We start from the raw sequence: 71,499 nt of genomic DNA, 5'->3' as shown, positions 1-71,499 counted from the left end.
CCTCTCTAAAGGAAAAAAAAAAAAAGACCAGGGGCAGTGGCTCATTCCTGTGATCCCAGCACTTTGGGAGGCTGAGGCAGGTAGATCACCTGAGGTCAGGAGTTCAAGACCAGCCTGACCAACATGGTGAAACCCCGTCTACTAAATACAAAAAATTAGCCAGGCCTGGTGGCGGGTGCCTGTAATCCCAGCTACTTGGAAGGCTGAGGCAGGAGAATCGCTTGAACCCGGGAGGCGGAGGTTGCAGTGCACTGAGGTTGTGCCATTGCACTCCAGCCTGGGCAACAAGAGCCAAACTCCCATCTCAAAACCATATATATAATATAAATAATATAATATATAATATAAATAATATATAATATACATATTAATATATAATATATAAATATATATTATATAAATACATATATAATATATATAATATACACAGATTCCTGAACTCTTCTCAGAAACTTGGTTTTTGTAGGGCTCAAGAATTCACATTCTTACAACACTGAAGGTTGAGAATCATTGTTTTCTCAACAGCAGTGGCTTTCAAAGGTTTTTGACTACAGTTCACAGTAAAAAAAAAAAAATCCCTTCAGAGTAGAGGAAGGGCAAAAAATGTATTTTGTATATCACTACATACATATATACTCACCTCTGGAAAAAGCTTCGTGAAACAACCTTACTACAGGTAATGCAGTCCTGTTGTATAGTTGTTTACTTTTTTTTCCTAATGCTGATCTCTCTCTCTTTTATTTATTTATTTATTTATTTGTTTGTTTGTTTTTAGACAAGGTCTAGCTTTGTTGTCCAGGCAGGAATGCAGTGGCGTGATCTCAGCTCACTGCAACCTCTGCCTCCCAGGTTCAAGCGATTCTCCTGCCTCAGTCTCCTGAGTAGCTGGGACTACAGGTGTGCATCACCACGCCCGGCTAATTTTTGTAATTTTAGTAGAGACAGGTTTTCAGCATGTTGGCCAGTCTGGTCTTGAACTCCTGATCTCAAGTGATCTGCCCGCCTTGGCCTCCCAAAGTGCTGGGATTACAGGCGTGAGCCACAGTGCCCGGCCCCTAATGCTGATTCTAACCCATTGTATTAGTCTGTTTTCACACTGCTATAAAGAACTACCTGAGACTGGGTAATTAAGAAAAAGAGATTTTAATTGACTCATAGTTCCGCATGGCTGGGGAGGCATCAGGAAACTTAAAATTATGGTGGAAGGGGAAGCAAGGCATGTCTTACAGGGTGGCAGGCGAGAGAGAGCACAAAGGGTGAGGTTTTAAACCATCAGATCTGTGAGAACTCTATCACGAGAACAGCATGGAGGAAACCACCCCCATGATCCAGTCACCTCTCACCAGGTCCCTCCCTCCACACGTGGGGATTACAATTTGAGATGAGATTTGGGTGGGGCACAGGGCCAAATCATATCACCCATTAAGGAGCTTGTTTTTTGAGACAGGGACTTGCTCTGTCACCCAGGCTGGAGTGCCGTGGTGTGTTCACAGCTCACTGTAACCTCTAACTGGGCTCAAGTGAGCCTGCCTTGGCTTCCCAAGGTGCTGGAATTATAGGCATGAGCCACTATGCCCAGCCCAGTAAGTAGATTTTAATCCGCAGTTTGAAAAACGCTGCAGTGTGTGATGTGATGATCAAGTTTCAACCACAGAGGCAGAAGTTCTGAGCTAGAAGAGCCCTCAGAGGTCATTTAATCCACCAGTCCCTAAGCCTTGCACAGTACTGGGCTGGGTATAGGAGAATCACCTGAGATATATGTTTAAAATGTGCATTCCAGGCCCCAACTCCCGAGAACTTAAAATGGAACAAAGGACTCTGTTTAAAGTTTAACAAGCTTCCTAGGTGAGTTATATGCACAGCCAGATTTGGGAGTTCTCCAATGCAACCCTTACCAGTAAAGGCCCTCCAGAATGGTGGAGGGTTTGAATTTGCCTCTGCTGTGTGGAGGGCAGGCTTTCTCAGTTTGAAGTAACACCTTCAGGTTACTTAGGAAATACAATTATTTACCTGATACTTTGTTTAAAAGTTATAAAAGAACTCTGTTACTACTGAATTTGCAGGTTTGACATGTTTATTGTATTACTTTCTAGTATACTAAAATAAAGATGTATCTGTTTAAAAAATGCGACTGGCTGAGTGTTGTGGCTCATTTGGAAGGATTGCATGAAGCCAGAAGTTTGAGACCAGCCTGGGCAACATAGCAAGACCCCCCATTGCTACATTTTTTTAAAATCTAAATTAGCTGGCTGGGTGAGGTGGCTCACGCCTGTAATCCCAGCACTTTGGAAGGCTGAGGTGGGTGGGTCACCTGAGGTCAGGAGTTTGAGACCAGCCTGACAAATATGGTGAAACCCCGTCTCTAATGAAAATACAAAAATTAGCGGGGTGTGGTGGCAGGTGCCCATAATCCCAGCTGCTTGGGAGGCTGAGACAGGAGAATCGCTTGAACCCAGGAGGCAGAGGTTGCAGTGAGCTGAGATTGTGCCATTGCACTCCAGCCTGGGTAACAGAGTGAGATTCCGTTTCAAACAAACAAAAATTAAAAATAGGCCGGGCGTGGTGGCTCACGCCTGTAATCCCAGCACTTTGGGAGGCCGAGGCAGGCAGATCACAAGGTCAAGAGATCGAGACCAACCTGGCGAACATGGTGAAACCCCATCTCTACTAAAAATACAAAAAAATTAGCTAGGCGTGGTGGGCGCCTGTAGTCCCAGCTACTCAGGAGGCTGGGGCAGGAGAATAACTTGAACCCGGGAGGCAGAGATTGCAGTGAGCCAAGATTGCACCACTGCACTCCAGCCTGGGTGACAGAGTGAGACTCTGTCTCAAAAAATTAAAAATAAATTAAAAATTAGCCAGGTGTAGTGGTGCATGTCTTTGGTCCCAGCTACTTGGGAGGCTGAGGCAGGAGGATTGCTTGATCTCAGGAGTTGAAGGCTGCAGTGAGCTGTGATCACACCACTGCACTTCATCCTGGGTAAGAGTGAGACACCTGTGTCTTAAAAAGGCCAGGCACGGTGGCTCACGCCTGTAATCCCAGCACTTTGGGAGGCTGAGGCAGGTGGATTGCTTGAGCTCAGGAGACCAGCTTGGGCAACATCAGTGAAACCCTGTTTCTACCACAAAAATTAGCCAGGCAGAGGCCAGGCATGGTGGCTCATGCCTGTAATCTCAGCACTTTGGGAGGCCAAGACGGGAGGATCATCTGAGGTCGGGAGTTCGAGACCAGCCTGACCAACATGGAGAAACCCCATCTCTACTAAAAAAAAATACAAAATTAGCCGGGCGTGGTGGCACATGCCTGTAATCCCAGCTACTAGGGAGGCTGAGGCAGGAGAATCGCTTGAACCCGGGAGGCGGAGGTTGCGGTGAGCTGAGATTGCACCATTGCACTCCAGCCTGGGCAACAAGAGCGAAAACTCCATCTCAAAAAAAAAAAAAAAAAAAAATTAGCCAGGTATGGTGGTGGGCACCTGTAGTCCCAACTACTGCAGGAGAATTGCTTGAACCTGGTAGGCAGAAGTTGCAGTGAGCCAAGATCACACCACTGCACTCCAGCCTGGGAGACAGAGCAAGCAAGCTTTTGTCTCAAAAAAAAAAGAAAAAACAAAAAGAAAAATTTTTTAAAAGTGTGTCCACGGCCGGGCGCGCTGGCTCACGCCTGTAATCCCAGCACTTTGGGAGGCCGAGGCGGGCGGATCACCAGATCAGGAGATCGAGACCACCCTGGCTAACACGGTGAAACCCCATCTGTACTAAAGATACAAAAAAAAATTAGCCGGGCGTGGTGGCAGGCGCCTGTAGTCCCAGCTACTCGGGAGGCTGAGGCAGGAGAATGGTGCGAACCTGGGAGGCGGAGCTTGCAGTGAGCCGAGATCGCGCCACTGCACTCCAGCCTGGGTGACAGCGCGAGACTCCATCTCCAAAACAAAACAAAAGTGTGTCCACTAAAGTCACTTATTCAGTAACTTTTTTTTGAGTGTCTACCATGTGCTGGGCACTGTTTAAGGGGCATAGGATACATCAGTGAACAAAGACAAAGATCCCTGCCTTGGAGCTTACATTCTAATGGAGAGAGACAGACAATAAGCAATCCACGAGTAAATTACAGAGAATGTTATAAGATGGTATATGTGTTAGGAAAAGAAAAAGTAGAGTGGGGTGAGGGGGTGAGGAAAGGCTGGTCAGAGGAGGCCTCACTGAGAAGATGAGATTTGAAGTGGGTAAGGGTTGGGCACTTGGATCTGTGAGGAGGAGCTTTTGGAGAGATGGAAGAACTAGAGCAAAGGCCTTCAGGCAGAGGTGCGTTATAGCACTGAGCCCACTACAGCCAGGCAGTGTGAGAGGGCAAGAGGAGGAGGGGGTCAGAGATGATGGGCAGCCGCTGTGCAGGCTGTGTAGGCTGTTAGAAAGACTATGGCCTTTACTGTGAGCGAAATGAATCACTCCTTGCTAGGTTGGCAGAGGCATCACATGATCTGACTTCCATTTTAAAACTAACTGCATATTAAAAACAGAATATGGGGTGTAAGGGTGGAAGCAGGAAGACTTATCAGAAAGTATTGTCAGCTCAGTGCTCTTATGCAACTGTAGTCCTATCTGCTTGGGAGGCTGAGGCAGGAAGATAGCTTGAGCCCGGGAGGTTGAGGCCAGGCATTCATGCTGGTCCAGACGTCGTGGCAGCATTGGAGGTGGTGAGACATGGGCAGATGATAGATACATCTTGAAGGTAAACCAGCAAGATTTCCATGGACAACTGGATGAAAGATAAGAGAGAAAGTGAAGTTGAGAATGACTCAAGTTTCTGGCCCCTAGCAAAAGAAGTATGGAGTTGCTGTTAATTTCGATGGAGAAGGTCGCATGGAACAGATTTGACAGTTAGGAATTCCATTTTGAACATGCGTAACTGAAAATCTATCATCTAAAGGAAGATGTTGAGTAGGCATTCTGGAGGCTGGGCTGCAGATATCTGTTTGGAGGTCTTCAGCATAAGGAGGTCCATATTTACAGTCTTGAGACTGGATGAAGTCATAGGGGAGTGAGTATGACAAAAAGAGAAAAGGACCCAGGACTGAACCTTAGGGTACTTAAGCATTAAGAGGCCTGAGAGGCGGCCGGGCACAGTGTCTCACACCTGTAATCCCAGCACTTTGGGAGGCCAAAGTGCGAGGATTGCTTGAGGCCAGGCATTCGAGACCAGCCTGGGCAACATAGCAAAGCCTCATAGTGAGTCTCTATTAAAATTGTTTTTAAAAAACTAGCCAGGCATGGTGGTGCATACCTGTAGTCCTAGCCACTTGGGAGGCCAAGACAGGAGGATTGCTTGAGTCCAGCAGTACAACACTGCACTGAGCTGAAATCACACCACTGCACTCCAGCCTCAGCAAAAGAACAAGACCCTGTCTTGGCCGGGCGCAGTGGCTCACGCCTGTAATCCCAGCACTTTGGGAGGCTGAGGCGGGCAGATCACGAGGTCAGGAGATCAAGACCATCCTGGCTAACACGGTGAAACCCCATCTCTACTAAAAATACAAAAAATTAGCCGGGTGTGGTAGCGGGCGTCTGTAGTCCCAGCTACTCGGGAGGCTGATGCAGGAGAATGGCGTGAACCCGGGAGGCGGAGCTTGCAGTGAGCCGAGATCGCACCACTGCACTCCAGCCTGGGCGACAGAGCGAGACTCCGTCTCAAAGAAAAAAAAAAAAAAGAAAAAAAAGAACAAGACCCTGTCTCAACTCAAAAAATAAGAATAATAATAGTAATAAAAAGAGTTGTGAGAAAACAAGAGGAATTGGCAAAGGAGAAAGAGGGACCAGTAAAGTAGGAGAAAAACCAAGTGCCTGGTAACCTGGAAGTAAAGTCAGGGTGTGTGAAGGAGGAGGGATGATGAACTGAGGTGAGTGCTCCCAAAGAGTCCGGTAAAACGAGGACTTTGAATTAGGCATTGGACTTCACAGCATGAAGGCCTCTCGTGGCCTCCCTGGAGCAGTGCTGCCAGGCGGATGGGCCAGAAAGCCTGAGTATAGTGGGCTTCAGAGAGGTGAGGAGAGTGACTGGAGACAACTGGTAGACAACGCTTCCAAGGAGTTCTGCTGTCAAGGGGAACAAAAGTGGGAAAAAAACTTTGTATGACTGGGAAAATCCAGTAGAGAGAAAAATTGATGTGGGAGAAGGGAGACCTGCAGTAGCAATATCCTTGAGTGGGTGAGAAGGGTTGGCTTGTAGCACACAGAGGGGGTTTAGACTTGGATAGAAGCATGGCTGGGGTGTTGGTGATAAGTTGGGAGCCTGCCTGTGTGAGTGCACATGTTGGCTGGTGGTAGATACGGGATGGAGTTCTGTGGATGTGCCCGGCCGCCTCTCAGGCCTCTTAATGCTGAAGTAACCTAAGATTCAGTCCTGAGTTCAGTTCTCTTCGCATTGCTTTCATTTTCTCAGTGAAGTAGAAATAAAGGTAGGGATGAGTCACTGGGAGAGTCCTCCGCCATGTGTGGGAAACTCTACCTGAGGGCAGGACCCTCAATGCACCCTCTATGGGTAAAGAAATAGGTTTGAGAGGTAAAGAGCCATGCGCAGGATCACACAGCTGGTTAGTAGCAGAGCCAAGCCTAACCCAGATGGCCTGGTTTCCTGCCTAGCATCTGACAGATCCATAAGAGACAAATCATTTCACCGTCTTGACAAGGTTGAACTCTCATGGCTCTTCCTAGTAGTGTCTCAATCTGCAGGTCTGTTCTGATACAGAGATGTCCTGCAAGCAGCTCTTTCCTCTCTGTCTGTGCTTTCTGAGTTCTGCCTTGCCTGCCTTCCAGCTGCTCTGCATCTTTGTCCTAAAAGATCAGTGATGCTCAAACTTGAGAGTACATTAGAATCTCCTGTACGGCTTGTAAAAGCTGGATTGTTGGGCCCCCACCCTCAGAATCTCTGATTCAGTAAATCTGGGGTGTCTGAGAATCTGCATTTCTAGCAAGTTCCCAGGTGATGCTGAGGCTGATCCCAGAACCAAGCTTTGAGAACCACTGTGTTAGACTATAAACATCCCTCTTGGATTCAGGTTCGTGAAGGAACTGTGTTAGACTATATACATCTCTCTTGGATTCAGGTTCGTGAAGGAACTGTATTAGATTATATACATCCCTCTTGGATTCAGGTTCGTGAAGGAACTGTGTTAGATTATATACATCCCTCTTGGATTCAGGTTCGTGAAGGAACTGTGTTAGATTATATACATCCCTCTTGGATTCAGGTTCGTGAAGGAACTGTGTTAGACTATAAAGATCTCTCTTGGATTCAGGTTCATGAAGGAACTGTGTTAGATTATATACATCTCTCTTGGATTCAGGTTCGTGAAGGAACTGTGTTAGACTATAAAGATCTCTCTTGGATTCAGGTTCGTGAAGGAACTGTGTTAGATTATATACATCCCTCTTGGATTCAGGTTCGTGAAGGAACTGTGTTAGACTATAAAGATCTCTCTTGGATTCAGGTTCGTGAAGGAACTGTGTTAGATTATATACATCTCTCTTGGATTCAGGTTCGTGAAGGAACTGTGTTAGACTATATACATCCCTCTTGGATTCAGGTTCGTGAAGGAACTGTGTTAGACTATATACATCCCTCTTGGATTCAGGTTCGTGAAGGAACTGTGTTAGACTATAAACATCCCTCTTGGATTCAGGTTCGTGAAGGAACTGTGTTAGACTATATACATCCCTCTTGGATTCAGGTTCGTGAAGGAACTGTGTTAGACTATAAACATCCCTCTTGGATTCAGGTTCGTGAAGGAACTGTGTTAGACTATATACATCCCTCTTGGATTCAGGTTCGTGAAGGAACTGTGTTAGACTATAAACATCCCTCTTGGATTCAGGTTCGTGAAGGAACTGTGTTAGACTATATACATCCCTCTTGGATTCAGGTTCGTGAAGGAACTGTGTTAGACTATATACATCCCTCTTGGATTCAGGTTCGTGAAGGAACTGTGTTAGACTATAAACATCCCTCTTGGATTCAGGTTCATGAAGGAACTCTGTTAGACTATATACATCCCTCTTGGATTCAGGTTCATGAAGGAACTGTGTTAGACTATATACATCCCTCTTGGATTCAGGTTCGTGAAGGAACTGTGTTAGACTATATACATCCCTCTTGGATTCAGGTTCGTGAAGGAACTGTGTTAGACTGTATACATCCCTCTTGGATTCAGGTTCGTGAAGGAACTGTGTTAGACTGTATACATCCCTCTTGGATTCAGGTTCGTGAAGGAACTCTGTTAGACTGTATACATCCCTCTTGGATTCAGGTTCATGAAGGAACTGTGTTAGATTATATACGTCCCTCTTGGATTCAGGTTCGTGAAGGAACTGTGTTAGACTATACACATCTCTCTTGGATTCAGGTTCATGAAGGAACTGTGTTAGATTATATACATCCCTCTTGGATTCAGGTTCGTGAAGGAACTGTGTTAGACTATACACATCTCTCTTGGATTCAGGTTCATGAAGGAACTGTGTTAGATTATATACATCCCTCTTGGATTCAGGTTCATGAAGGAACTGTGTTAGACTATAAACATCTCTCTTGGATTCAGGTTCATGAATTCGGAAGGCATCTATCTGTCCTCTGTCAAGCCTTAGGAGCGCCTCCCATTGATTCTGTTCTAAGAATGTTTGCTGAACTCATTCATTTGGCAAATTTTTACTGTGTGCCTGGCTGTGTGTTGGGATCTGGGGGATACAGCACAGAGAATCCATTCAGCTGTTAAGTGGTATAGTGGAGATTGAACCCAGGCAGTCTGGCTCCAGAGGCCATGCTGTTAATCACCACCTTAATACACCAGCACCATACTGACCCTTCCTCATTGTCGTCAGAGAGATTGAAAGAGAACTGGAAAGAGAATGACTTTATCACATTGTGATTCATTGTTAATTAATATGGTATCCATGTGCCATCTAAAATCATTTGGGCTGCCAGTAGTGCCACCCCACACTGTAGGATACAGCAGGTTAGAACACAGGGTGACATATGGTGTGGCAGGAGTTTGCTTAGGTAGTTCTGTGAGCACTGTGTGAAGGAGTGGTGGGGTGGGAGGTGGTGGGGGGAGCGGATTACAAAAAACCCGTTTGATTTAAATCTATTATCATGACAAACCAGGCAAAGAAAAGAGTTTGGAGAAAAGTCATCTCAGACAAGGCAATAGGGATCACTAAGTTATGGAAGCAAGAAGGATATTAAGTATTTGGTATGCTGGAGTTGAGAGAGTGTTGGGGGCCTGACAGGAAATGGGACTGAATTGACTAGATTTTTGAAGGGCCTTGAACATCAACCTAAAGAGCCTGAGCCTGATCTTGAAATCCAGTCAGCTGCATTGGGAAGGGCATGGGCTCTGGAGCCATCGAGATCTGGGATGGAATCCTAGTTCTGGCTTTTAATAACCTTGTGATCTTCATGACTTTCTTAATTTATCTGAATTCAGTTTCTTGGGTAAATAGAAATAAATATTCCTATCTGACTTGGTTATGAGGAGCAAAAATAATGTAAATACCTGGCATATAACTATGACACAAATGGTCATAACTATTATCAGTTACCTTTATGTTTAGAAAGCTCATCCTAGGCCAGGCGCGGTGGCTCATGTCTGTAATCCCAGCACTTTGGGAGGCCGAGGCAGGCGGATCATGAGGTCAGGAGATCAAGACCATCCTGGCTAACATGGTGAAACCCCGTCTCTACTAAAAATACAAAAAATTAGCCGGGTGTGGTGGCGGGCTCCTGTAGTCCCAGCTACTCGGGAGGCTGATGCAGGAGAATGGCATGAACCCGGGAGGCGGAGCTTGCAGTGAGCCGAGACCGCGCCACTGAACTCCAGCCTGGGCGAGAGAGTGAGACTCCATTTCAAAAAAAAAAAAAAAAGAAAAAAAAGAAAGCTCATCCTAGCAACAGTGTACAGGGAACAAGGGCAGTGTACAGGGCAAAGGCAGAAGCAGCAGGAACATTTTGCCATATTCCTGATGAGAGATGATTTGGCCTAATTGAGGCAGTTGGAGAGGGGGCGGCAAGTAAAGATAGTCAAGTGACATCTGGTGTTAATTACTGCTGTTTACGTGCAACCCTGAAAGTCCATAGCAAATTTTAATTTATAATTTTGCTGAGATACCGTAACCGACATCTATATGAAAGTCACCTGCTAGTGAAGGTGATGGAAGACGAGAGAAAATGAGGCAATTTAAAGAAAACGGTTTCTGAGATGGAAACCAGCTGGAGATAGAGGTCAGCTTCATCAGAGACTTGGATCCATGATGGGAGGCAGCCTCTGTATAGACAGTACTGTTTATTCTGCAGCAGAGGAAAAGCCATTTGTTCTCATCATTTACATCCAGTATAAAAATTACTGGGCGGGCACAGTGGCTCATGCCTGTAATCCCAGCACTTTGGGAGGCCGAGGCGGGCGGATCACAAAGTCAAGAGATCGAGACCATCTTGCCTAACATGGTGAAACCCCGTCTCTACTAAAAATACAAACAATTAGCCGGGCGGGCGCCTGTGGTCCCAGCTACGCAGGAGGCTGAGGCAGGAGAATGGTGTGAACCTGGGAGGCAGAGCTTGCAGTGAGCCAAGATTGCGCCACTGCACTCCAGCCTGGGTGACAGAGCGAGACTCCCTCTCACAAAAAAAAAAAAAAAAAAATTACTTATTAAAGAAGAAAAAGGTCAGGCAAAAGTTGGAAAGATAATTTAACTAACTCTATAAAGCACTGTAGTCCTGGATTTATATGATCAGTGGGTATCCGAGAGTCTTTTTCTAGTTATATTTTATTTCATATTCTAGAGACAGTTATATGGAGGCATATACTTGGGAATTCTCAAAAGTCTTTTATCCTCTAGAATATCAGATGTTTTCAGTAGAATTGACAAGCGTTGGTCTATAATTTTCAAGTCAATACTTTTCTTATGTTTTTGAAGATGGTAACAACAAATTTGAAGTTATCTAGTGTAGGTTCTATAAAGCAATTACAGAATAAGGAGCTTGGCTTGAGATAGTTAATCTAGTATCCTGGTCCAGTCTTTCAAAGTACCTGCCACTGATCAGAGCATATCTGGAATACTATGGTCAGTTCGGAGGTTTATATTTTAAGAGGGAAGTTGACATATTAAAGCAAGGTCCAGGCCGGGTGCAGTGGCTCACACTTGTAATCTCAGCACTTTGGGAGGCCGAGGTGGGTGGATCACTTGAGGCCAGGAGTTTGAAACCAACCTGGCCAACATGGTGAAACCCCATCTCGACCCAAAATACAAAAATTAGCCGGGTGTGGTGGCAGGCATCTCTAGTCCCCCCAGCTACTCGGGAGTCTGAGGCAGGAGAATCGCTTGAACCCGGGAAGCAGACCTTGCAGTGAGCCGAGATTGCACTACTGCACTCCAGCCTGGGCGACAGAGTGAGACTCCAACTCAAAAAAAAAAAGAACATAGACTCCTGGGCCCCCTAGGGATTCCGATTCAGTAGATCTTAAATGGGGATGAAAATTTGCATTTCTAGGCCTGGCATGGTGGCTCACACCTGTAATCCCAGCACTTTGGGAGGCCAAGGCAGGTGGATCACCTGAGGTCAGGAGTTCAAGACCAGCCTGACCAACATGGTGAAACCCTGTCTCTACTAAAAATACAAAATAAGCTGGGTGTGGTGGTGCATGTCTGTAATCCCAGCTACTTGGGAGGCTGAGGCAGGAGAATTGCTTGAACCCGGGAGGAGGAGGTTGCAGTGAGCCGAGATTGCGCCATTGCACTCCAGCCTGGGCAACAAGAGCAAAACTCTGTCTCAAAAAAAAAAAAAAGAATTTGCATTTCTAACAAGTTCCCAGGTGATGCTGATGCCACTGGTCTTCTAAGCATTATTTATTTGGTTGTTTGTTTATGAAGTGAGATCAGGAGCTGTTAGAGAGTTTTCAGCTGTGGAGGGCATAAGACTGCATTCTCTTTTATTTAAGTTTTAAATATGGGATCTTGCTATATTGCTTAGCCTGGTTTTGAACCCCTGACCTCAAGCGATCCTCCTGCCTGGGCCTCTCCAGTGGCTGGGACTACAGGCATGGACCACAGTGCCCAGCCCTCATTTTCAATTTTGAAAAGGTGACTGTAGTGGCAGTGTGGAGAATGAGTTGCAGGGGTGGGTATGGCAGAAGCAGAGAAACCAGGTGGAAGCTTTGGTCATAGTTGCATCAAGATGCTAAGGCTTAGGCTTGCTTGGGCTTATGCGGTGAGCACCAAGTCTCCTGTAGGGATCAACCCTTGTGTGGTTACTATGACGTTGGCTTACTTTTAAAGGTCTCTAGGCGCTGTTCTGCCTGGTGTCCTGCTCTTTTCCATAGAGGGCTCAGTCCCATAAGACTGCCCCCACTTCAGATGCCAATCACAACTTGGTTATCACTTATACTTCTGACCAACAGACTATAAATCACGATTCCCACTACCCCTCCTTGAGTTCAATTAATTTGCCTAGAATGGCTCACAGAACACAGGGAGACACTTAAATTTGTGAACAGCCGGATGAAGAGATGCAAAGGCAAGGTATGGGGGAGAGGACACAGATTCCATGCCCTCCCTCGACACACCACCCTCCCAGCACCTCTCCCCAAGCATCCTTTGGGTGGAACTTGATGCTCGCCTTTCCCCCTCTGCATTCAGTTTGTCCTTTCTCTCTCTCAAAGAAGGTACAGTATCATACTGTAGAGGACAAGTGTCTAAAAATCATATGCCTCAAGTAATTATCTTTTTTAAACAGATAATCAGAGCCCCATTTACTTTATATCGCTTTAAGTCACAGAATGAGGGAATGACAGAGTCAGAATTTGAACCCAAATCTCCTGAATGCTTTGCATTATACCCTACTGCTTGATGCAGGCCGTGTAACCTTAGGTAAATCTTTATGCTTTCCATCTGTTTCCTGCCCAGTTCAAGAGAGATCATGTATGTGAGAGTGCCAGGCAAACCCCACCACAGTGTAGACCTGTGAGTTGCTGCCATCATCCATGTGGTCATGTGGTCAGTGTTTGTCAATGTGTCTAACAATTCTTATCTGGGAATTGTAAAGAATCTCTCAGTTTTTTTTTTATTTATTTTGTTTTTAAGACAGAGTCTTGCTCTGTTGCCCAGGCTGAAGTGCAATGGCATGATCTCGGCTCACTGCAACCTCCACCTCCCAGGTTCAAGTGATTCTCCTGCCTCAGCCTCCCAAGTAGCTGGGACTACAGGCACCCACTACTGCGCCCGGCTAATTTTTGTAGTTTTAGTAGAAATGGGGTTTTGCCATGTTGGCCAGGCTGGTCTCGAACTCCTGACCCCAGGTGATCTGCCCACCTCGGCCTCCCAAAGTGCTAGGGGATTACAGGCGCGAGCCACTGCGCTGGGCCAGAATCTCTCAGCTTTAATTGTGGACTGAACCTCTATGGAGAGAATGTGTGTATAATGAATTCCTCTGTGCTCTAGGATATATTCCTGTGGTCCTTGTTTTATAAATTTCCCTCATGCTGATGTAAAAAAAAAAGATATTATCATGTCTATCAGCTGAGCACACACAGGGGGATTGAGAGGAACGGAGAAAGACAGGAGGAGGAGGAGATAAGGGAGAACTAACATGGCCAGTATGTATCTCCTTTGTTCTAGGTGTTTGACATATTTGAGATCATCTTTACAGTTGTCCTATGAATTATATATAACATTCCTATTTTACAAGGAAAAGAGAGCCTCAGAGTTACCACCAGGAAGTGGTGGAACTTGAATGCTAACCCTGATCCTTCTGATTCACAGTGACCCCTCACACTGTGCTCTGTTGCCCCAAGAGGAGATACGAAGCATAGATCCGTGGGCTCAATTTTGTTTGGTTTGGTTTTTGAGACGGGGTCTTGCTATATTGCCCAGGCTGTTCTCACACTCCTGGGCTCAAGCAGTCCTCCCACTCATTCTCCCAAGTAGCTGGGATTGCAGGCATGTGCCACAGTGCCTGGCTCAGTTTTATGTGATTCTACCAAATAGCTTCAGATAAGAACATAGGGAGTATGAAACCCCATGTAAAGGCATGAATGTCAGAAAACTTAAGGAAACAAAAACATGGCTTGCATCTGTAGTCCCAGCTACGTGGGAGGCTGAGCCCATGAGTTGAAGACCATAGCATGCTGTGATTGAACCTGTGAATAGCCACTGCGTTCCAGCCGGGCAGCATGGCGAGAGCTCATCTCTGGGCACGGTGGCTCGCGCCTGTAATACCAGCACTTTGGGAGGCCGAGGCAGGCAGATCATGAGGGAGTTCGAGACCAGCCTGACCAACATGGTGAAACCCTATCTCTACTGAAAATACAAAAATTAGCCGGGTATGGTGGTGTGCACCTGTAATCCCAGCTACTCAGTCAGGAGGCTGAGGCAGGTGAATCTCTTGAATCCGGGAGGCGGAGGTTGCAGTGAGCCAAGATCGCACCATGGCACTCCAGCCTGGGTGACAGAGTGAGACTCCGTCTCGGAAATAAAAGAAAGAAAGAAAAAGAAAGGGAGAAAACCAGGCAGATCTATGGGCAGTCAGTCTCTTTGGGACCTCTGGGAGTGAAAATCCCCGTCAGGAATTGTTGTCACTTTTCTTCTGTGACATCTGCTTCAGGCTTCCAGCCTTCACCCAAGTCAGCTAAATTGCCATTGTTTCATTAATTTAACAAATGTTGATTGAAGGGCCAAGCCCATGCTGGACCCAGCGATGTATCGCCTTTATTTTAGGCGCTTTGTTCTAGTTCACTTACTTATGGGTTCACCAGCTATTTAGTGCCCCCACCAGGGATATAGAGATGGTTTAGTCACAATCCGTGCCTGCAGGGAGCTCACAGCCTAGTGAGGGTACCACACAATGAAACACAGAGGAAGACAGACATGGCTTCTACCCTCATGGTGCTAGACTACAGTGGAGGAAGTGGGGAGGGAGCATAAACCAATAAAAAGTGGACAAAAAGTAATACATATTAAGTATAGAGTTACCATTTGATCCAGCAATTCCACTCTGGGCATATTCCCAAAAGAATGGAAAGCCCAGGAACCAATATGTGTACACTGATGTTCATAGCACCCTTATTCATAGTAGCCAAAGGTGGAAACAACCCAAATATCCATCAGCAAATGAATAGATGAACAAAACGTGGTCTGTCCATACAATGAAATATTACTCAGCCTTAAAAAAAAAGGAATGAAATCCTGATACGTGCTACCATTTGGGTGAACCTCGAAAACACTATACTAAGTGAAATAGGCCAATCAGAACAGGACAAATATTCTATGATTCCACTTATGTGAGGTACCTAGAGTAGTCACAGTCACAGAGATAAAAATAGAACTATGGTTGCCAGGGGCTGGGGGAGGGAAAAATAGGGAGTTATTGTTTATTGGGTGCATAGTTTGAGCATGGGATGGAAAAAGTCCTGGAGATGGATAAGATGGATACTGGTGATGGTTGCAGTGTGGATCTACAGAATGCCACTGACTGAATGGCATACCTAAATGTTAGATATATATATTTATTTTACCACAACACAAAAATAATACATTTGAGACTTTGTCTTGAAGAAAATGAAATGTAAAATTATGAAAATAAATTCATTTTATATTTAACCAACAAAAGGTAATACAAATAGTAGTCATATAATAGCTATCATGGTCAGTGCTACAGAGAGTCCTATCTGGTGTTGGGAGAGAAGATGGCAGGTAAACCTGCTCAGGTTAGTGGGGTTCTGAAACCGAGAAGGGCTTCACCAGGAGAATGGCATTTCAACTAAGCCCTGAAAGAGAAAGCTTGGTGAGAAGGGGTGGGTGTTTGTGGAAGACAAGACATTCCAGGCAGCAGGAACAGCAAGGCGAAGGCCAGAAGCAGGAGCGCCCCTTTGGTGGAGTTGAGGAATTACAAGGTTTGTATGTGGAACACAGAGGGGTGGAGGTTGGACTTGCAAAGGATTTTAGGCTCCTCCTAGGAGCAGATGGAATCCATCAAAGAGTTTGGGCAAGGGATTTTTATTTTTAATTGGTAAGCCCCTTGATTTGGTTAAGTAGAAAGGAATGGAAAATAAAGTTTATTGAGGGGTTTCTATGTGTCAGCTGCTTTACCTACCATTCCCTTCTTGGGTAGAAGCCCTGTGAGGTCAGAATTACTAGGAGATGAGTTCCTTGAGGACAAGGATCCAGCATTCTCAAATCTCTGATACTAAGTAGGACACTTGGCACAGATGATGTGCTCAATAATGATCCACATGGTTGATTTTACAGATGAGGCTCAGGGAGGTGAAGCCATTTGACCCAAGTGAGTAGGTGAGGAGGCCGTGCAGCCTAGGAGCTGTGCCAACCCTAAGCCCATACCCCTTTCTAGACCATGCTACACATGTCACAACCCCAGATTTCCCTGCTGTTTTCCAGAGCCTCTTCCCTGGGTCCCTCCTCCCCAGAACACTGGTGTGTGTACCCCTAGGCCCAAGGGGTGGCCAAGGGGCATCTGTCTGTGAGTGTGACTTTGCACTTAGGAGCTGGTGTGACCCCTGGGCTGAACGTGAGGCCCTGTGGTGCAGGACAGAGACTAGGGCAGTGTATTCATTTCCTATTTCTGCTGTAAAAAAATTACCGCAAACTTACTATCTGACATTTACGGAGGCCAGAAGTCCAAAATGGGTCTCACTGTGCTATAATCAAGGTATAGCCATGGCTGTGTCCTTCCTGAGGCTCCAGGGAGAATCTGTTTGCTTGCCTTTTCCAGCTTCTAGAGGCCACCTGTGTTCCTTGGCTGGTGGCCACCTTCAAAGCCAGCAATCCCATCACTCCAGCCTTTGCCTCTGTCATCACATCTTCTCTGACTCTGACTCATGCCTCTCGCTTTCACTTAGAAGCACCCTTGTGATTATTTTGGGCCACCCCAATAATCCAGGATAATCTCCCTATCTTGAGGTCAGCTGATTAGCAATTTGTATTGTATTAAAATAAATAAATTTGTAATATAAATTGAAATGAGGTCTTGCAATGTTGCCCAGGCTGGTCTCAAACCTCTGAGCTCAAGTGATCCTCCTGCCTCGGCCTCCCAAAGTGCTGGGATTACAGGTGTGAGCCACCATGCTTGGCCTGATTAGCAATTTTAATTCCCCCTTGCCATGTAAGATAACATATTCACAGGTTCCTGGGATCAGGGTGTGGACACCTGGGGTGGGGAGGGGACATTATTCTGCCTAATGCAGGTGGGAAGAACAGCATGTAGGTTAGGGGCTAGTTCTCCTTGTGCCACCACATCCCCAAGAACTCTTAGGAATCTGAGAATGTTAAATTTAAACCTAGCCCCAGGTCATTATGAAGGTATATTCATCGAAGTAAGAGAACAGAATAGGATAGGATAGAGTAAAAACTGTATTTAATGGTTTGTTAGTTTTTAACTTTTAAATATTTAGATAAATGGTACGTGGGCCTCTGTATACACTTTTGCCATCAGCCATGCAAATATTAGAGGTCCGCCTAACCCAAAGTCACATAGCCGGTGAGGATTCAAATTAGAACACAGATGTGTTACTTTCACCACACAAGGCCCCTCTTCAAGGAGAAGTAAGGCACTGTCTTTCTCAGCTTCGAGGCTCTGTATCTCTGCCTGTTTCCTGGTGGTTACAGGCTATGTGCTCTGGAAACTCCTGCTGAGAACCTGGCCTCCTAGCCCTTCTGAAGCTGCAGTTCTTCTCTCATACCGTGTATTGCCCTATGCGGATACCTCTCATACAGACCCTCCACTGGGCCGTTCAAGTCCACGTACTTATGGGTTCACCAGCTAGTTAGTGCCCCCAGCAGGGATACAGAGATGGTTTAGTCACAGTCCCTGCTTGCAAGGAGCTCACAGTCTAGTGAGGACACCATACAAAGAAATGGACAGTGACGACCACACGAGAGACTCTTCCAGTGATGGGTGCGCGATAATCTGGGGCAGATCTGGGGTGGGGTTAGGTACAGGCTGCTCAGAGGAAGTGATTCTCAAACTGAGTCTTAATGAGGCCAGGAGGCTGAGGGCTGGAATTTTGGGTTGGCATATTTATAGACCCTGAGGCTGCAATGGGGCAAGTTTGGGAAATCCCAACTCTGTCATGATGACTAGAACAAAGAGTAAGAGGTGAGAGGGGCCAGAAGTAAGGCTTAAAACACTAAGAGCCACAAAAAACAAACAAACAAACAAACAAAAAAACACTAAGAGCCTCAGCCCAGGAATGGTGGCTCACGCCTGTAATCCCAGCACTTTGGGAGGCCAAGGCAGGTGGATCACCTGAGGTCAGGAGTTCGAGACCAGCCTGGCCAACATGGTGAAACCCCATCTCTCCTAAAAATAGAAAAAAAATTAGCCAGGCATGGTGGCACACATCTGTAATTCCAGCTACTTGGGAGGCTGAGACAGGAGAATCGCTTGAACCTGGGAGGTGGAAGTTGCAGTGAGCCGAGATTGTGCCACTGCACTCCAGCCTGGGCAAGAGACTCTATCTCAAAAAAACAAAACAAAACAAAACAAAACACCCAAAAAACACTAAGAGCCTCATTGACCCTAACAGGCTGTAGGCTTTATGAGGGGCCTAAATGTTACTGTTCATACTGTGCCTATGTACCAGGCACATCAGTGCAAGCAAGGCACCTGGCACATAGTAGGTGCTTAGTAAATTTTTGCTGAAAGAATGAATGACAGGGCCAGGCACGGTGGCTTACACCTGTAATCTCAGCACTTTGGGAGGCCAAGGTGGGCAGATCACTTGAGTTCAGGAGTTCGAGACCAGCCTGGCCAACATGGCGAAATGATGTCTCTACTAAAAATACAAAAATTAGCTGGGCGTGGTGGTATGTGCCTATAATCCCAGCTACTCGGGAGGCTAAGGCAGGAGAATCGCTTGAATCCAGGAGGCAGAGGTTGCTGTGAGCTGAGATTGCACCACTGCTATCCAGCCTGGGTGACAGAGCGAGACTCCATCTCAAAAAAAAAAAAAAAAAAAAGAATGATGAATGACAGGCTAGGCACTGTGGCTCATGCTTGTAATCCCAGCACTTTGAGAGGCTGAGGCAGGCAGATTGCTTGAGCCCGGGAGTTCGAGACCAGCCTGAGCAACATAGTGAAACCCCATCTCTACAAAAAATAAAAAAATAAGGTGGGCATGGTGGCGTGCACCTGTAGTCCCAGCTACTTGGGAGGTAGGTGGGAGGTTGAGGCTGCAGTGAGCTGTGATCACACCACTGCACCACTGCACTGCAGCCTAAGTGGCAGCAAGACCTTGTCTCAAAAAAGAAAAAGAATGACATGGGCTGGGCGTGGTGGCTCACGCCTGTAATCCCAGCACTTTGGGAGGCTGAGGCAGGTGGATCACGAGGTCAGGGGTTCGAGGCCAGCCTGGCCAAGATGGTGAAACCCCATCTCTACTAAAAATACAAAAATTAGCCGGGCGCGGTGGTGGGCGCCTGTAATCCCAGCTACTCAAGAGGCTGAGGCACAAGAATCGCTTGAACCTGGGATGCGGAGGTTGCAGTGAGCTGAGATCGTGCCACTGCACTCTAGCCTGGGTGACAGAGCAAGACTCTGTCTTAAAAAAAAAATGCTGGGCGCAGTGGCTCATGCCTGTAATACACTTTAGGAGGCTGAGGTGGGCAGATCACCTGAGGTAAGGAGTTCGAGACCAGCCTGACCAATATGGAGAAATCCTGTCTCTACTGAAAATAGAAAATTAGCTGAGCATGGTTGCACGTGCCTGTAATCCCAGCTACTCGGCAGGCTGAGGCAGGAGAATCACTTGGACCCGGGAGGTGGAGGTTGCGGTGGGCTGAGATCGTGCCATTGCACTCCAGCCTGGGCAACAAGAGCAAAACTCCATCTCAAAAAAAAAAAAAAAAAAAGAACTAAAAACATTTGGTCTGAGTCTCTTAAGATATGGGGACTTGGTGTTGGGATCAGTTTCAAAGCTCCCCAAGTGACTCTAATGTGTAGCCAGGGTTGAGTACCAGGGCTGCAGGCCACAGGGGAGCACTGAAGGGTTTTACTCGAAATCAGATTTGCATATCAGAGTCAATTTGAATTGACAGCTCTGCAGGAGATGGGTGGAGCAGGGTGCAGAGGGCAGTTGTGGAGAGTCAGTTGCAGCTTAATCCAGGTTAGAGAGAATGAGATGGAAGAAGCAAATAGGTTTTGAGGGAGTTTAGGAAGATACCATCAATAGGATCTGGTGAATGGAGGTGGATGGGTAGGTATGTCAGAGTCCAGGATAGCCCCTTGACTTCAGACTTGAGCCACTTGGCAAATAATGGTGCCCTTTGCTGGAGTGGGAAGTAGGGGCAGAAACAGGTTTAGGGAGGGTTTCCTTGCTGAGTAAAGTTCTTTTTTTTTTTTTTTGAGACGGAGTCTCGCTCTGTCGCCCAGGCTGGAGTGCAGTGGCGCCATCTCAGCTCACTGCAAGCTCCGCCTCCCAGATTCACGCCAGTCTCCTGCCTCAGCCTCCCGAATAGCTGGGACTACAGGCGCCCACCACCATGCCCAGCTAATTTTTTTTGTATTTTTAGTAGAGACGGGGTTTCACCATGTTAGCCAGGATGGTCTCCATCTCCTGACCTCGTGATCCACCCGCCTCGGCCTCCCAAAGTGCTGGGATTACAGGCATGAGGCACCGCGCCCTGCCTCTTGCTGAGTAAAGTTCTAACCGGCCTCTATAAACAGCTGTCTGATCTCTTTTTGGGCTTTTTTGGTTTTTTTTTTTTTTTAGACGGAGTCTCGCTCTGTCACCCAGGCTGGAGTGCAGTGGTGTGATCTCGGCTCACTGCAACCTCTGCCTCCTGGGTTCAAGCTATTCCCCTGCCTCAGCCTCCTGAGTAGCTGGGATTACAGCTGCCCACCACCATGCCCAGCTAATTTTTGTATTTTTAGTAGAGACAGGGTTTCACCATGCTAGTCAGGCTGGGCTCTAACTCCTGACCTCATGATCCGCCCCACCTCGGCCTCCCAAAGTGCTGGGATTACAGGCATGAGCCACTGTACCCAGCCCCTTTTTGGGCTTCTTACTCTTTTTCACCTTGCCTCAGGCCCTGAGTAGTTCCAGCTACTTTCATTTCTTCTTTACCACCTTCCCTATTCAGTCCATCCACTTGTGAGAGTTGTGGAGGGCAGCAGGGGAAGCATCAGTTGTCCTACAAAACCTGACTGCACTACAGGGCAACAGTCTCTTTAGCCACTCTCCTCCATGTTGCCCTGAAGATTAACACTCTGGGCATTTTTCTTCTTTTAAATAAAAAATAAAAGGATGGGTGGGGTAATAGGGAGAAAATTTCTGCAATACTCATTTAAGAGCATTTAGAAAATACTGAAAAAAAAAAATCACTTATAGGCCGGGCTCGGTGGCCCACGCCTGTAATCCCAGCACTTTGGGAGGCTGAGGCAGGCGGATCACCTGAGGTCAGGAGTTCGAGACCAGCCTGACCAACATGGAGAAACCCCCGTCTCTACTAAAAATACACAATTAGCCGGGCATGGTGGCGCATGCCTGTAATCCCAGCTACTCGGGAGGCTGAGACAGGAGAATTGCTTGAACCTGGGAGGCAGAGGTTGCAGTGAGCCAAGATTGCATTATTGCACTCCAGCCTGGGCAACAGGAGCGAAACTCCATCTCAAAAAAAAAAAAAAATCACTTATGTCATGCCCACATAAATCCAATCACTGCCATCATTTTGGTGTGTTTCCTAGACGTAGATTATTTTGTTTTGTTCCTTTTATAGTTGTAATCATGCTGGTGAAACTGAACAAATTATAAAAACAAGAAGGCAGCTTAAGGGAGGCAGTTTATGTGTGGTACAGAAAAAGCAACAGGAAAATGTACCCATCGTAGGCAAGGGCATGGAAAACAGGCACTTCTTACAGTGTTGGTGGAAATGTACATTGGCAGAGCCTTTCTGGAGGAGAATTTTACAGTATCTATCAAAATCTTATAGATGCATGACTTTGACTCCAGAATTCTACTTAGAATTATCCTACAGTGTCCAACTGCACAAATTTAGGTGAATGCATCAGTTGTTTTTTAAAGAAGGAAAAACTAGGCCGGGCGCAGTGGCTCACACCTGTAATCCCAGCACTTTGGGAGTCTGAGGTGGGTGGACTCACTTGAGGTCAGGAGTTCGACACCAGCCTAGCCAACATGGTGAAACCCTGTCTCTACTAAAAATATAAAAATTAGCCAGGCATTGTGGCGTACGCCTGTAATCCCAGCTACTTGGGAGGCTGAGGCAGGAGAACTGCTTGAACCCAGGAGATGGAGGTTGCAGTGAGCCAAGATTGCACCACTGTACTCTAGCCTGGGCGACAGAGCAATACTCTGTCTCAAAAAAAAAAAGGCCGGGCGCAGTGGCTCATGCCTGTAATCCCAGCACTTTGGGAGGCCAATGCAGGCGGATCACAAGGTCAGAAGATCGAGACCATCCTGGCTAACATGGTGAAACCCCGTCTCTATTAAAAATACAAAAAAAAAAAAAAAATTAGCCAGGTGTGGTGGCAGGTGCCTGTAGTCCCAGCTACTCAGGAGGCTGAAGCAGGAAAATGGTGTGAACCCGGGAGGCAGAGCTTGCAGTGAGCCGAGACCACGCCACTACACTCCAGCCTGGGCGACAGAGTGAGACTCCGTCTCAAAAAAAAGAAAAAGAAAAAAACAGAGGACAACATAAATATTTATTTATTTATTTATTTTGAGACGGAGTCTCGCTCTGTCGCCCAGGCTGGAGTGCAGTGGCATGATCTCAGCTCACTGCAGCCTCCGCCTCCTGAGTTCAAGCGATTCTCCTGCCTTAGCCTCCCGAGTAGTTGGGACTACAGGCACGTGCCACCACACCTGGCTAATTTTTATATTTTTAGTACAGACAGGGTTTCACCATGTTGGCCAGGCTGGTCTCCATCTCCTGACCTCATGATCTACCCGCCTCAGCCTCCCAAAGTGCTGGGATTACAGGTATGAGCCACCACACCTGCCTTATTTATTTATTTATTTATTTTGAGATGGAATCTTGCTCTGTCGCCTAGGCTGGAATGGCACGATCTCGGCTCACTGCAACCTCCATCTCCCAGGTTCAAGCAATTCTCCCGCCTCAGCCTCCCAAGTAGCTGGGATTACAGGCACCTGCCATCACGCCTGGCTAATTTTTGTATTTTTAGTAGAGATGGGGTTTCCCCATGTTGGCCTGGCTGGTCTTGAACTCCTGATCTCAGGTGATCCTCCTGCCTTCGCCTCCCAAAGTGCTGGGATTAGAGGCGTGAGCCACCGCACCTGGCCTAAAATTTTTTTTTTGTAGAGACTGGGTCTCGCTCGCTCTGTTACCTGGGTTGGTCTCAAATTCCTGGGCTCAAGTGCTCCTCCCGTCTTGGCCTCCCAAAGTGTTGGGATAATAGGAATGATCCACCTTACCCTGCCTTAAATATTTATAAGTTAAATAAATTACAGTAAGCCTACAAAATGGAATAGCATGCTGATATGGAAGGTGCTCCACAGTGTATTATTAAGAGAAGGATAAGCGGGCCGGGCGCGCTGGCTTACACCTGTAATCCCAGCATTTTGGGAGGCCGAGGTGGGTGGATCACCTGAGGTCGGGAGTTCAAGACCAGCCTGACCAATATGGAGAAACCCCGTCTCTACTAAAAATAAAAAAATCAGCTGGGCGTGGTGGCGCATGCCTGTAATCCCAGCTACTCGGGATGCTGAGGCAGGAGAATCGCTTGAACCCAGGAGGCAGAGGTTGCGGTGATCGGAGATTGCACCGTTGCACTCCAGCCTGGGCAACAAGAGTGAAACTCCGTCTCAAAAAAAAAAAAAAAAAAAAAAGAGAAGGGTAAGCATGTTGCAGGATGGTATGTGGCATCCCATTGGGGTATTAAAAGCCACCATAGACAGTGCTTCTGTCTTGAAAAAAAGGCACTGAACTGGTAACAGTGGTGAGCATGAAGAGGGAATTGGTGGGGTTGGTGAAGTGGGGACTCACTCTGCAGAAGCTACTAGAGGCAGGCAGCCACCTGCTTTGCGAGATTCAAGCTGTGTTGTAAGACTGCTGGATTCAAATCTCAGTTCTGCCTCCAATTAGCTGTGTGGCCTTTGACTAGCCATTAACCTTCTGTGCCATAGTTTCCTCACAAGTAAAATGGGCTTAGTAATTGTTTCTATCCCACAGGGTTGAAGTGAGAATCAAATTATTTAGCTCACGTGATACATTTAAGTGCTTAGCATATTAATATGCTTAATTAATATTAGCTAAGTCAGAAATTCTTGAGTTTCCATTCCAGTTTTGCCACCCATTGGGCAAATTTCTTAACTTCTTTACGCCTCAGTTTCCAATTGTGAATGAACAATGTTGATGATAGCATCAACCCTGTAGGGTTTTAAGGATTTGGGATAATAAGATGTCAGTATCTCACTGAAGAAACTGTCCCTGGCCGTAGTTCCTGGCTCCATTGCAGAGTTGGTAATACCAGTCTCTGAATTTTCTTCCTGAGAGTGGATCCCATTAAATCTCTAGCCAAGGAGGAGCGCACTTCTGTGCTTCTAGGGCTAGACAGAACGGAAGATGGTGCAGCAGCCCCAGCGTGGGAGGCCGGGGCTGTAGTGGGGATGTGGTGAAAGACGTAGGGCTCTCTCTGTTGCTCTCAGCTGCAGCCACGTGTTGCCCCATGGAGACTGGGCCAGGAGCTGCTGGATCTTACTGTTTCTCAAGAGAAGTTGTGAAATCTCCTCATTTTAAACTCTTGGCAATTATTTCATTTTTGTAAACATTGGGAGAGCAAACAAAACATGTCAGTAGGCTGTATTTAGCCCACAAGCTGCCAGTTTGCTATCTATGTTCTAGGCTTTCTGTGCTTGACTTAGCAAAATATTTACTAAGCGCCTGCTGTACCTGTAGCTCCTCAGTACCTGGTCATGTTTACTGTTCTGCCACCTCAGGCGTGCTGGCTCAGTCATCCTATCAGGTACTAAATCAGTTTAGTGAGCTTGAAATGGTGTTTCAATTCAAATTAAAATGCAATTTGCATTTCCCTGATTACTGCTGAGATTGAACATTTTAAAAAAATACATCTATAGAACTTTCTGCTCCCTCAGTAGAATTTTTGTTTTAAGTCTTCAGATCATCCTTTAGGTATGGAGAGATTTAGGGCTTCCCTAGTGAAATATTTCTTTTGAATAACATCACATCCACTAGCTTGGACTCTTGTTTAGGTTTGGGGCTGTCTGCACATCTCAGGAGGCCAAGCATCAAGCCCAGTACCGCCACAGAGGAGGGGTTCAATAAATATTTGAATGAATCTTTATTCCTATTTCAAGAGCATATTTCTTCTTTATTCTCTAGTTCTTGGCACAAGTATTATTGATTTAGTTATCAGCGTATTCAACAATCACAACTCCCCACTTTGGTGAGGAAACACACTTCTAGAGGTTTGCCTGTGTCCTGCCCCATTCAAACCAGGAAGTGAAAGGGGAACCTGCTGGCCTTAAGGGAACAATGATTCTTTTTTCTTTTCTTTCTTTTTTTTTTTTTTTTTTTTTTGAGATGGAGTCTTGCTCTGTTGCCTAGGCTAGAGTGCAGTGGGGCAATCTCAGCTCACTGCAATCTCCGCCTCCCAGGTTCAAGTAATTATCCTGCCTCAGCTTCCCGAGTAGCTGGAATTAGAGGTGCCCATTACCACGCCCAGCTAATTTTTGTACTTTTAGTAGAGACGGAGTTTCACCATGTTGGCCAGGCTGGCCTCGAACTTCTGACCTCAGGTGATCCACCCACCTCAGCCTCCCAAAGTGCTGGGATTACAGGCGTGAGTCACCGCGCCCGGCCTACAGTGCTTCTCTAGAGAGTAGTTCCTTGAGGGCTGCAGAAGGTCATGCTAGTTTGAACATAGTGGTTCCATGTGGCTGGTTTTACATCTGTGCTCAGATGATTTGTTTTTTTTTTGTTTTTTGTTTTTGTCTTCAAGGTAGAAGAACACTGCAGTCCCACAGCCCCTTTAATCAGTACCCACTGGGGAGTATTTGTGGATGTGTTTATCAGTTTCAGGGTGTCTTGACCAAGATTCAGGAGGGAGGGTATCCCCTGTGAAGATGGCCTTTTTCTCTTGGCTCTCCTTCATGCACCCTTCTCAAGCCATGCTTACATTTCCTCTAACACTGCAGACTCCATCGGAACTCCAGCCCCTTTACACCTGCTGTCACCTCAACTGGAGTATCCTTTCACTCACTTATCATCTGGCAAATTCCTTCCTCCTCCTCCTTCAAGATCTAGGTCAGATGGTCCCTTTCTGAAACCTTCTGTGGCTCTCCCAGCAGAGTTAGGCCTCCCTTCTTTGTAGATATTCATTAACTCACATATTTGGTTAGCTACCAAAAAATCGTCCTTGCCCTAGAGGAGTTCATAGGCTAGTGGGGTAGACAAACCTAAACATTTAGACAGCCATGCTGACTGCGTTAGGAAAGCACTGAGGAGGAGCACTTCACCTGCCTTGGGGGACAGATGACAGGGAAGGTTCCAGAAGGTGGGGACACCTGAATCCTAAGAGTGTGTGGGTATCCAGATAAGGAACTGGCTTGGGCAAAGGCACAGAGGCAACAAATAACGTTGCAGGTGCACAACAATGACAAGCAGTTGGTTTTGCTGGAACATAGGGGCCTGAAAATGTAGGACTTTCTATTATATTGACCCATATGAAACTGCTTTTTTTTTTTTTTTGAGATCAAGTCTCACTCTGTCACCCAGGCTGGAGTGCAGTGGCATAATCTCAGCTCACTGCAACCTCCGCCTCCCAAGTTCAAGCGATTTTCCTGCCTCAGCCTCCCATCTAGCTGGGACTACAGGCATGCACCATCATGCCTAGCTAATTTTTGTATTTTTATTTTTATGGAGACGGAGTTTCACCAAGTTGGCCAGGCTGGTCATGAACTCCTGACCTCAGATGACCCACCCGCCTCAGCCTCCCAAAGTGCTGGGATTACAGGTGTGAGCCACCGCGCTGGACCTAAAACTGCCATTTTTTTTTTCCCCGAGACGGAGTTTTCACTCTTGTCGCCCAGGCTGAAGTGCAGTGGCATGATCTCAGCTCACTGCAACCTCCACCTCCCAGGTTCAAGCGATTCTCCTGCCTCAGCCTCCCAAGTGGCTGGGATTACAGGCACCCACCACACCTGGCTAATTTTGTATTTTTAGTAGAGACAGGGTTTCACCATGTTGGCCAGGCTGGTCTCGAACTCCTGTCCTCAGGTGATCCGCCTGCCTTAGCCTCCCAAAGTGCTGGGATTACAGGCGTAAGCCATCATGCCTGGCCATGAAACTGCCATTTTTTGTATATCAAAATAGATATCATCAATTTCATGTGGTTTCAAGCTAATATGTCACCCTAAGAGTTTTGGACTTTATATTGTTTCCCAAACTTCTGTTATTATTATTATTATTATTAGAGACAGGGTCTCACTCTTTCTCCCAGGGTGGAGTGCAGTGGTGCAATCAAGGCTCACTGCAGCCTCGAACTCCTGGGCCCAAGGGATCATCCTGCTTCAGCCTCCTGAGTAGCTGAGCCTTCAGGCGCCACCATCATGCCCAGCTAACTTCTGTCATTTTTTATCCACCTTCATGATTTTTACCTTCTCTGAGTTCCTACCTACCTACTATGATCCACTTAATTTTTATTCAGAGAGACTCACTTCCTTTTCTTCTTCTTCTTCTTCTTTTTTTTTTTTTCTGAGACAGAGTCTTGCTCTGTCCCCCAGGTTGGAGTGCCGTGGTGCAATCTCAGCTCACTGTAACCTCCACCTCCTGGGTTCAAGCAATTCTCCTGCCTCAGCCTCTTGAGTAGCTCGGATTACAGGCATATGCCACCACGCCCAGCTAATTTTTGTATTTTTAGTAGAGATGGGGTTTCACCATGTTGGCCAGGCTGGTCTCACACTTCTGACTTCACGATCCACCTGCCTTGGCCTCCCAAAGTGCTGGGATTACAGGCATGAGCCACTGCGCCCAGCCAAGACTCACTTTTCTAACTTAAATTTATTTTAAAAGGAAAGTTTAGGTCAAAAATTTAAAAAGCATTATCACCTGCCATATAAAGAAGGTAATTGTAAAAAGAAATTCAATAAAAACAAATCTCTTGCTAGATTCTGTTGCCCACCAACCTCTGCCTATAAATTTCCCCTTCCACAAACAATAGAAGTCTAAGAAATTATTAAAGAAGCATGTTGGCTGGGTGTGGTAAGGCACACCTGTAATCTCAGCACTTTGGGAGGCTGAGGCGGGTGGATCACAAGGTCAGGAGATCAAGACCATCCTGGCCAACATGGTGAAACCCTGTCTCTACGAAAAATACAAAAATTAGCTGGGTGTGGTGGCGCGTGCCTGTAGTCCCAGCTACTCGAGAAGCCAAGGCAGGAGAATCGCTTGAACCTGGGAGGTGGAGGTTGCAGTGAGCAGAGATCGAGTCACTGCACTCCAGCCTGGGTGACACAGTGAGACTCCGTCTGAAGAAGAAGCATGTCAGCCGGATGCGGTGGCTCACGCCTGTAATCCTAGCACTTTGGGAGGCCAAGGCAGGTGGATCACCTGCGGTCAGGAGTTCGAGACGAGCCTGGCCAACATGGCGAAACCCCATTTATACTAAAAATAACAAAAATTAGGTGGGCGTGGTGGCAGGTGCCTTTAATCCCAGCGACTCAGGATGCTGAGGCAGGAGAATCGCTTGAATCCAGGAGGCAGGGGTTGCAGTGAGCTGAGATCATGCCATTGCACTCCAGCCTGGGCAACAAGGGTGAAACTCTGTGTCAAAAAAAAAAAAGAAGAAGAAGAAGCAGCAGCATGTAATTGGACATTTTGAGAGCACAGACATCAGTTAAGAGGCTAAGAAGGTTCATGGCAATAAGAATATAGAAGAGAAAATGGAAACAAGAAATGTTTGAGAATGAAAATCACTAGGACTGTTTGGATATGGTGGGAGAGAAAAGAAGAATCAAGAATGACTTTCAGGGCCAGGTGCGGTGGCTCACTCCTGTAATCCCAGCACTTTGGGAGGCTGAGGCAGGTGGATCACTTGAGGTCAGGAGTTCGAGACCAGCCTGGCCAACATGGTGAAACCCCATCTCTACTTAAAAAAATACAAAACTTAGCTGGGCATGGTAGCAGGCACCTGTAATCCCAGCTACTTGGGAGGCTGAGGCAGGAGAAACTCTTGAATCCGGGAGGTGGAGGTTGCAGTGAGCTGAGATTGTGCCACTGCACTCTGGCCTGGGCGACAGAGTGAGACTCTGACTCAAAAAAAAAAAAAAAAGGACTTTTAGGGTTCTATCCTGGAGGGTTAGCGGCAGGTGATGGTGCCAGCTATAGAGGGGGGAAGTGATGATTTAGGAGGGAAGATAATGAGGTAATCTTGTACATCTTACATTTGAGGTGCCCATGGTGCCCTCCAATTGGAGATGCCCAGGGTGAGGGTTCAGAGCAGAGCCACTGGGTACAGATAGTCCTCAAGACTGGGGTATCAGCCCTCCAATAGAGGAGCTAAGGAAGCAGCCATTTTGATGAGTGTTTTCCTGCAAATCCTCCCAGCCTAAGAGTAGATTTTTGCCTTCCCTTATGGAGCAGATGGAGGTCTTGAGGGCAGCAAGGTGCTTAGTCCTCTCTGTCTCAACAGCTTCTAGCTCACCAGAAGAGAGGAAATTTAAGAAAAAGATGACACATTCCATCTCTAACCTGCTGAGTCATAGAGACGGGGGAGTACCAATGGGGAAGTGTCCATTCAGATGGATTCTGAACTCTATCCAGGCAACTGAAAGCCTGGGACTAGACCTATAGATTTGGGTAGTACCAGCCTATAGATGGTGGTAGCAACCATGAGAGTAGATGAGAATGCCTAAAAAGGGTGTGTATTGTCATAAAAGTCATGCGCCCAGGACTACATCCTGAAGAACTACAGCATTCAAGGTAGAGAAGTAGCAAAAAGGGAGAGCATAAAGGTGACAGAGGGAATAGTCAGAAACTTTTTTTTTTTTTTGAGACAGAGTCTCATTCTGTCACCCAGGCTGGAGTGCACTGGCGCCATCTCAGCTCACTGCAAATCACTGCAACCTCCACCTCCCGGGCTCAAGTGATTCTCATGCCTCAGCCTCCCAAGTAGCTGGGACTACAGGCTCACGCCACCACGCCTAGCTAATTTTTGTATTTTTAGTAGAGATGGAGTTTCACCATGTTGACCAGGCTGGTCTCAAACTCCTGACCTCAGGTGATCCGCCCGCCTTGGTCTCTCAAAGGGTTGGGATTACAGGCGTGAGCCACCACGCCCAGCCAATAGTCAGAAACTTTGGAAGTTATTCAGGAGAGTAAAGTGTCATGGAAGCCAACAGAACGGAATTTCATGGAGTGGAGTGATCACAAATGTCAGATATAGCAGAGATCTGCCACAACAAAAACACCTTCAGGTATTGTCATTGGGATTTCACTGGTGACCTTACAAAAGTTTTTTCCAGTAGACTGGTGAGAATGGAAACCGAAATTCAAATTGCACTGACGGGTGGCTGAGAGACAAGCATAGACAGTGAGCATAGACTGTTATTTGGGGGAAGTATAATATACCTTTGTTTATTCATTCAATAAAGATTTATTGGCCAGGTGTGGTGGCTTATGCCTGTTCGGAGCACTCTGGGAGGCTGAGATGGGTGGATCACCTGAGGTCCGGAGTTCAAGACCAGACTGGCCAATATGGTGAAACCCTGTCTCTACTAAAATTACAAAAATTAGCCAGGTGTGGTGGCACATGCCTGTAATCCCAGCTGCTTGAGAGGCTGAGGCATGAGAATCGCTTGAAACTGGGAGGCAGGGGTTGCAATGAGCTGAGATCGCGCCATTGCACTCCAGCCTGGGCGACAGAGTGAGACTCTGTCTCAAAAAAAAAAAAAAAAAAAAAATTGATGGCATATCTGGCCCTGTACTAGGTGATGATGAACAACAAAGCAACGAACAGAAACAAAGTCCAGCCAGGCACCATGGCTCATGTTAATTCCAGCATTTTGGAAGGCCGAGGCAGGTGGATTGCTTGAGCTCAGAGGTTTCAGACCAGGCTGGGCAACATCGAGACCCCATCTCTATTAAAAAATAAAAAATTTAAAAATTAAAAAAAAATTTTGGCTGGGTGCTGTGGCTCACGCCTGTAATCCCAGCACTTTGGGAGGCCGAGGTGGGCGGATCACCTGAGGTCGGGAGTTTGAGACTAGCCTGACCAACATGGAGAAACCCCATCTCTACTAAAAATACAAAATTAGCCAGGTGTGGTGGCACATGCCTGTAATCCCAGCTACTCGGAGGCTGAGGCAGGAGAGTCGCTTGAATCTAAGAGGTGGAGGTTGCAGTGAGCTGAGATCATGCCACTGCACTCCAGCCTGGGCAACAAGAGTGAAACTGTCAAAAAAAAAAAAATTTAAACACCAAAACTAACATTCCTGCTTTCACAGAGCTTATATTCTAGGGGTGGAGAGAGAAACTATACAAAATATGCAAGATAGTGTTAAGTACTTTGAAGAAAAGCTATTTTGCATAGGGTGATTAGGAAAGGTCTCTGTGATCAGGTGACTTTTACAAGGGATTGTTGAGTTTGTTTTAAAGTACAGTACAGTATCAGATAGATTGTAGTCCTTAATTTTTTTTTTTTTTTTTTTTGAGACAGAGTCTTTGTCTGTCTCCCTGGCTGAAGTTCAGTGGCACGATCTCGGCTCCCTGCAACCTCTGTCCCCTGGTTCAAGCAATTCTCCTGCCTCAGCCTCCCTAGTAGCTGGGATTACAGGTGTGCACTACCACACTTAGCTAATTTTTGTATTTTCAGTAGAGACAGAGTTTTGCCATGTTGGCCAGGCTGGTCTTGAACTCTTGACCTCAAGTGATCCGCTGGCCTCGGCCTCCCAAAGTGCTGGGATTACAGGCAGCACTTTGATTACAGGCATGAGCCACTGTGCTTGGCCCTTAATTCTTGATATACTGTGTTCAGTGTTAAGATAATTGTACATTTTGCTACTTCTCTACTTAGAATCCACAAAACTTTACAATAAAATTCAAATTCCTTATCATGGATCCTACATAAGGTTCCGAGACCCTGTAATCTACCTCTGCCTTTCTTGCCAAGTTTATCTTATACCACCCTTCCCCTTTCTTATTCCACTCCAGCCACATGCACCAAAGCTGCATTGAATGAAAAAATGAAGTGTTGGAAGTATCTTCCCAGGTGGCTTCTTGGGCAACAGGAAGCAAGACAGCTTACGGTCAAAGAGCTTGAGTGTTTGTGCCAGACAAATCTGGCTTGGGTCCTGGCTGTGCTGCTTACAAGCTCTTTGACCTTGTCTAGGTCATATAGCCTCAGTGAGCCTCAGCGAGTCTCAGCTTCCTCAAATGTGCAATGGAGACTATATGTCTATACTGAGGATTATTTTAAGGATAAAGTTCAGAATTACTGCAAATTTCTTAGCACGGTGCCTGGCACATTGTAAGCACTCAAGAATTAGTAGTGTTAGCATCATCATTGTTGTTGTTATCATTACTTTGGCCAATCAACCCTCCTCTGTTAACAGATGGCCAGAGTCATACAGTGAGTTAGGGATGGAGGAGGGGTGACCTGCACCCAGGTGTTCAGACACAGAGTACAGGCTAGTGTGGGCTTTGGAGCTGAGCAGACTTGGCTCACATTTTGGGTTAGTCATTTCCCAAATTTGAGGCAAGTTACTTAACCTATCTGAACTTCGAGTGCTCTGTTCTTAAAATGATGTATGTAGGCCTGGCGCGGTGGCTCACAACTGTAATCCCAGCACTTTGGGAGGCCAAAGTGGGTGGATCACGAGGTCAGGAGTTCGAGACCAGCCTGGCCAACATGGTGAAACCCCATTTCTACTAAAAATGCAAAATTAGCCAGGTGTGGTGGCATGCACCTGTAATCCTAGCTACTCAGGAGGCTGAGGCAGGAGAATCGCTTGAACCCAGGAGGCAGAGGTTGCAGTGAGCCAAGATCATGCCATTGCACTCCAGCCTGGGTGACAGAGCAAGACTTCATCTCCAAAAAAAAAAAAAAAAAGTATGTAAAGGTAGCACAGAGCTGAGCCACTGAGAGGAGCCTCACAAATGGCAGGCATTCCCAGCCCCTTTTGTGCTGTTGCTTTCTTCTTCCCTTCTTAACTCAGTAGTCTTTAATCTTTTATTTTTATTTTTATTTATTTATTTATTTATTTATTTATTTAGAGACGGAGTCTCACTCTGTCGCCCAGGCTGGAGTGCAGTGGCGCAATCTCAGCTCACTGCAAGCTCCGCCTCCCAGGTTCACGCCATTCTCCTGCCTCAGCCTCCCAGGTAGCTGGGACTACAGGCGCCCACCGCCACGCCCAGCTAATTTCTTGTATTTTAGTAGAGATGGGGTTTCACCGTGTTAGCCAGGATGGTCTCGATCTGCTGACCTCATGATCCGCCCACCTCGGCCTCCCACAGTGCTGGGATTACAGGCGTGAGCCACTGCGCTCAGCCCAATATTTTATTTTTTTTTTTAAGAGAGGAGAGAGACATAGACCCCTTTGAGAATTTGTAATCTGTGGACACTCAAATTCACAGAGTTCAGAGACATCTGCCAATATTGGGGATGAAAACTTAATCGACCAAATCAGTCAGTTGCTCCTTCTTCCTCTCTCTCCCCACTCTCCTTTTTTGCTTTTTCCTGTTATCCCCCATCATTTCTAGGCTAGTTGCCTTTAGCTCACACATTTGTTTTGTTTTGAGACAGGGTCTCACTATGTTGCCCAGGCTGGAGTGCAGTGGCTGTACATAGGCATGATCCCACTACTGATCTGCATGGGAACTTTGACCTGCTCCATTTCCGACCCGGAACGGTTCACCCATTCTTAGGCAACCTGGTGGTCCCCAGCTCCCTGGGGGTATACCTTATTGATGCTAAACTTAGTGCGGACACCTGATTGGTATAGTGCACTACAGCCCAGAACTCCTGGGCTCAGCCCTCCTGAATAGCTGGGACTACAGGTGCATGCCACCATGCCTAGCAGCTCACACTTTGTCTAACAACTTTGTTCCAAGGGTACTCTCAGCAAAGACCACAACCACATTCTCAGTTTCTGGGGTTGAGGGCACGGTGTCACTTGTTTCCTAAGTATCAGTTTACTCATCAGTAAAATGAGCATTGTTTATAGCACTTTGCCAAGTGTTTTCTCATGTGATCTGTACAACAATGCTGGTAGGCAAAGTTTTCATTCATCTCAGTCAATATTTATGGAGTGCTGGCCAGGCGTGGTGGCTCACGCCTGTAATCCCAGCACTTTGGGAGGCCAAGGTGGGCGGATCTCCTGAGGTCAGGAGTTCAAGACCAGCCTGGCCAACATGGTGAAACCCCGTCTGTACTAAAAATACCAAAATCAGCTGGGTGTGGTGGCAGGCGCCTGTAATCCCAGCTACTCTGGAGGCTGAAGCAGGAGAATAGCTTGAATCCGGGAGGTGGAGGTTGCAGTGAGCCGAGATTGTGCCATTACACTCCAGCCTGGATGACAAGTATGAAACTCCTGTCTCAAAAGAAAAAAAAAAAAAAAAAAAATTATGGAGCGCCTATTAGGTAACCAGGCACTGTTTTAGCTACAGTGATGTCTCATGGAGCTTACATATTGGGAAGAGACTATAAGAAGTGCCTCTTAAGTGCACTATGTGCCACTTAAGTAAGGTAATTTCAAATTGTCTAAGTGCTGTAACAAAAATAAAACAAGATAAAGAGCTAAGGGAAGGCCTGCAGACAGGCTTCCACCTGGATACAATTTATATAAATCCATAAAGTTTAACAGTATCAAAGTATACTTGTTACTTTTTAATTTTTTTTTTTTTTTTTGAGACAAGAGTACTTGCTCTGTCGCCCAGGCTGGAGTGCAGTGGCACTATCTCGGCTCACTACAACCTCTGCCTCCCGGGTTCAAGCGATTCTCCTGCCTCAGCCTCCGGACTGGCTGGGACTACAGGCATGTACCACCAAGCCTGGCTAATTTTTCTTATTTTAAGTAGAAACGGGGTTTCGCCAAACTGATCTCGAACTACTGACCCCAGGTGATCCACCCGCCTCAGCCTTCCAAAGTGCTGGGATTACGGGCATGAGCCACTGTGCCCGACCTACTTTTTAATTTTAACGGTAGCTTTTTTTCCCCCTAGTAAATACAGATTCTCAGTAGACTGCTTGTCATGAGCAGAGAGAAGTCTGTGTTCTACCCTCTTTTGACAAAAGGCCTCAGAGGGTATCTAGGTCTGATATCTTTAAATTGTTAGTGGAAAGTTTCATCCACCTTTGAAGACATTCTGTGAAAGTTGTGGATTTTGAATCTCAAACACTACACCCTGGAGCTGGCAGTCTCCACATGCCATTACTATATTTGAAGAGGGTGAATTCAGTTTGTGAAACCCAAAAAGATGCCATCCGTAAGTAAATAACCAACTGAATGTTGGTTGAAGGATGTGAAACAAAGATGAGTGTAGTCAATTCAGAAACATGAACCCATGGGGAAGAGAACAGTGGCCACAGCTGTGCAGAACAAAACTGGCCAGATGGGCCAGGCACAGTGGCTCACACCTGTAATCCCAGCACTTTGGGAGGTTGAGGCAGGTGGATCACCTGAGGTCAGGAGTTCGAGACTAGCCTGGCCAACATGGTGAAACCCTGTCTCTACTAAAAATACAAAAATTAGCCAGGCGTGGTGGCACACACCTGTAATCCCAGCTACTGGGGAGGCTGAGGCAGGAGAATTGCTTGAGCCCAGGAGGCAGAGGTTGTAGTGAGCCAAGATCCTGCCAATGCACTCTAGCCTGGCTGACAGAGCGAGACTCTGTCTCAAAAAAAAAACAAAAACAAAAACAAAAACAAAAAAAACTTGCCAGATGGAGGATTTTATATCTTGCTTTATAGCAGCACATTATATTTTCTTTACCAAGGCAATGCATTTTCCCCAATAATTGCTGCCTTTTCAAAAAGACCTATTATATGCCAATTACTTGACATATTAATAAGCCTCAGGATATCTATACAGTAGGAGGAAAAAATTTTAGCAAGTTTAAGTAACTTGATCAGGAGCCATGGCTAGCATTGGTGGAATTGGGATTGGAGCCCAGGTTGTCACTAAGCTCCAACCTTTGTTCTTTACACCACCATCCAAGCAACTTCAGATGCTGCCTACTTGCTAAGATAGAGTGGCAGACCTCTTGGCAGAAGAGGTCCAAGGAGGAAGCCCGCTTGAGCCACTATGCCTCACTTAGCACACTGTCAGGCCCGCAGAATCTTACTTGACTGTTTTATGAAAGGGCCCCTCTCTGCTATGAGGACAAGATGGTTGATTTTTTTTTTTTTTTTTTTTTTTTTGAGACAGTTTCATTCTTGTTGCTCTGGCTGGAGTGCAATGGTGCAGTCTCAGCTCACTGCAACCTCCATCTCCCGGGTTCAAGTGATTTTCCTGCCTCAGCCTCCCAAGTAGCTGGGATTACAGGCACCCACCACCACACCCGGCCAATTTTTTTTTTTTTTTTTTTTTTGAGACAGTTGTTGCCCAGGCTGGAGTGCAATGGCGCAATCTTGGCTCACTGCAACCTCTGCCTCCTGGGTTCAAGCAATTCTCCTGCCTCTGCCTCCTGAGTACCTATGATTACAGACAGGTGCCACCACGCTGGGCTAATTTTCATGTTTTTAGTAGAGACGGGGTTTCACCATGTTGGCCAGGCTGGTCTCGAACTCCGGACCTCAGGTGATCCACCCACCTCAGCCTCCCAAAGTGCTGAGATTACAGGCATGAGCCACTGCGCCCGGCCTGAAAATTTTTTTAACTTGTCTTTCAGTGTTTTAAATCTCTCTAATGCTAGCCAGCCTAGGATTACTCTTTTCCAAAATTAAAATACCTTTAAGTTATTTTCATTATAAAAATAGACCAGACTGGGTGCAGTTGCTCATGCCTGGAATCTCAACACTTTGGGAGGCTAAGGCGGGAGGATCACTTGAGCCCAGGAGTTCAAGACCAGCGTGGGCAACCTAGTGAGACCTTTTCTCCACAAAAAATAAAAATAAAAAAATTAGCTGGGCATGGTGGCATACACCTGTAGTCCCAAGCTGAGGCAACAGGATTACTTGAGCCCAGGAGGTCAAGACTGACAGTGAGCCGTGAATGTGTCAGGGCACTCCAGCCCGGGCAACAGAGTGAGACCCTGTCTCAAAAAAAAATAAAGTAAGGGCTGGGTGCGGTGGCTCATGCCTGTAATCCCAGCACTTTGGGAGGCCGAGACGGGCGGATCACGAGGTCAGGAGATCGAGACCAGCCTGGCTAACACGGTGAAACCCCATCTCTATTAAAAATACAAAAAAAATTAGCCGGGTGTAGTGGCGGGCGCCTGTAGTCCCAGCTACTCAGGAGGCTGAGGCAGGAGAATGGCATGAACCCGGGAGGCAGAGCTTGCAGTGAGCCGAGATCGTGCCACCACTCCAGCCTGGGTGACTGAACGAGACTCTACTGAGTAGACTATACTTGCTGCAAAAATTCAAAAAAGTGTACGGAGCAGATGAGAGCCTCCTTGCCCATCCTCCTCCCCTAGTATAGCCTTGAATTCATCTCCCAAACAGAATAGGATGGGTCTTTTAGTTACTCTCGCAGAGGGCTCTGTAGTGCTGATAAGAGAGCTGAGGAGCCCCTCTTAGGTTTTCAGATGACACGTCAGGCTAGCCTTATATTTAATAATTTAAATTTAATAATAATTATTTCAGTTTTCAAGAAACTTACTGAATCTCACCTATGTGCTAAATGTTGCTGATCGAAGATGGGTAAATAGCCTCTGACCTTAGGGATCTCATTCCTGTGTTGAACACTCGTGTGTAAACCAAGGGTTACAATGGTAATCCCCCAGTGAATACATACAGAGTACCAATTTTAGAAGTGGTTGAAAAGTTTTTTTAAAAAATCAGAGAATTACACATGTATAATTAGCTGCTCATCCTAGAAGTCATATATCCAGACCAGGCGTGGTGGCTCATGCCTGTAATCGCAGCACTTTGGGAGGCTGAGGCGGGTGGATCACTTGAGGTCAACAGTTCGAGACCAGCCTGGCCAATATGGTGAAACCCCATCTCTACTAGAAATACAAAAATTAGCCGAGCGTAGTGGCGCATGCCTGTAGTCTCAGCTACTCGGGAGGCTGAGGCAGAAGAATTGCTTGAACCTGGGAGGCAGAGGTTGCAGTGAGCCCAGATCTCACCATTGCACTCCAGCCTGCGTAACAGAGTGAGACTCTGTCTCAAAAAAAAAAAAAAAAAAAAAGTCATATATCCAAATGTAAGAGTACTTTGCAGGTAAGCCTGACTCAGGCTGACATAGGGGTGGCTGTCTGGGAGCAGCACACCCACTCCAGGATCCCCCAGAAGCATTCATTGTTTCTTTCTGTTTTTTTGTTTTGTTTTGTTTTTTCTGTTGCCCAGGCTGGAGCAGTGGTGCGATCATGGCTCACTGCAGTCTTGATCTCCTGGGCTCAAATGGTTCTCCTAACTCAGCCTCCCAAGTAGCTGGGACCACAGGCACGCACCACCATGCCTGGCTAATTTTAAAATTTTTGTATTTTTTGTAGAGGCTGGGTCTTACTACGTTACCCAGGCTGGTCTCAAACTCCTGGGCTCAAGCAGTCCTCCCGTCTTGACCCCCAAAGTGCTGGGATTACAGGCATGAGCCACTGTGCCCAACCTCATTGTTTCTTTTCATTTTGGTTATTGAGCTCTCTCTGGATAACATCTGCAGAATGTTTCATGTGTCCCGAGTATGTGCCAGGCCAATTACTCAGCAATTCTGCTTCAAGAATCAGTCTGTATTCCATTACACCAGTGGTACATTTTCAAAATGGAAGCAATATAAAATGTAAAAGTATTTGCTACGCAGAGGAGGGAGACGCTACTGCTGGGACTAGAATCGAAGTTTTCTCACACCCAGTTCAATGCCTTTTCTACAACATCCCTCAGTTGAGCCTTAGGGCACCAAGTGGATGGTCATTAGTCTTGTATGGACTTTATATCCAATGCTGATTATAAGGTCTAGATGATGCTAGGTGGCAGAGATTCAAAGTTGGACAGGTCGGTTACTGTACTTGATAAATAAACAGCCCAGTGGCAAGACAGATAAATAAACTGACCATTTACACCCTGAAAATGTGGTCAGTTGCTTAGGGAACTGGGGGAGGGGCGCCAAATGGAGGAGTAGGGACATAGTAGAGAGGGCTTTTCAGCATAGTGAGTGAATGAATGCTCATTTGAAGAAACAACTTGTGTTTAAGGTGTTTTTCTTTCTTCCAGAGCTAGAATCTGGAAGAATCTCTGGGCTTTCCTGCTTTGAGGGAGAGATCAGGCTAGGTGCATTGCCAATTTGCTGCTGAAGATCTGATTAGGTTCTACTTTGATCTGATCAAATGAGATGTAATCAGTGCTGGTACTTTAAGTGAGTTTGCAACTATTTAGTTGCTCTTTTTAGTAGTAGTATTAGTAATGGTAAAACTTAGTGCTTTTAGGATGAGAGTAGACGGCCTGAAGAATAGTATCTTGGACTCTTCTGATCAAGCCCTACGGCTCATTGGCAGGTCATCAGAGGAAATATCTATCTATACATTCATTCGATAAGTATTTATTTAGTGCCTATGTGCCAGACACTGTGGGGAAAACAAGACACATGGGCTATTATTGCCTCATGGAAGGAACTAAGCTGTTTGGATTTTGAAAAATCCCTTTCTCTGGGCCTCAATTCCTCGACCTGTTCAGAAATGTGCGCTCACAATGGTCCTAGACTTCTTAGATTCAGGTTCCATTTTCAGTTCTTTCCTGTCCTGCGGCCATCTGCAAGTTAATTTGGTCTCCCTGAACCTCAGTTTCCTCATTTGTAAAATGAAGATCATGAAACTCGTTTCATCAGGTTGTACTGAGGCTGGAAAAGATAGTCTAACTACTGACGCATCGTGTGCTCAGCCTAGGGTGGCTGCTACCGCGGGTGCCTGCGGACTCCTAGTCCTGGGCACCAGCCCGGGACCCCTGACAGGGTGTTGATTAGGGCGTGGCTAAGCCCCAGGCGGGAGAAAGCATTGGCATTTATAAGGCCAGGGTCTGGCGCGGTGGCCTCATTCCGTCTTGAAGTAGACCCTGGAGAGGTCTTCCAGGCTTGGGCTCAGCACGCGAGCACCGGGAGCGGAGGTGCAGGCGGCGGAGGCGCGTACGGCCCGAGCAGTCCCCAGTCCCCAGCGCGCACACTTGGGCCCGGGGCGCGAGGAGTGCGCGGCCGCCGGGTGGGCGCTGGGGAGCGGGCCCTGGGGGCGGAGCCTGCAGCCCGCCGCCCCCCACACACCGGAGCCGAGGCCCGGAAGGGGCCAGGCGCGCTTCCGTCTCCGCCGGGGATGCACGGAGGGCGGAGCTGCGGCCCGAGGACGCGACGCGAGCCCAGTTCCGGCGAGGAGGCCGCGCCAGTGACAGCGATGGCGGCGGAGTCGGCGCTCCAAGTTGTGGAGAAGCTGCAGGCGCGCCTGGCCGCGAACCCGGACCCTAAGAAGGTGAGCGAGGGGGCGGCGCGTAGCGGGATGGGCGTTGGGTCGGTGAGGGCCCCGTAACGGTCGCGGCCCGAGCGCGGCGGGGTTCGGGGGCTGGGACCCTGAGCCAGGCCCCGCGGGGCTGGGGTCGTGAAGTTCGCGGCCATTGACCGCTGCCCGCGCGTTGGGACCCTGTGCGTCGGGCGTCGGGACGCGGGGCCCCGGCCGCTCCCCCTCCCTCACGGGCCCGGGATGGGGGCGCGCCCGGTGCGGACACCGCGTGCCTAGCGCTTCCTCCCAGAGGCGCTCCGTGGCGTCCCGAGCCAGCTGTTTCCTGCGGGAGAGCGTGCCCGGGGCGGGAGGGCGCTGGCCGCCGCCTCGTTGGCCTCCCGGTGCCTGCGCTGGTGCCCGGCTCCCCGCGGAGCGGCGCGGACTCCCCGGCGGGTGCGTGTTCGCTGGGAGGAGAAGACGGGCGCCCGAACGCTGCGGAGCCTGGACTCGCGGTGTGGTCGCGCCTCTCGGAGACGCGGTTACTACTCTCCGGCTGGATATCAGAGCGTGGACTTTTCGCTTTCTCAGTGAATCCCTTTCAAAACAGAATAAAGCCTCGCGTCACCTAAGCATACTCCTGAAAACTTAGGTTGGAATTGAAAAAGAGGCGGGGGCCCGGGGTTGGAAGTCGCAGCTAGGTTTCCTTTTGGCCATTAATAGGAAGGTAAGAGCTACCGTTTCTCGTTGTTCGAGTGAGGGACAACCATTTTTAATTGTAGTTAACTAGTTTTTGTTGTTTATTGTACAAACTGAACATTAAGTTTAACGCGTTCTTGTACCTTTTCATCTTTCTGTCACTCACTTCTCTGGTCTCCAGGAGACAGTCTGGTGGTTGTCAGGATTTTTTTTTTCTCTTTTTTTTTTGAGGCGAGTCTTGCTCTGGTCGCCCAGGCTGGAGTGCAGTGGCGCGATCTCGGCTCACTGCAACCTCCGTCTCCCGGGTTCAGGCAATTGTCTGCCTCAGCCTCCCGAGTAGCTGGTATTGTAGGCGCCCGCCACCACGCCTGGCTAATTTTTGTATTTTTAGTAGAGACAGGGTTTCACCTTCTTGGCCAGGCTGGTCTTGAACTCAGCTGTCAGGATTTTTTAAGTGGAAATACAACGATGAAAAAGCACTTACGTGTTTGGCATTCTCCGTCATCATTCTGGCCGGGGCGGTCAGTTCTAGGAGTTGGAGCTCAGTCCTGGTGATAAAGGAAGTCGTGGAGGGAGCGCTAGGGCCGTGGGGGAACTGCTCTGCTGAGCCTCTTCCTCACCTGCTGCTTCCTAGGACTAACCTGAAAGGCTAAGGTACCAGGCTGAAAGTCAGTGCTCAGAAAACCAATCGTCATTCTTTGGGGTTTTTTTTCTTGAAGAGCCACTTTCTCTTTACCTTGTTCTAGCCTGTTGGAGGTAGGGTTTCTGCAATTCCAAAGGCCGTACACAGCCTCTCACCATCAGACCACTTTTTAAGGCTCTTCGTTCATACCTAGCTCGAAGATTCACTTCTTCAGGAAGCCATTTTAGTTACAAATCTGGGAAAACTTAAAATGCTTTCATTGTGCCATGTTTTCTGTTGCAGCTTCAGTACCGTACCTAGTGGTCAGGCATACTTACAAGTTTCTTTTTACAGTAACCCCTTGTGGACATCTAATAAATGGTCATTATTTTTTAGTACTAGTTTGTTTTCCTGAACACTGTAAGATCTGTGACTGACGTTTGATACCTTAAAGCAATGCCATATAATAACTACCCACTATTTGTTCTTTATTTCTGTCAGATAAAAATGTTCTATGTAGTGTCTACAGTCATTTTTTTTTTAACTAGAATTTAGATTTGGAAGTAGTTTTTCTATTAGTTGATTTGCATGAAATACAAAATTAGGAAAAGGCTTATTCCACCTCAACCTAGTTGAACTATTAATGATTTTTTTTTTTTTTGAGGATTTGGGCTCTTTCTAGATAGAAAATCACCCTGAACTTCTAGCTTTGCTTTGTGAAGTGAGCATCATGAAGATGAGAAAATGTTGGGAGATCATTTTTGCAAAGGGCATAATAGTTGGCATTCAGATATGAGTTAACTGCAGAGGGAAAATTGCAAGCTGTCATGTTGGCCTTGTTCCTCTCAACCTTCTGGTAACCTAACAAGCTCCTACAGGTTGTATGTGAAATTGCAAGATGATTATATAGCCCTGTTGAATTTACAACCAGATCTTGCTTTCAAACCATTATTAGCCAAGGGTTTGATTCCACACCTGTGTTCATGGATTTTTTGGTATTAGACATTGCTGTAACTCTGTTTTCACTTTTTCATCTGTTATCTTGGCTCACTTGAGGGAGAAGGTATCAGCAGCCTAGGACCACTTGGTTTCTGTTTTTATGTTTCATAGTTCATGGCTGATAAAAATTACCTGTCCTTAGGCCGAGTGCAGTGGCTCACGCCTGTAATCCCAGCACTTTGGGAGGCCGAGGTGAGTAGATCACCTGAGATCAGGAGTTCGAGACCAGCCTGGCCAACATGGTGAAACCCCTTCTCTACTAAAAGTACGAAAATTAGCCGGGTGTGGTGGCAGGCGCCTGTAATCCCAGCTGCTCGGGAGGCTGAGGCAGGAGAACACTCGAACCCGGGAGGCAGAGGTTGCAGCGAGCTGAGATCGCGCCATTGCACTCCAGCCTGGGCAACAAGAGCGAAACTCCGTCTCAAAAAAAAAAAAAAACACACACACACACACACACACACAGTTGGTCGGGCGCAGTGGCTCATGCTTGTAATCACAGCACTTTGGGAGGCCAAGAGGGGTGGATCATCTGAGGTCAAGAGTTCGAGACCAGCCTGGCCAACATGATGAAACCCCATCTCTACTAAAAATAAAAAAATTAGTTGGTCATGGTGGTGGTGCCTGTAATCCCAGCTACTCGGGAGGCTGAGACAGGAGAATCTCTTGAACCCAGGAGGCGGAGGTTGCAGTGAGCCGAGATGGCACCATTGCACTCCAGCCTGGACAACAAGAGCAAAACTCCATCTCCAAAAAAAAAAAAAAAAAAAAAGGTCCTTGTCCTGTGTTACATTTTCACTGTGAAGGCTACCAAGAACATTTTGATGGCAGGTGACATTAAAAATATTTTTTGCTTTTTTGGGTTGAAGGATTGTACAGGGGACAACTGAGATGCCTCAACATGTACCCCGCAAATGTTTGATATTTCTCAGTTGCCTGTTACCAGTTCTTACAAGCTCTACAGTTGGTACCTTGTTTGATAACAGCAAGTTTCGATCCACCTGAGGATGCCCAATGTGCCTTTGCCTTGTTATTGCTTTGTTCTTTCTTGAAATTTACTGAAAATAGAGGGGTTGTGAAGTCCTTTTTTCTCTTGTGTTAGACTAAATGAGTCTGAAAATCTTGAGGGTTTTAGTTTTGTCTGCTTTTAAATCTCCCCTAATAACCCAAAGTAAAGCAGAAAGACAGGATTTGTTCTTCCAGTTAGTGCTAGGCTTTGAGATAAACACACCCACAGTGACTTCCAGCCTCATCCTTATATGTTGGCTTTGTAGAGGTCCTGGGACACCTTTGTCCCCTTGGTGACCTCCTTTACTATGTGGGTTCTGAACTGTCTAATGACATCACAGGAGGAGTTTTTCTGCTTTCTTGCAAGTATGCTAAGAAGTATATGTGCTGCCGCTCTATTTTCATTTCCTAAGGACAGTGTTCTGATGTTGGATGCTTCTCCTGGCTTTACTTAACTGTAGTAGACACATTTGACTTTCCAGCTTGTTAAGCAAGTTACCTAACCTGATTGGGTTCAGTTGCAATATCTGTAAAATGGGGAGAATAACATCCACTTTATAGAGTTGGTTAGTGGGAATGAAATGAGGTAACATGTGTAAGAGCTTAGTGTAGTAGCTGACACACAGTAGATGGTATGTGAATATTCCCAACCTACCCCGTCCAAGGAATGGCATTATGAGAGAACCACTTGTTTTTGACCTTTTCAGTGATTTAAAATTTTCCTTTAAGTGAAGGAATTGACATTAGTCTTTGCACCCATAGCTTGGGTGGCAAGAAACACAAAATTTTTCCTGAGTTGGATGATGGTGGTGATAGGATTTGAAGTGGGGGATAATTTTCACTCAACTATGAAGGTGAAACTCCCTAGATATGCCACTTGGCCTCTTACTTGATCTCAAGATTATCACTTGTGATCCAATTGCTCTGTCTGGTGACCATGTTAAGTAATGATTGAAGTAGAATGACCAGAAAAACAGACTTGTTACTCCACCTAATAGCAATATGGCATACCAATTATAGTCTGGGCCACACATGGTAAAAGAGCAGATCTTGTTATATAATATTTAAATGCAAAGGTAACCACAGTTATCTATTTTAAACTACTTGTATTTTGAAGCACTCCTTGTATGGTAAGTATGTTTAGATACACGTAGACATTTCCTAGAGAAAGGTTTGGCCAGTCATAACTTTTGTTAGAGCAAGTAGGAATTGGCTGAGGAATATCTGGTTGAAGATCAAGGGCAGAACGCTGAAAGCTGTCAGTCGATGAATGAAATGATAAGTATTTAGTGAGCTTTCATAGTGTTCTAGACACTATGACTAAGGACTGCACATGGTTTGTCTCTGAATCCTCATAGTTTGTGAAGTAGAGACAGGACCAAGTTCCTATTTTGCAGATGAAGTAACTGAAGTTTGGGGAGGTTTTTGACTTATTCGAGATCACTCATCAAGGAGTGACAAAGCCAGACTGTCAAGCCTGTCTCTGACTCCAGAACTCCATCTTAACAGCTCTGCTGTACTGATTTTGACCTAGTTTTAGGAACTATAGGAAGGAAATGTGGTCAAACCCAGATCACTTTTCTAATCTACCCAGGCATTTTGTGTCCACCGTTAACATCCAAGCTCTGATTCTGGCAACTTGAAATTACTCTTGGCTTTACACTTATGTAGAAGAAAACAATTCTGTTAAACACTGTGGCCCTTCTGGAAACATGATGGTCTTTTCCTGTAGAGGCTTTTTCTTCCTTTTACTTCCTCTGTGCCAGGTCCATGGGTAATTCCCCTAAAATTGGTACCTTTCTCATAAATTCTATCAAAACTAGGGCAAAAATGATAGTTGTTGATGGCTTTTATCAGAGTTGGTAAGTTTTGATTCTCTTCTCTACATCTTATTTCCCCTTGGTGTAGCACAGTGGTTGAAAGCAGGGAATCTAAAGCCACAGACCTGAGTGAATCTTGCCCCACTTGAATCTTGGGACAAGAAACATAACTTTTATGAGCCTATTTTCATACTTGTAAAATAGGGATATTACTTATTACTGTAAATAGGCATAATACTTATACTCATTACTGTAAATGGTTAGCACTAAGCACTTAATAATCAGATATTCTTGTTAAAGTGAATATGACTATTGAAATTAATGTTTTCTTCTCTGCAGCTGTTGAAATATTTGAAGAAACTCTCCACCCTGCCTATTACAGTAGACATTCTTGCGGTAAGAACTGTGTGACTTTAAATATTATATAATGATATCCCATTCCCTTCTCACTGGAGAATGTGTAGAATAAGGTTACAAGTATGGGCTTTGGAAGTGAAAGAAACCAGACACAAAAGGCCATATATGGTCTGATTCCATTTATATGAAATGTCCAGAATAGGCAAATCCATAGACAGAAAGTAGATTAGTGGTTGCCAGGGGCTAGGAGAATTGGGAGGAACAGGATTTCTTTTTAGGGTAATGTAAATGTTCTGGAATTAGATGGTTATAATGGTTATACAATATTGTGAATGTTCTGGAAACCACTGAATTATGTACTTTAGTTAAAATGGTGAATATTGTTAAATGACTTTATTTCAAAATTAGAATTAAAAGAACATTGACTTTGGCATCAACTAGTCCCAGATTCAAATCTGAGTTCTATGACTTTAGGCTGCTCCTATGTAAAATGGGTCTGATTCCTGCTTCACAGAGTTATTGTAAAGACTGATTCAGAACTGTCTGCAAAGCTCTTATCTTAGTGCCTAACACCTGCCCTAATCACTCTTGTTATTAAAGTTCTGAACTTGGTACACTTTGCTACTGTGTGTCATTAGAGATTTGGGGCATAGACACAAAGTAATTTAGTGTTAAGATTTGCAGGGTATGTTGTAGGAAGGAAGTATTGCTTGTTGAGTTTCTCAAAGTAGAAAGCCTTATTTCTTTAGAAAAACGTTAGCCTAGTTCCAGAACCCTCTAACAATTACTTTGTCAAATTTTAGGAGACTGGGGTTGGGAAAACAGTAAATAGCTTGCGAAAACACGAGCATGTTGGAAGCTTTGCCAGGGACCTAGTGGCCCAGTGGAAGAAGCTGGTTCCTGTGGAACGGTAAGAACATTTCTCTTTAGGTTTGTTCAATTTCATGGTTAAATTTACAGATAGAAAAGGTTTTCTTTATTATTTCTCTTTTGCCTTCTGAAATTGTTTTGCCTCAATTATAAAAAATAATCCATGATCATTGTAGAATATTAGAAAATATTAAAAATAGAAATCAAAATTTCCTATTTCTATCACGCAAAGACAAACGTTATGAACATTTTGGTACGTTTCTTTTTTTTTTTTTTTTTTTTTTTTTTTTGAGACGGAGTCTCGCTCTGTTGCCCAGGCTGGAGTGCAGTGGCGTGATCTCGGCTCACTGCAAGCTCCGCCTCCCGGGTTCACGCCATTCTCCTGCCTCAGCCTCCTGAGTAGCTGGGACCAAAGGCACCTGCCACCACGCCCAGCTAATTTTTTGTATTTTTAATAGAGACAGGGTTTCGCCGTATTAGCCAGGATAGGATGGTTTTGATCTCCTGACCTCGTGATCTGCCCACCTCGGCCTCCCAAAGTGCTGGGATTACAGGCGTGAGCCACTGCGCCTGGCCTGGTATGTTTCTTTCTAACTGCTCCTTAAATGGCATTTTTTTAAGTTGTGAACTAGATAAATAATGAGCAGCCCCCATTTTATATAACAAATTAAACATGTCCCCATGTTTTAATAAATCTCCACGTTTTCATGTATGTGAGATGTTTGATCTTTGCATCTTGTGGTTAAACTCACCATTTCTCATTTGGGTTTTCCCAGTTTTAAGATTTGAGTATCTTTAAGCATAACCTACTTATCTTCTTCTTAAGACCTTGTTGTTTCTAACTCTGCATCTTCACTTCTTTGGTGAGTTCAGATTCTGTGACTTTGTCCCTCAAGAAGCAAGATTTAGACCTACTTTGTCTGCTTTTTCTTTTATTTTAGAAATGCTGAGCCTGATGAACAGGACTTTGAGAAGAGCAATTCCCGAAAGCGCCCTCGGGATGCCCTGCAGAAGGAGGAGGAGATGGAGGGGGACTACCAAGAAACCTGGAAAGCCACAGGGAGCCGATCCTATAGCCCTGACCACAGGCAGAAGAAACATAGGAAACTCTCGGAGCTCGAGAGACCTCACAAAGTGTCTCACGGTCATGAGAGGAGAGACGAGAGAAAGAGGTGTCACAGAATGTCACCAACTTACTCTTCAGACCCTGAGTCTTCTGATTATGGCCATGTTCAATCCCCTCCATCTTGTACCAGTCCTCATCAGATGTACGTCGACCACTACAGATCCCTGGAGGAGGACCAGGAGCCCATTGTTTCACACCAGAAGCCTGGGAAAGGCCACAGCAATGCCTTTCAGGACAGACTGGGGGCCAGCCAAGAACGACACCTGGGTGAACCCCATGGGAAAGGGGTTGTGAGTCAAAACAAGGAGCACAAATCTTCCCACAAGGACAAACGCCCCGTGGATGCCAAGAGTGATGAGAAGGCCTCTGTGGTGAGCAGAGAGAAATCACACAAGGCCCTCTCCAAAGAGGAGAACCGAAGGCCACCCTCAGGGGACAGTGCAAGGGAGAAACCGCCCTCTAGTGGCGTAAAGAAAGAGAAGGACAGAGAGGGCAGCAGCCTGAAGAAGAAGTGTTTGCCTCCCTCAGAGGCCGCTTCAGACAACCACCTGAAAAAGCCAAAGCACAGAGACCCAGAGAAAGCCAAATTGGACAAAAGCAAGCAAGGTCTGGACAGCTTTGACACAGGAAAAGGAGCAGGAGACCTGTTGCCCAAGGTAAAAGAGAAGGGTTCTAACAACGTAAAGACTCCAGAAGGGAAAGTCAAAACTAATTCGGATAGAAAGTCACTGGGCTCCCTCCCTAAAGTTGAGGAGACAGATATGGAGGATGAATTCGAGCAGCCAACCATGTCTTTCGAATCCTACCTCAGCTATGACCAGCCCCGGAAGAAAAAGAAAAAGATTGTGAAAACTTCAGCCACAGCACTTGGAGATAAAGGACTTAAAAAAAATGACTCTAAAAGCACTGGTAAAAACTTGGACTCAGTTCAGAAATTACCCAAGGTGAACAAAACCAAGTCAGAGAAGCCGGCTGGAGCTGATTTAGCCAAGCTGAGAAAGGTAACCCCTTCAGCCCCTTGGTGGCTTCCCACCCAGAGCACCTGGCCCTGCAGAGCTCAGAGGATTGCCCTGCCACTGTTTTCCTTAGCTTGCTTTTGGGGGGCATGTTGAATTTCAGTGTGCAGTAATTTCCTCTGGGCTTCACTGGTTGTCAGGGTATATGGTACCGCAAATAAGAATTTTCTGCATTATTCTCTTGTGATGGGCTCATCTGTATTTATTTCCTGACTGAGGTGGTGTCAGACATGACTGTGGCCCCCTCCAACCTGGATCTTCCTGTGCAAGATGTCCAGTTAATGCTCCTGGGAATAGACTGTAGGAAAGAGAGCTGTGCTCGTACTCACTGACTCTCCACCCATGGGTCTGTCCCCTGCAGGTGCCTGATGTGTTGCCAGTGTTGCCAGACCTCCCGTTACCCGCGATACAGGCCAATTACCGTCCACTGCCTTCCCTCGAGCTGATATCCTCCTTCCAGCCAAAGCGAAAAGGTAATTTTCTATATCTTCTTTTTCTTAATGGGAAAAAGATTTAAAAATTCATTCAAGGCAGGGTACAGTGGCTCACACCTATAATTCCAGCACTTTGGGAGGCCGAGGTAAGAGGATTGCTTGTGGCCAAGGGTTCTAAACCAACCAGGCTTGGTGGCTCACTCCTGTAATCCCAGCATTTTGGGAGGCCGAGGCGGGCAGATCACCTTAGGTAAGAAGTTCGAGATCAGCCTGGCCAACATGGTGAAACCCTGTCTCTACTAAAAATACAAAAATTAGCCAGGCATGGTGGTGCGTGCCTGTAATCCCAGCTACTCCGGAGGCTGAGGCAGGAGAATTGCTTGAACCTGGGAGGTGGAGGTTGCAGTGGGCCGAGATTACGCCATTGCACTCAAGCCTGGGCAACAAGAGGGAAACTCTATTTCAAAAAAAAGGAGTTCTAAACCACCCTGGTCAACACAGCAAGATGCTGTCTCTACAAGAGAAAAAAAGTAGCCAGGCATGGTGGCACATCCCAGGTACTCGGTAGGCTGAGGTGGGAGTATCACTTGAGCCCAGGAGTTCAAGGCTGCAGTGAGCTATGATTGCATCACTGCACTCTAGCTTGGGTGACAGAGCAAGACTGTTTCAAAAACAAACAAAAAAACTATCACCATAACATCAGATTTTTGATGCATTTCCTAAGTGCATAGACTCTGAAGTTTGATGGCTTGGGTTTGAATCCCAACTCTGGTTTCTGCAAGTTATATGACCTTGAGAAATATCTTAATTTCTTTGGACCTTAGTTGTATATATTGTGTAAATGGGAGTCATAATGGTATCTGCCCCATAGGGCTCAGTTTAATGAATTCAGAAGTGATGCCTTTTTGCTCTGGGTTTATCACATAGTAATTGTTCAGTAAATTGCTGCTGCTGTTATTAGCAGCCCTTTATCCTATGTGTTACATAGGATTTTTGTCTGAAAGAAAAAAATGTCTAATTTTCATAGCAAAAGAAGTAGAAGCCACATAAGGGTCTATCAGCAGGAGACTAACAGATAAATCATGGTTCATCTACACAGTGGCATCCTATGCCACAGTAAAAAAAAAATGTGGAAAGTCTATGCACTGACATGGAATGATCTCAGATGTGGCAAATGAAGAAAAGCAATGTATGTAGTGAGTATGTTATTAATTGATTAATTGGCTTAAAAGGAATAAGATACATTTGCTTTTTGTTGTTGTTGCTGTTGAGAGTCTTGCTGTGTTGCCCAGGCTGGAGTGCAGTAGCTCCATCTTGGCTCACTGCAGCCTCCACCTCCTAGGTTCAAGCAATTCCTCTGCCTCAGCCTCCTGAGTAGCTGGGACTACAGTTGCATGTTGGGCAGGCCGATCTCGAACTCTTGACCTCAGATGATTCATCTGCCTTGGCCTCCTAAAGTGCTGGGATTACAGGAGCTTATTTTTAAATTCTCTGGAAGGATCTACAAAAATCTGTAGCGTGGATTGCCATTGGGAAAGGGAAGTAGGAGGCTGAAGGGGGTAGGAGGAGAGTTTTCACTGGATCACTTAGGGCCTTTTGTGTTTTTCTTGCCCTATAGCGTTCTCTTCACCCCAGGAAGAAGAAGAAGCTGGATTTACTGGGCGCAGAATGAATTCTAAGATGCAGGTGTATTCTGGTTCCAAGTGTGCCTATCTCCCTAAAATGATGACCTTGCACCAGCAGTGCATCCGAGTACTTAAAAACAACATCGATTGTAAGTCACACGCTTCTCTCTAGCTCTCAAGCACATTGTAGCACTTGGACCTTATCACTGGGTGGCTTGGCTGCTACTCAGTGTCTTCACCTTTGGTTTCTCTGCAGCAATCTTTGAAGTGGGAGGAGTCCCATACTCTGTTCTTGAACCCGTTTTGGAGAGGTGTACACCTGATCAGCTGTATCGCATAGAGGAATACAATCATGTGAGTATTCTGTTTGGGTGGGAAGAGGGCAGTTTTCTGGCTTGTACCTCCAGAAATAGCTTTGTCCCTGTGACTCCGCTGTGGCTGAAGGGCAGATCAGTGGTCAGAGCATTGTTCTGGATATATTTGGTTTGCCACTGGGCCTTTAAACAAGCATGTTATTAGCACTTGCTCCTGGCACCTTAAGTGGGCCTCTTGGGCTAGGATCAGGGTGAGATTCAAAGGGAGAAGAAAAACACTTAACATCTCCCTTGAGCTTGCCTAGTCATGAAGGTAAAGGGAGAATTCTGGCAGCAGAGTAGCTGGGACCCAGGGCGGGGAAAGCACTTTGTGTTGACACTCTGACATCTGGTGATTGGCTGGATGTCTCTTAAGAAACATCAAGATTTATCCAGAATCCTCCTTAGGATGTAGGGCATACACATTTGATTGCATCAGCTGTCTCTCTTTAATTCTGAAAGTTCTATGACCTAACACCTTTTTTTTTTTTTTTTTGGAGACAGGGTCTACCTCTGTTGCTTCGACTGCAGTACAGAGGCCTAATCATGGCTTACTGCATCCTTGAACTCCTGGGCTTAAGTGATCCTCCCAAGTAGCTGGGACTACAGGCACATACCACCACACCTGGCTAATATTTTTATTTTTTAGAGAGATGGACTCTCAGACTCTTGGCCTCCTGAAGTGCTGGGATTACAGGCATGAGCCAACGTGCCTGGCCAATAACTTAACATCCTTCTTAGGTTGCCCCTTTGCCATCACAGTTCAGCGTAGTGTTGGGAAGTACCTGATTTGACTTGATCGCAGTTCTACCCTTTGCTGATTTTCTAAAGGAAAAGACTGATGTTACACAAATTTTTGTGATATTCTGTCACAGCCACCAAAAGCAACTAGCATAGTGCCTCACACTTCGCATTTTTAAAATTTAGTGAGTTATTTTTTTCCTAGAATTGTGGTATTTTAACATACTACTAAGATGAAGACCAAAAAATTTTTGGGAAACTGGTCACTCCTAGGTAATTAAATAATCAGAAAAAGATATGGGGCTGGGCATGGTGACACACGCCTGTAATCCCAGCACTCTGGGAGGCCAAGGTGGGCGGATTATCTGAGGTCAGGAGTTCGAGACCAGCCTGGACAACATGGCAAAACCCCGTCTCTACTGAAAATATAAAATAGCTGGGCGTGGTGGTAAGCACCTGTAGTCCTGGCTACTTGGGAGGCTGAGGCATGAGAATCGCTTGAACCCAGGAGGCAAGGGTTGCAGTGAACCAAAATTGCACCACTGCACTGCAGTCTACGCGACAGAGCAAGACTCTGTCTCCAAAAAAAAAAAAAAATATGGAAAAGTGCTTGTACACAAATGATGTCCTGGTTCTGGTTTCAGGTATTAATTGAAGAAACAGATCAATTATGGAAAGTTCATTGTCACCGAGATTTTAAGGAAGAAAGACCCGAAGAGTATGAGTCGTGGCGAGAGATGTACCTGCGGCTTCAGGACGCCCGAGAGCAGCGGCTACGAGTACTAACAAAGAATATCCAGTTCGCACATGCCAATAAGCCCAAAGGTAACAGAGACGGGAGAGCTGGGGGAGAACTGGCAGGATGAGTGTTCTGGTCAATAGCAGGGTGTTGGTGGGCTTGGCTGGTGTAGGACTGCTTGCCCCTACATCAGGTAGCAGGGTGGGTATTTCTTCTGCCACCACCCATTCTACCCTACAAGTGGGGTTTCAGGGCACTCGAAAAGCCCGTGGATTATTTAAATAACAGTAGCATCTCTGCTCAAGAAGGCAGATGTTCATCTCCATAATTCCACAGGCCGACAAGCAAAGATGGCCTTTGTCAACTCTGTGGCCAAGCCACCTCGTGACGTCCGGAGGAGGCAGGAAAAGTTTGGAACGGGAGGAGCAGCTATCCCTGAGAAAATCAAGTAAGATCTGTGTTCTTACCTGGCTTTTGTGTGCTATCAACCCTTAGAGGTAGCCATAGCGGCAGGAAGCAAATTGCTTTTGGTGAAAGTGAGGCAGTGCAGACTGTGGGCTCTGGAGGCAGACCTCATCAGCTCAGCACTTCCCTCACCTCCCTCAGCCTCCGCTTCTTGGACTGCAGTGCAAGGTGATAATTACCCCTGCCCTAGGGTAGTCAAGATTAAATGGAGAGCAAAGCCTGGCTTATGGGAAACATTCCCTTATGCTTTCCCTTTTCCCATCTAAACAAAAAACACATTTCTGCAATGATTGTTATTTTGTCTAAGCCACATTAGCCTTTTCAAAATACAGATTTATACCAAAACAGTGAAAAGTTAGTTGAGATTATCATTTATTCTGAAAGGATAATGGAGACATCTCTGAGCCACCACCAGAATCCAGGGTGATAGGGTCCACTGGTCAAAGCCACAAACAGGGTGAGTCATCCTCACACAGGCCAGCTTCAGGCTGTTCGTGCTCAGGGCAGATTTCTTGTGCTCATGCCTAACCAGTGTTGTCCTGTGTTGCAGGATCAAGCCAGCTCCGTACCCCACGGGAAGCAGCCATGCTTCCTCCAGTAGCAACAGCTTTAACCCCAGCCCTGAGGAGCCGGCCTATGATGGCCCAAGCACCAGCAGTGCCCACTTGGCACCAGTGGTCAGCAGCACTGTTTCCTATGATCCTAGGAAACCCACTGTGAAGAGTAAGTAACTTGGAGTTCCTGCTCAAATATTATTTCAGCACTAGTTTTTAACTCTCAATGTCATTATTCACTGTATTACATTTTGTGGACTGCATGTTGCGTGTGCATGATGCCTTGCACATAGCTGGTCTGAATGTCAGTCCCTCCTTCCCCCTGCTTTGTCCATAGTGCATTATATCTCTTAAATAATTATAGTGAGTCTGGGTGCAGTGGCTCATGCCTGTAATCCCAGCACTTTGGCAGGCTGAGGCAGGAGGATCCCTTGAATCCAGGAGTTCAAGACCAGCCTGGACAACATAATGAGACCCTCTACAAAAAATTAAAAAATAGGGCATAGTGGTACACACGTGTAGTCCCAGCTACTCAGGAGACTGAGGTGGGAGGGTTTTTTGAGATTGAGTCTCGCTCTGTCACCCAGGCTGGAGTGCAGTGGCACGATCTCAGCTCACTGCAAGCTCTGCCTTCCAGGTTCATGCCATTCTCCTGCCTCAGCCTCCCAAGTAGCTAGAACTACAGGTGCCCACCACCATGCCCACCTAATTTTTTCTATTTTTTAGTAGAGACGGGGTTTCACCATGTTAGCCAGGATGGTCTCGATCTCCTGACCTCGCGATCTGCCCGCCTTGGCCTCCCAAGTGCTGGGATTACAGGCGTGAGCCACCGTGCCCGGCCTACCCTGTCTCTGGGAAAAAAAAAAAAAAAAAAAAAGTGAAAGTAGAAAATAGTATCTGGCCAGGCATGGTCCCTGTCTCTATTAAAAATAGAAAAATTAGCCCACCATGGTGGCACGTGCCTATAATCTCAGGTACTCGGGTGGCTGAGACAGGAGAATTGCTTGAACCTGGGAGGCAGAGGTTGCAGTGAGCCGGGATTGTGCCACTGCCCTCCAGCCTGGATGACAGAGTGAGACACTGTCTCTAAATAAATAAATAAATATCATTGTGAATGACCATTTTGGCACTCTTCTTTTTTCACCTAAATATAAACTGACTTCTCTAGGCAATACCACAGTGTTCATAATTACTAATATTAACAGCTAAATGACAGGCCCTCTTACTGTTTTTTTATAGTCTTATAACTCTAGCTTCCAAATATTTATTCTTTATATCTAATTGGGTCTTCCAATTTTTTTTTTTTTTTTTTTTTTTTTTGGAGACAGAGTCTCACTCTGTCGCCTGGGCTGGAGTACAGTGGCGTGATCTCGGCTCACTGCAACCTCCACCTCCCAGGTTCAAGCGATTCTCCTGCCTCAGCCTCCCAAGTAGCTGGGATTACAGGTGCCCGCCACTAAGCCCAGCTAATTTTTTGTATTTTTAGTAGAGACGGGGTTTCACCCTGTTGGCCAGGCTGGTCTCGATCTCCTGACCTTGTGATTCGCCTGCCTCAGCCTCCCAAAGTCCTGGGATTACCAGCGTGAACCACCATGCCTGGCCGGGTCTTCCAAATATTTATTCTTTATATCTAGTTGCGTCTATTTTGTATTTTGTTAACTTTATTACCATAGACTATCCCCAGTATCCTAAGGGGATGTCCTAACTTAAGTCTTATTCTGTATTAATTGCAGGGCCCATGGGAGGGTGGGAGTCCTGGCTTGAGCTACAGCTATGCTCAGATGAACCATTCAGGAGGCAGGCTGGCCTTCCTTAGGCAGTACTTGCATAGCCACCTTAGACCTGTTTCTGCACTGGACAGATTGGAGGTAGACGTGCTGTTTACTGGTTTGGCTATTTGTGAGGCAAAGTTAAGTTATGACTGAGTATGGCCTTTAGAGTCTGGCAAGGGCCGGGGCACAGTGGTTCACACACACCTGTAATCCCAGCACTTTGGGAGGCTGGGGTAGGAGGGTGCTTGAGCCCAGGAGATCGAGACCAGCCTGAGCAACATAGTGAGACCCTGACTCTACAGAAAATAAAAAAAATTAGCCAGGCATGGTGGCACACTCCTGTAGTCTCAGCTACTCTGGAGTCTAGGAGGTAGAGGCTACAGTGTGCTGTGATTGTGCCAGTGCACCCTAGCCAGGGTGACAGAGTGAGACTCTCCTTACAAAAATAAAAACAAGAAAGTCTGACAGATTGAATTGTAATTCAGTACCTTACTGTACAACCATGGGCAAGTTGGCCAGGCTCTCTGAGCCTTGGTGCAGGTGGTTAGAGAGAGTGGTGGTTATGCCCCTGGCAGGTCCTCCGAAAGTGTCTGCTCTGTGCTGTTGCTTTTATTGCATTGTGAACAGAGGAGATAGTTACTACTTGTATCTCTGCCTGGTGGTGCACAGCCAAGAATAGCAGAGCTGGCTTTGACTGTAAACTACTGGGGGTGTGTCTAAGCCGCCACAGATCTGAGACAGCTGCCTTGTTTCTCTTTTCACAGAAATTGCCCCAATGATGGCCAAGACAATTAAAGCTTTCAAGAACAGATTCTCCCGACGATAAACTGAGGACTTGCCTTGGAAATGGAATCTGGGGAGGCAGGAATACAAGGACAGTGGGGGTTGGGGAATGGAATTCTACAGGAGACTGGAGTCTTGCTTTGTGGATCCTTTTGGTCTCCGAGTCCTGCAGTCTGCAGGTGCTGCCCCTGGGAACCTGCGTGCCACAGCCCCGCCTCCCTGCCTGGAGCACACTTTAGAATTCTGAAGAAGATGTGAAGCCTCTGTCTCACTGAGGATTTTAAAGGTCAATTATACTTTTGTTGTTCATTAGCATCTTTGTAAACTATAAGACGTAGTTTTAATTAATAAATATTGCCCCCAGATTGTATTTATATTATCCCCCAGGTTTGTTTTTGTTTTTTGTCCTCTACCACACATTTAGCCTTTTATCTTCCAGGTCCTTATTAAAATCAGATGAAAGCCTAGTGAAAGCCAGTCTCCTGCCCCAGCTCAGCTCTGTGTGGACTCTGGTCCAGACAGAGGACTGGGCATCTCCAGAGCCTGCACAGTACCTGCTGCACGTAGGGCAAGGAATGAGCACTAGACCGCCTGTCCCCAAGGGAGCCTCAGTGGGGCGACAGGGTGCTCGGCGGACTCCACCTCAGGCCCTCCCCAGTGTTGCTGTGTATTCCTGTGCAGGTGCATCTCTTTCTTACTCACTAACTGGTATTTATTAAGGGAGGTGCTCTGTAGGTCTGGAGCCTTTCCCTCATCCTTTTTGCGAGTCCCCACCTTTTTGTTTTTTTTTTTTTCTTTGAGGCTCACTAGAGGACGCAGAACCTTGGGAGATTGATTTGCACAGAACTCCCCACCTCCCACTTTTACAATTTCCAGTTTCTGATTGAAAATTTTAGGGTTTCTCCCCACTGCCCTTCCCTATCTTTCCTTCCCCTCAACACCATGAAGGAAAAACACACACATGGCAGGGCTTTTTGTAGCCCTGAATGCAACTTTAGACATTTAAAAGCCAGCACTTTAATCTCTTGTTCTCTGTGAATCACTATGAGAAGTGAATGGTTTTAAAGGCTGTAATGCTATGTTGGAAATTGGTTTGTTTTGCCTTTTATTGAAAAGGTAAGATCATGTGATTGGAAGAACACAACTGTTGGCTTGGGAAGAGGACTTTGCTGCTGAAGTGTTTTCTACCTTCTGAGTGTGTTTAAGGCAGGATTTGGAGGGAAGGACCAGCTTAGGGAGAGTGTCTGAGCCACAGCGTCAGGATGGGGGAAACCACATGGGATCCATCAAGTTCCAGTTGAATAGGAGCAAGATCAGAACTTAGGAGGGCAGTGTCAGCTCCCTTGTTGGCTGTCAAGGAACACCAATCTAGTAGAAACCCACTTGGTTGTGACCCAGGTAGAGGTAGATGCCATACATTTGAGATATGCGTCCTTAAGGAACCTGACAAGCAGACTGAAGGGATGGTAAGTATGACAGCCTGACAAGTATTCTCAAAGCCCAGGATACAGAGCCAGTGTTTTCTGTAACTGGAGACCTCAGTTAGGCCAACTTCGAATTCCAGAGCAACGTAGGAAGTCTATTCAGCAGAAACTCGACATTGTTCAGTGTGTATTGCTGTGCAGGGTGCCTATTGTGACAGGACACAAACGTTACTGTGTTTTAATTTGCTATATTTTTGAATGGGTAAAGCATTACTTTACTTCTCTTGGTTACTTGTACCACCATTCCACCCCTATCCCTAGCCTGCCCCACAAATCTAATATTAGGAAGCCTCTTAACTGAAACCAAATGAACATTTGGGTCAGGTGCCAGATGTCTGCTGCCTAGAATAGCTTTTTCTAGGTGTCTACCACCTTGAATTTATCTCTTAACTGTGTGTTCAAGTCTTTGTCATTGAAACTAGTTTTTCATATCTTAGATTCAGTTGTGTATGATTTAATTTCCCTTATTAGGAGTCTTTAGGCAGGGAGGGAAGAAAAAACAGATTTGTTCATAGCAATGTCAGTATCCATTTTGGCACATAAAGATTTTTGATGAGCCCTGTTTGCATAGAGCCAGATGTTTTCCCCTCCCCCAAGAGTATCTACATCAAGGATGTGACTTGGTGCGAAGAGTCAGGGGAAAGAGGAAAAACCCAATTTCTAAATGATCTCCTTGCCCAGCTTACTAAAATGGCTGCAGAGCAGACACAGGATGAATTTGAACCTGACACAGGATGAATTTGAACCTTTGGTCTCATTTATGGAAAAACTTGTGCAATTTTTTTTCTGTGCTACACTACATACAAATCACCAAATTACAAATTACCCTTTTGTGATCCTTGGTGTACTGAGCAGTTTCTTTGGGGCTTTTTCTTTCTGGGAAGCGGGAGGGAAAGGAGCAAGGTGTCATCCTGCTCTTCATTTGTATTTTGGTCCCAAAATGTAAATACAATTTTCTATGTTACTTTTTTGTGGTAACTACCGAGATGAATATTTTAATTAGATAAGTTATATGAAAAGGAAAATTCCATGTCTAAATAAAAAACAAACTCCATATACTGTGTCTTCCTTACTTACAGCATCAGTGGAAAGAAGTTAGAAAATGCCTGATTCTTGGACTGTTTAAGGCAGAGTTTTTTTTGTTTTTTTTTTTTTTTTTTGAGATGGAGTTTCACTCTTGTTGCCTAGGCTGACGTCTGGAGGAGGCAATCTCAGCTCACCGCAACCTCCTAAGGCAGAGATCTTAATCAGCATCCTTGGGCTGGGCCTTAAACGATGCCGAATTTAGTAGGAAGAGGAATTTCAGGGGGAAAGAATTCTGTGAGCAAAGGGCGGGAACTCAGCATATGTGGGGAACAGGCACTGTCCCTTATTATACTTGGAACCCTGGTAAGCCCATCTTAAAATTAGAAACTGGTTCAAAGGGGTGAAATGGGGCCGGGCATGGTGGTTCATATCTGTAATCCCAACACTGAAGGGCGGAGGCAGGAGGATTGCTTGAGCCCAAGAGTTCAAGACCAGCCTGAGCAACATATTGAGACCCTGTCTCTAGAAAAAGATTAAAAATTAGCCAGGTGTGATGGTGCACCTATAGTCCCAGCTATGTGAAAGGCTGAGGTGGGAGGATCACTTGAGCTTGGGAGGTCGAGGCTACAGTGAGCTGTGATTATGCTACTGCACTCCAGTCTAGGTGACAGAGCAAGACCAGCCTGGGCAACATGGCAAAACCCCATCTCTTTTTTTGTCTCAAAAAAAAGCAGCGGTAGGGGGTTAGGAGGGACTGTGGCTCATGCCTGTAATCCCAACACTTTGGGAGGCCAAGGAGGGTGGATTGCTGGAGTTCAAGAGTTCGAGACCAGCCTTGGCAACATGGCAAAACTCTATCTCTACAAAAGATACAAAACTAGCTGGGTGTGGTGGCACACACCTTTAGTCCCAGCCACTTGGGAGTCTGAGGTGGGAGGATGGCTTGAGCCCAGGAGGTTGAGGCTGCAATAAGCCATGATTGCCACTGCAGTACAGCATGGGCGACAGAGCAAGACCTTGTCTCCAAAAAAACAAAAAAATAAAAATAAAAAACAAACGGGGGGTGGGGGGAAAGGAGTGAAATTAACATGGCCAAGTTGTGTAGCTAATAAAGTGGCAAAAGGAAGGATTTGACACCGTGATTCTCTAACTGCAAGGTTTGTGCCACTCTGCCTTTCAGTTTCCACGGGCTGTGAGGGACCAGTAGGTCTCAGCTTACACGGGCGTTCTAATGAGTACAGAAGGAACATGAATGCAGGAAAGTCGTGCCAGCAAAGACTTAATGAGAACCTGCTGTGGTGGCTCTGGCTGACCTGCAGGAGCTTTAGCACTTGCTAATGGAGCCGTGGATTTGGCTTCAACCCTGCATACAGCAAGTGGATTGGACCTTCCATCAAACATACAAATCTGTCCTTTATCGATTAATTAAACATTTGCTGAGCCAGGACCTGTATTAGACCTTAGGATATGGAGTAATAGACTCTGACACTTAACAGTTAGGGAGGAGTAACTGACTTTATTGATTATGCACCTACTAGGTGCCACCATTCCTTCTTCTGTACACTGCCTCTGTTATCACAATGATCCTGTGAGGTAAACAGTCATGGCCCCATTTAAAAAATGACAACTTAATCCTGGTAAATCCAGGGGATTAAAAAATAAAAATGAGAACTTAAGTCACCATAGTGTCTGTAGAAATAAATTTTTAAAAATTGTTTTAATGAAAATGAGAAAAACCGAAGCACAGAGAGATGAAGAACTTGCCTAAGTTCACAGAATCAGTGAGCAGTGGTGCTATGTATTGGCCTGACTCCAAAACACATGCTCTCAGTCACATTTACCATCTCATACACTGACATGCATACCCAATTTGGCCTCTGAAGCAAAGCCGACCTCCAAAACAAAAGATGCCTGAGCCAAGGCCAGAGTCGTTTCTGTTTTTTGTTTTTTGTTTTTGTTTTTTTTTTTTAATTCTTTTTTTGTGATGGAGTCTCGCTCTGTTGCCCAGGCTGGTGTGCAGTTGCACGATCTCGGCTCACTGCAGCCTCAGCCTCGCGAGTAGCTGGGATTACAGACGTGCCACCACGCCCAGCTAATTTTTATATTTTTAGTAGAGACAGGGTTTCACCACGTTGGCCAGGCTGGTCTCCAACTCCCAACCTCAAGCCATCTGCCCACTTTGGCCTCCCAAAGTGCTGGGATTACAGGTGTGAGCCACCGTGCCCAGCCTAAAAATTCTTTATCCTCAAGTTCAACAGTCATTTCTAAGAATGATATCTTTTGTCTGCTTCATGTAACTGATGCCCAGCAGAATCCTACCTGGCTTATCAACTTGACAGATGCCCCCATCACAGGGTTTCTCATCCACTTTCATCTCTTTCTGGTTATTTGCTAAATGGTGAAACAGTTTGTCTTCAGAGGCCCCTGAACTTCTTTCTCTCTTTTTGAGACAGTTTCACTCTGTCACCCAGGCTGGAGTGCAGCGGTGGGATCTTGGCTCACTGCAGCCTCAACCTCCCAGGCTCAAGTATTCCTCCCACCTCAGCCTCCCAAGTAGCTGTGACTACAGATGTGCACCACCACTCCCAGATAATTTTTTGGTATTTTTTTGGAAGAGATGGAGTTTTGCCGTGTTGCCCAGGCTGGTCTTGAACTCTTGAGCTCAATCACTCTACCTTGGCCTCCAAAATGCCAGGGATTACAGGCATGAGGCACCTCGCCCAGCCCCCTGAACTTTCTATGATGTCTATTGTCTCAACTCTTTTCAAAGACTAAGGAAAGTTCCAGCCATCAAAATTTTATATCACTGTATCTGTTTCTCAAGCACAGAGTCTTGGGTTGGGGCCTCAGAATATGCATTTAAAAAGACGCAACTCAAGTGTTATGGACTAAATGTTTGTGTCCCCCCAAAATTCCTATGCTGAAATCCTAAGACCCAGTGTGACAGTATTAGATAGGCCTTTGGAGGTAATTAGGTCACGTGGGTAGAGGCTTCATGAATAGGATTCTCCCTCATAAGAGAAATGAGAGTTGCTCTTGCTCCTTGTTCTCCACCATGTGAGGAAATGAGAGGACGGCAGTTTGCAAACCAAGAAGAGGGCCCTCACCAGACACAGAATTGGCCAGCGCCTTGATCTTGGACTTCCAGCCTCTGGAACTGTGAGAAGTAAATGTTTGTTGCCTAAGCCAGTCAGTCTATGGTAAGTTGTTACAGTAGCCTGAAACGACTGAGACACTAAGCGATTTTTTTTTTTTTTTTTTTTTTGAGGTGAAGTCTCACTCTGTCACCCAGGCTGGAATGCAGTAGCTTGATCACTCTCGGCTCACTGCAACCTCTGCCTCCCGGGTTCATGTGATTCTCCTGCTTCAGCCTCCCTAGTAGCTGGGACTACAGGCGTGCACCACCAACTTTTGTATTTTTAGTAGAGATGGGTTTCACCATGTTGGCTAGGCTGGTCTTGAACTCCTGACCTCAGGTGAGATCAGGTGAGATCCACCTGCCTCGACCTCCCAAAGTGCTGGGATTATAGGCATGAGCCATTGTGCCTGGCCTGACACTAAGCATTTTTTTTTTTTTTTTTTTTTTTTTGGGATGGAGTCTTGCTCTGTTCCCCAGACTGGAGTGCAGTGGCGTGATCTCAGCTCACTGCAACCTCCGCCTCCCAGGCTCAAGCGATTCTCCTGCCTCAGTCTCCCAAGTAGCTGGGATTATAGGCATGCATCACTACAACCCGGCTAATTTTTGTATTTTTAGTAGAGACGGGGTTTCACCGTGTTGGCCAGGCTAGTCTTGAACTCCTGACCTCAAATGATCCACCCGCCTCTGCCTCCCAAAGTGCTGGGATTACAGTCATGAGCCACCACGCCCGGCCGACACTAAGCAATTCTTAAAATGTACACTGAAGTTTGAGAACTGCTCCAGAGAATTTGCCACAGTGGAATAGCTCTTCACAGCAGGTCCCTAGGTCAGGACTAGGAAGCTTGTTGATTAAGTAGTAAGCAAATACTTGCATTGCTTCCCACTCTGTGTCACTGACTAAGTCAGACATGGCAGGCTGGGGACAGTGGCTCACAGCTGTAATCCCAGCACTTTGGGGGGCCAAGGTGAGAGATTACTTGAGTCCAGGAGGTTGAAACTAGCCTGGGCAACATAGTGAGGTCTTGTCTCTAAAAATATAAAATATTAGGCCAGGCACGGTGGCTCATGCCTGTAATCCCAGCACTTTGGGAGGCTGAGGCGGGCAGATCACCTGAGGTCAGGAGATCAAGACCAGCCTGACCAACATGGAGAAACCCCATCTCTACTAAAAATACAAAATTAGCCGGGCGTGGTGGCACATGCCTATAATCCCAGCTACTTGGGAGGCTGAAGCAGGAGAATACCTTGAACCTGGGAGGTGGAGGTTGCAGTGAGCCAAGATCATGCCATTCAAAATAAAATAAAAACAAAACAAAATAAAATAAAATATTAGTTGGGCATGGTGGCATGAACCTGTAGTTCTAGCTACTCAGGAGGCTGAGATGGGAGGACTGCTTGAACTCGGGGAGGTTGAGGCTGCAGTGAGCCAAGATCATCCCACTGTGCACCAGCCCGGGTGAAAGAGCAAGACCCTGTCTCAAAAAAGAAAAAAGAAAAAAGAAAAAAAAAAAAGGCCAGGCATGGTGGCTCATGCCTGTAATCCCAGCACTTTGGGAGGTCAAGGCAGATGAATCACCTGAGGCCAGGAGTTCGAGACCAGCCTGACCCACATGGAGAAACTTCGTCTTTACTAAAAATACAAAATTAGCTGGGCGTGGTGGTGCATGCCTGTAATCCCAGCTACTTGGGAGGCTGAGGCAGGAGAATCGCTTGAACCCAGGAGGTGGAGGTTGCGGTGAGCCGAAATTGTGCCATTGCACTCCAGTCTGGACAACAAGAGCGAAACTCCGTCTCAAAAAAAAAAAAAAAAAAAAAAAAGAGACATGGCCCTTGCCCTCATGAAGCTTTCATCTAGTAGGGAGACAGTTATCAAATAACTGCACGAATAATTCCTTTTTTTTTTTTTTTTTTTTGAGACAAAGTCTTGCTCTATTGGCAGGCTGGAGTGCAGTGGCGCAATCTTGGCTCACTGCAACCTCCGCTTCCCGGATTCAAGCAATTCTCCTGCCTCAGGCTCCCGAGAAGCTGGGACTACGAGTGTGCGCCACCATGCCCAGCTAATTTCTGTATTTTTGGTAGACACGGGGTTTTACCATGTTGGCCAGGATGGTCTCGATCTCTTGACCTCGTGATCTGCCCGCCTCGGCCTCCCAAAGTGCTGGGATTACAGGCGTGAGCCACCGCGCATGGCTTTTTTTTTTTTTTTTTTTTTTTAGACGGAGTCTCACTCTGTCACCAGGGCTGGAGTGCAGTGGCGCGATCTCCGCTCACTGCAAGCTCCGCCTCCCGGGTTCACGCCATTCTCCTGCCTCAGCCTCCCAAGTAGCTGGGACTACAGGCTCCCGCCACCACGCTCGGCTAATTTTTTGTATTTTTAGTAGAGACGGGGTTTCACCGTGTTAGCCAGGATGGTCTTGATCTCCTGAACTCGTGATCCACCCACCTCGGCCTCCAAGAGTGCTGGGATTACAGGCGTGAGCCACGGCGCCCGGCCACAAATAATTCTTTAAAGTACAGGTTTCTGGGCCCTACTGAAGAAATATGGTTGAATAGGTCAAAGGTAGGATCTGGAAACAGGTACGCTTTTGTAGGCTTCCCCCAATGAACTCGATGAGCGGCCTGGTTTGGGAATGCCTAGTGTAGTGGAAAAAGCATGCATGACCTTTGGGATGAGACCCAGGTTCAAATCCTGCCTCCACCACTCCCACACCTCTCTGAGCCTCAGTTTCCTCATTGGTAAAATGGGAATTATGACACTCCGCAGGAATTCTTATAAGGATTCAATGACAGAAGGGGAGCCACATTTTAGTGTCCCTCCTTCTTTCCCTCTAAATGTGGAATGAAAGAAAAAGGTTTTGTTTTTTACTGATGGGAATTCAAACTTTAGGGTCACAAGCTAAGAACTATTTTGAGGTCAACAAGTCCTTCCTGATAAATGAAATCTTAGTGCCTGCTTCCTCAGAGTTAGTTTGACTTTTCTGTTTTGGGGCCCCATTCTAATTTTTTCGGGTCCCTTAAACTGCAGCTTCTAACAACCACTAAAAAGGAAGACCACCTAATTTCTTCTTACGGCCACAAACTCAAATACCAGGGGTTTGGTATGTGACGCAGGCTGTGATGGGAACAGAAAGAAAATGGAGCTATTCACACAGCTCCACTTTATTGCTTCCGGGTTGAAGACAGGGCCCAGTGTTGCCACCTCTTCTGGATTTAAAGAAAATGGCCGGCCAGGTGCAGTGGCTCATGCCTGTAATCCCAGAACTTTGGAGGCTGAGGCAGGTGGATCACTTGAGGTCAGGAGTTTGAGACCAGCCTGCCAACATGGTGAAACCCCGTCTCTACCAAAATATACAAAAATTAGCCAGGTGTGGTGGCGTATGCCTGCAGTCCCAGCTACTTGGGAGGCTGAGGTGGGAAAATCTCTTGAACCTGGGAAGCAAAGTTTGCACTAAGTGACAAAGCTCCAGCCTGGGTGACAAAGTGAGACCCTGTCTCAAAAAAAAAAAAAAAAAAAAAGGAAAAAGGAATAGGCTCAGCAGTAGTTCTCAACTAGAGGTGACTTTGTTCCCAGTATGACACTTGGCAACGTCTGGAGACATTTTGGTTGTCGCTGTTGTTGGGGAGCTATGGGCATCTAGTGGGCAGAGGCCACGGATGCTGCTATCCATGCTACAATGCACAAGACAGCGCCCCTCCCCCAAAAAAGAATTATCTGGCCGAAAATGTAAATAGAGCCAAGGTTGAGAAGCCTTGGACATGGTTCTGTTGCAGCAACAACCCCCAAATCTCAGTGGCTTGCAACAACAGAGGTCTCACCGCCTGTCCATTGTGAGTCTGACAGGGATCTGCTTTATGTCATCCTCACTCAGGGGCCCAGGCTAAGGGAGGTGCCATTCCCATGCTTGTAAGATCTTCGAGGCAAGTAGAGAATATTAATATATTATTAACATTAATTATAATAATAAAAAATAATATTAATTACAATATTGATATAACTGTTAAGTTATGTCTAGAAGTGACATCTATCATTGCCATCATATTGCATTGGCTGCACCTTAATTCATGGGGTCAAGGAAGCACAATCCATCCATGTTCCTGGATGCAGAGAATTGGGAATATTTGCTAACAGCATTAAAGATTCCAAAGGTTGGGTGCACCAAAACCTCAGAGATCACCACTAAAGAACTTATTCATGTAACCAAACACCACCTGTTCCCCCAAAACTTATTGGAAAAAACTAAAAATCCAGAGAAAAATGTATGCTGACCAAAAAAAACAAAAAAACCTCCAAAGGTAATCATGACAGCCTGGCATCTAGGTAATCCACAAGGCTCAGAGAAGGGCAGCTAAGGGCACAGGCTGTGGAGTCAGACGTCAGACTCGGCTTCAAACCCCACACTTTCTAGCCATGTGGACTTGAGCATGTCACTTAATCTCTCAGTTTCTTTCTCTAAAAATGAGGAAAATAGGCTGGGCGTGGTGGCTCACACCTGTAATCCCAGCACTTTGGGAGGCCCAGGCGGGTGGATCACGAGGTCAGGAGCTCGAGACCAGCCTGGCCAATATGGTGAAACCCGGTCTCTACTAAAAATACAAAAATTAGGCCAGACGTGGTGGCCCACGCTTGTAATCCCAGCACTTTGGGAGGTCAAGGAAGGCGGGTCACGAGGTCAGGAGTTCGAGACCAGCCTGACCATCATGGTGTAACCCTGTCTTTATTAAAAATACAAAAATTAGCCAGGCGTGGTGATGTGAGCCTGTAATCCCAGTTACTCAGGAGGATGAGGCAGGAGAATTGCTTGAACCTGGAAGGTGGAGGTCACAGTGAGCCGAGATTACGCCACTGCACTCCAGCCTAGGTGACAGAGTGAGACTCCATCTCACAAAAAAAAAAAAAAAAAAAAAAAAAAAAAAAAAAAAAAAAGGCTGGGTGCTGTGGCTCACGCCTGTAATCCCAGCACTTTGGGAGGCCAAGGTGGGCGGATCATGAGGTCAGGAGATCAAGACCATCTCTACTAACCCTGTCTCTAATAAAAATACAAAAAATTAGCTGGGCGTGGTGGTGGGCACCTGTGGTCCCAGCTACTCGGGAGGCTGAGGCAGGAGAATGGCGTGAACCCGGGAGATGGAGCTTGCAGTGAGCCGAGATCATGCCACTGCACTCTAGCCTGGGCGACAGAGTGAGACTCTGTCTCAAAAAAAAAAAAAATTAATTAATTAAAATAATAATAATAATAATTAGCTGGGTATGGTGGTGTGCGCCTGTAGTCCCAGGTACTCAGGAGGCTGAAGCAGAAGAATCACTTGAACCCAAGAGGTGGAGGTTGCAGTGAGCTGAGATTGTGCCACTGCACTCAGCCTGGGTGACAGAGCGAGGCTCCATCTCAAAAAAAAAAAAACAAAAAAAAAACAAGGGAAAATAAATCAACCTTGCAGTGTTAAAATGCTTAGAACAGTGCAGTGTTAAAATGCTTAGAACAGTGCCTGGCACACAGAAACAGCTCAGGACATGTTAGCCAGGATGATGATGATGATGATGGATTAGGCCAGGCGCCAATCACGGAGTGGGCATTTAGTAAACAGTTGTTGTTATAACCTAAGCTCTGAGGAAAATGACTTGTCCAAGGTAACACAGCTGGTAAGTGCAGCATGGTGGAGAAGAGCCTAAGCTCTGGGGTCTCAGCCTGGCACATTGTAAATCATAAATATTAAATAATATTTGGAGGAGGTTCAGTGTGGTTAAGAACATGGACTCAGGCCAGGCACGGTGGCTCACACCTGTAATCCTAGCACTTTGGGAGCCTGAGGCGGGCAGATCACCAGGTCAGGAGATCGAGACCATCCTGGCTGACACGGCGAAACCCCGTCTCTACTAAAAATACAAAAAATTAGCCGGGCGTGGTGGCGGGTGCCTGTAGTCCCAGCTACTCTGGAGGCTGAGGCAGGAGAATGGCGTGAACCCGGGAGGCGGAGCTTGCAGTGAGCTGAGATCGCGCCACTGCACTCCAGCCTGGGGGACAGAGCGAGACTCTGCCTCAAAAAAAAAAAAAAAAAAGAACATAGACTCGGTAGCTCACACCTATAATCCCAGCATTTTGGGAGGCTAACAGGGGCCCATCCTTTGATCCCAGGAGTTTGAGACCAGCCTCGGCAACATGGCAAAACTCCGTCTCTACAAAATATACAAAAATTAGCCAGGCATGGTGATGTGTGCCTGTAGTCCCAGCTACTCAAGAGGCTGAGGCAGGAGGATCACTTAAGCCTGGGGGTGTCAAGGCTGCAGTGAGCTGAGATCACGACACTGCACTCCAGTCTGCGTGGCAGAGCAAGACCTTGTCTCAAAAAATAAATAAATAAAAATAACATGAACTCCCGAGGCTGACTGCCGGGTTCAAATCCTAGCTCTACTACTGACCACCTGTATGAACTTGAGCAAGTAACTCAGCCTCTCTGTGCCCAGTTTTCTCATCTATAAAATGAAGCTAATAATAAAACACCTGCAATTAGGAAGATTAAAAAATAACATTAGTAAAGCCCTCGGGACCCATATGGTTGTTAGCTGCTACAGTATTACTATGCCCTCAGTTCGCCACAAAGAAGCATTCGAAAGTAACAGAAAATAATTAACAGTATCATTTCACCCACTCAATTGAGATAGGAGAGAAGAAAATGGATACAAATTCAGCAATCCTTGAGCTAAGAAAATGTTTACAGCCAGGGGTGGTCGCTCAGGCCTCTAGTCCCAGCAGTTAGGGAGGCTGAGGCCAGCAGATCACTTGAGTCCAGGATTTCGAGACCAGCCTAGGCAATGTGATGAAACTCCATCTCTACAAAAAATACAAAAATTACCTGGGCATGGTGGCATGCACCTGTAGTCCCAGCTACTCAGGAGGCTGAAGTGGGAGGACTGGTTGAGCCCAGGAGGCAGAAGTTGCAGTGAGCCAAGACTGTGCCACTGCACTCCAGCCTGGGTGGCAGAGTGAGACCCTATCTCCAAAAAAAAAAAAGTTTATAAATGGAGCAATGGGAAAAAACTTGGATGCTTTTCTTACCTGCCCCAGGGTAGTCCTAGAAATCAGTGAGAATTCCCATTTGTCCTCAGAGATTCCTGCAACACAGGAGTGCAAGAGAGGAGACAGTAAGCAGAGGCACAAGGCATTACTCCCAAATCACAGCTAAGCCACCCTGCAACCCTGGCCGGCTCCTTACAAACCCAGCTCCCTTAGCAACTGCAGTTTCCCATCCAACCAGACGAGGGCGCCGAGCTGACAGTCTTGCTGCTGGCAATAGCCGCTGTGAAAGCACAGTAGATGCTCGTCCACTTGTCGAGGAGAATGCTGAATTCTTATCACTTTTGCACCACTGTAAAGTCACAAAGTCATAAGTCGAACCACCATAAACTGGGGATTGTCCGCAGTACCCCCTTATCTGTGGGCGATATGTTCCAAGACCCTCAGGGGATGACTGAATAGTACTGAACGCTATATATACAGTACTCTGCTTTTTTCTATACATACATACCTATGATTACATTTAATTTATAAATTAGGCACGATGAGATTAAACAACTAATAATAAGATGGAACAATTATAGCAATATGATGTAATACAGTTATCAGGCACTGTGCTCATAACTTTTGCAGTTTCATGTGTGGCAGCAAAACTAGCAGGTATTTCTTTTTCCTTCTTCATAATTTCACAGATAGAAGATTCGTTCTTACTACAGATCTTAGCGACCTCAGCACACTTTATTTTTTCTTTCCTTATTATAACTTTTACCTTTTTCATTTAAAGAAAGAACTTTATGGCTTCTCTTTGGCATATCCAAATTGCTAGCATCACTACTCTTGCACTTTGGGGCATTAAGTCAAATAAGGGTGACTTGAACACAAGCATTGCAATATCACGGCAGTCGATCCGATAACGAACAGGGCACTTACTTAGTAAGTGACTAACGAACAGGGAGCGTATACAGCGTGGAGGCACTAGACAAAGGGACGATTCAGGTTCCCCAGGTGGACAGAGCGGGACAGCACAAGACTTCATCACGCTACTCAGGACAGCGTGCAATTTAAAACTTACAGATGGTTTATTTCTGAAAATTTCCATTTAATATTTTTGGTCAGTGGTTGACTACATGTAACTGAAACCACAGAAAGCAAAACCGAGTCAGGGGCAGGGGAGGGGGGCGGCTACAGCAATAGCCTTTCCCTGTGGACCAGATGTTATACCAAACACTTTCATGTGTTATTTCACATTACTGTCATAGCACTCCACAACATAGGTACTCTTATGATTCCCATTTTATGTAAGACAAATCTGAGGCCTAGAAAAAAAAATAAATAAAAAGAAAAAAGAAAAAAATCTGAGACCTAGAGAGGTTAAGCAATTTGCCTAGCAGGCCAAACCTAATATTTGCAGGACAGGGGCAAGAATACAGCTGAATGCATACTTAAAAAGTTATAAATGACCCTAATGAACTATTAAATAAAAGACAATCTATTCTGCTATGTCAATAAATAAACCTTCACAATGACCTGGAAGACCACATTCACATTTTTGGGCCTCTCAGAGTTCTGTACTAGAAGGTGGCGGGAGGCAGAGAACAGGACCCTAGCCCTGCCCCATTCTCTCCATATCTCTAAATCTGTGTGCCTGGCAGGGCCTTGTGTCCACGCGTGCAGAGGTCCTAACCTGTGTGCTCACACTTTGTTCTAGGGGTTCTAAATTGAAAAGGTCCCTCAGGTATCCAGCACAATGAATGACAAAAGAGACCAAAGCACAACAAAAATCATCACATTCTAGAATACCAAGAGAAGATCTTAAAAGCTTCCAGAAAACGGGGTGGGGTGGGGGGCAAACCCATAAAAAGAATCAGGATTCAGAACAGCATTGTATTTATCAAAGCCAGAAAAAAACCAGAGCAATTTCTTCACAATTATGAAAGAATTCTATCCACAGCCAAACTACTAATTAAGTACAGTAGAATAAAGCCATTTTCAGTGCCACTTAACATGTATGGCAGCATGGTAGCCAGCCACTAAGGTGGCCTCTAATGATTTCTACCTCCTGGTATCTGCACTCTTATGAAGTTCCCGCACACACTGAATATGGCTGACCTGTGAAACCATGGGATGTTGCAAAATTGACAATATGGGACTTCTGTGGCTAGGTCATAAAAGACATTGGTGGTTTCTAGCTTGCCCTTAGATCACTTGCTTTGCTGAAAACCAGCTGCTGTATCATGAGGACACTCAAACAGTACTATTGAGAGGTCCATGTGTTAAGGAACTGGGGCCTCCTG

The 71,499-nt window shown here is 46.2% G+C and overlaps 1 protein-coding gene across 1 annotated transcript; it reads left to right on the top strand.

The window, feature by feature from the left end:
* Positions 1-40,335: 40,335 nt before the first annotated feature.
* Positions 40,336-59,084, top strand: ELOA (elongin A). Its single transcript, XM_003810757.5, has 11 exons — positions 40,336-40,602; positions 46,051-46,107; positions 46,872-46,978; positions 47,880-49,065; positions 49,442-49,553; positions 51,133-51,288; positions 51,396-51,493; positions 52,878-53,058; positions 53,309-53,420; positions 53,988-54,160; positions 56,528-59,084. The coding sequence occupies exons 1-11, from the start codon at positions 40,450-40,452 to the stop codon at positions 56,587-56,589; spliced, it is 2,397 nt and encodes a 798-aa protein (XP_003810805.3). The 5' UTR covers positions 40,336-40,449; the 3' UTR covers positions 56,590-59,084.
* The last annotated feature ends 12,415 nt before the right edge of the window (positions 59,085-71,499 follow it).

This window comes from Pan paniscus, chromosome 1 (assembly GCF_029289425.2).
Source record: "Pan paniscus chromosome 1, NHGRI_mPanPan1-v2.0_pri, whole genome shotgun sequence".
In the NCBI taxonomy this organism is placed as follows: Eukaryota; Metazoa; Chordata; class Mammalia; order Primates; family Hominidae; genus Pan; species Pan paniscus.
This window is presented reverse-complemented; position numbering and strand designations above follow the sequence as displayed.

Bases quoted from the DNA above. Each gene is read 5' to 3' on its own strand.
- ELOA (XM_003810757.5), top strand. From the start codon at position 40,450: ATGCACGGAGGGCGGAGCTGCGGCCCGAGGACGCGACGCGAGCCCAGT. The intron at 46,979-47,879 runs GTAAGAACATTT...CTTTTATTTTAG, and splicing joins AAGCTGGTTCCTGTGGAACG to AAATGCTGAGCCTGATGAAC. The intron at 53,059-53,308 runs GTAACAGAGACG...ATAATTCCACAG, and splicing joins ACATGCCAATAAGCCCAAAG to GCCGACAAGCAAAGATGGCC.